Source organism: Parasteatoda tepidariorum, chromosome X1 (assembly GCF_043381705.1).
Source record: "Parasteatoda tepidariorum isolate YZ-2023 chromosome X1, CAS_Ptep_4.0, whole genome shotgun sequence".
NCBI classification, from domain to species: domain Eukaryota; kingdom Metazoa; phylum Arthropoda; class Arachnida; order Araneae; family Theridiidae; genus Parasteatoda; species Parasteatoda tepidariorum.
Window position 1 is genome coordinate 29,280,664 of NC_092214.1, and position 72,089 is coordinate 29,352,752.

The window sequence follows — 72,089 nt, forward strand, 5'->3', positions numbered from 1 at the left end:
CATAAATGTGGAGGCCCTATGTCCGGGGTCTTTCATAACTTGTGATAAATTAAGCTATGGCTGTGGTTATTGAATGTTAAATTTTCGTTTCAAACTTTTCCTTCAGTTTATTTGGTCTTGAAAAAAACCTTTTTTGAGTTGGATCATAAGACTAACTTTCTTAAAGAAATTTCGAAGATGACTTGATGTTATTCTCTAATTTACTTCTCGTTGTATTTTAGAATTTCTATTTTACGTCTGTATGTAGGAGTATTTAACTAGATCCATTGTAATATAGTGTTAAAATAACAATTAGTATAGTGTTAAATTAACAATTAAAATAAAGGATCATCAGTGCTCAATAAAAATATCATAACCTCCATTTAAATCAACTTCTGTAAAATTTTTGACAAAACTTTTACTTTCTAAACGCCATTTCGAGTTTAGAAAGCAAATATACTCTGAACTCCACTTTAAACTCAATTTTTTCAGTGTATCAACAGTAATATGAAGCATATTTTTTGCAAAGACAATCGCCTTTTGAACAAGTAAAGATATTCTTCAGTAATATAAAAAATACTTTGCAGTAGCATTTTTTAAAGTATTTACCTGCAGTGCGTTGAGACTACTAAAATTTAACGAAAAAACATTAAGACAATTGCAATGAACGATATGCTATCCAATTAATTCTTTTAATCAATCATGATAAATTTTTCAAATAATATTTACTTATAACGAACTATCACAAAAAATAGAACAATGCAACTTAACTTACTTAATCACTAAATAAAAACTTAATTTTTATTTGTCGCTATTTTTCTGATAGTCACATTTAATTTATTTAAAAAATAACTATATCATCTTGATTGGTTTGTATCTGCACTAACTTTCAAATCAAATCACCCAAATTTGTTTGACGACTAGATGACAATTACTGTCATCCAACAAAAACTCTCCAAATCCAAAGATGCAGGTTTGTTTGGATGAATGCGCTACAGCCCTTACAAGATCAATGAAGGTATTGTACTTCACCTTGTTGACATGGAGTAGTTTCTTACGTAGAGAAGCCGCTTTGGTCAACCTGTTTTCTAACGCGCTTTTATAGTTGTTGAAAAAGGTTTATGTATATAGACACCCATGGAGTTTGTCCCTTCTTCTTTCAAGAATATTTCAATTCAGACAGACCATGCTCAAACGATGAATAAATTCTAAAGAATATAATTCCCTCCTTAAAAGAAATTTTTGTTGTGGTTTGTAGTTTAGAATTTGGGCATTCTTTTGTTTGTTGCTTATATGAATTAGTAGCTAATAAAATTCAAATTAATTTTTGCCTCGAGATAGAAAGTTTCTAATGATGTGATTTTTTTATTTTTTTTTATCATTTTGCTTCAATTAAGCACTTGTGTGCTTTTCGCTTGAAAGTGCTAAAGTTCTTCAATGACGTCGAGGCAAGAACCTACAATTTTCTGGGTTGCAGATTAAAAGCTTTAGTTTCTAGAGTTCTGGATCATCTTCGCGCAGGTTTTTTTTTTTTAAATCAAATGTATAAAGATAATATAGCAATACAATAAGTGTAACAAATACATGAAGATTACAGTTCTGAAAGTTAAAAATATTACTGTAAAAATATTAATAAGTAAGAAATCTTCTTAAAAATTAAAATAAAAATTCAAAATCAAAAGTTTTATTATTATTTCAGTAACACTAGCATAGTTAAATAATAAAAGTCACGTTAAGTTTTGCCAAATTATACCAAGTTTCAAAAAGCTAATTTTATTTTTGCGTATCACACCGTACATTTAGAACTAATTGCGCAAATTAATCTCTTAATTTATATATAAAACGCATTTACCCGAAGAAAGTTTAACGAAAAAAAATATTCTGTAAAATTATTTATTACTCTTTATTATTTAATTTAATAACGAAATTTTTTTTTTGAAATGGTAATCTATGCCGATCTTGAATAGTATCTAAATTTGAAAGAGGTCTTAGTTTTGAAATTTCATTTCTCGAGAACCATCTTCATTAAAACTTAAGATTTTAACATTAAAAATTGCATTGTTTAAAATGAATAAATTAGTGTTCAGTTTAAAAAAATTTCACACCCTAAAATTCTTCGATTATTTTCGAATTGAATGATAAATGCCTTTATTCTCTTATACTTGCAATTTCTATTGAGGACATTATTTTTAAAATTGATACTGATGCATGTGAAGGAGTATTAAACATTAAATTAAGAAGAATAACACGTAAATGCATTAAAACAGAGATAAAAATTGAAAATAAACATCCTTAGGAAATAATAGCGAAAGAACCGTTAAAAACAAATTTTGATTTTAAACATATTTAATAAAACATTCTCGCTACTTGGCACTGTGTGAAGAAAAATACGATAACCATTTGCTCATATTGAATAATAAATTAAATTTTTTATTATCTAATATCTGGTAAGGATTTTTTAATTTTTCTTCCTTTTTTATCCAATCTTTACGAAAAATGATACACTTCACATAATGCATACAAAAGGAAAAGAATGAAATAAAAATAGGAAAAAGACACCGAGAGAGAGAAAAAAAAAGTCAACTCTGTCATTTCTGTCTGCTCCAGATCACTACAGGGGGTTGACTCGGTGTGCGTCAAAGAAGATGTATCGTCCAATTATATACTTCTTGTGTCCATTACTTCCGATCAAAATGAAAAGCGTCCAGAGTGCTGCGCCAAAAAGAGAAATTTCATCATTTCCGTAGATTATGCGTCGTTGTGCGCCAAAGAAAGACACGTGACTTGATCGAGTGCATCATCCAGCATCAGGAAACAAAGTGGATGCTCTTCCTCTTCATACTTCGCGCCCATCTCTTGCTTCAGTGTAATGGTCTGCCTTAAACTCCACCACTACGACATGTTCCGGTCGAGGTCCCACTTTTCACGCAAGCCTCTTCCGCAATAATGACGCAGCACTCCCCTTTTTGCCCTTATTGGTCATCCTGTCATAACAATACTATATTTACAGATAGATTGTAAAATTTATCAACGAAAATAGCAAGGATATCAGAAAATTCTTAAGCCAAAGATTTCGCAATAAGTCTCTGAATGTCTGTCATTGTACATGGCGTTCCATAATGACCACCCTTAATATAAGTTTTCAGAATATTAGTCAAAAATAAATCAAAAGCGAAAACACATTAGGGGTCGCAAATTAATACTTAAGCAAAGGCGCTATAGAAATGAAATGATGAAGATGGAACTGAAAGCATTAAAATTTGCAGGATTACTGGATGAAAATATTTTAAAAAAAGGTTAATAGTAACACCAGAAAATTTAATCATACTGATTTTGAAACAGAACTTTTGAGCAATTAAAAATAATTACAAAATTATTGTTTTAAAAAATTGAAAAAATTCGTTGAAAATTGCTACAGCTATAACTATTTAAAGTGGTTATTTCATACTGCTCATGCGCTGAAAAAATTCAAAAAATCTTTTTATAATTTTGTAGTGAATCGTATTTAGCAAGTAATGAAAAAAAATCTGATTTGAATACTTTAAAAATTTAAAGAGTTTCAAGCAATTTTCTAAATAGTTAGTTTTTGTTTTATTTTATTTCGTAACCGTCGTTGAACTGCCGACCCTATTTTTGGGTTTACGACTAATGTTCAACTTCGTTGCCTTGTAATTTTGAACTAATCCAGATGACAAGGGAACTTCTGGACGAAGTACTAGGAGAAATTTGCCTTCGTCAAGGACTGTTTGATGGAACTAACACGCATTTGCGTTACCGTTACATAGAGAGGACAACCACGTAAAGCTCCAATGGTTAGCCTGACGGCAAGGAGACTCTAACGCATGAACCATCTACCTCTGAGGATATTTCATGTAAGCACTGTGGTCGGTGCAAGCCGGATGCTGAACTCGTATGGACCAGCCATCGCTGGGATTCGAACCCGGTTCACCTCATTCGATGGCGAACGCTTTACCCCTTGAGCCATCACGGCTAAATAGCTTTTGTACTTCTTAAAAGAAAGCTCAAAATGATTAGGGACTTTCAACAAATTTCATTTTGTACTATTAAATAAGATAATGTTTTCTTTCTCCTGTTTTTTTTCCTTATGACATCACAGTTTGGTGTCCGAACAATTATTGTAAAGTATTATCATTTGTTATAAAATTTTATCTTACGGTACAAAATGAAATTTGTGGAAAAACTCTTATAGTTTTGAGTTTTTTTTAAAGATATACAAAAACTACTAAGAAAATTGCTTGAAACTCTTTAAATTTTTAAGATATTCAAATCAGACTTTTTCCATTACGATTCACTAGAAAATTATGACTTTTTCAGCGCATGCGTTGTATAAAAGAACTGCTTTGAATAGTCATATCTTGCACAGTTTTTGACAAATATTTTTCAAATTTTGGAACAATAATTTTGTAATTAATATTTAATTGCTCCAGAAATTTTGTTAAATTTTGTAAATTTTTTTTAAAGTTATAGCAAAAAGCGTAAGACAAAAAAAGAATGAATTTTTATAAAAATGTCCATATTTCCATGAATATTTCAGTTAAGTTTATGAAATTTTATGCAATTATTGAAGGTAACAGTCAAAGTAATCGGTACAAGTTACAAGTTTATTGCTTGATTTTCTGGCAGAGGGTGTACAGAAATACTTGTTTTCTTTCGTAATTTATGACAGTCCCTGAAACTTTTAATAGCTGTAAAGTTACAAAATAATCCTCTAAGCATTTCTTTAGAAATTTAAAAAAATGATAAAAATTGAAAATGTCTCTACCATTATTTTTGGATCGTATGGATATTCTTTCATGAAGTTTTAGATTGTTATTTTCTGCTTCGACTTTTTGGTTTTTTTTTGTTACAATATTCTTTTCATTTTCTTATCGTGCAATAAATTTTGATTTATATTTTCTGTAAATATTCTTGCAGTTATAAATTTAGCAGCTTTGCGCAATTTGCTACTTGGAGTTGTGCATGTTTAACTTTCTTCTTCTCAATTTTCAGTATATATATATATATATATATATATATAACTATATTTATAAATACTTGCAATAAAATTATACTTTTAAACGCTGGAGTATAACTGACATTAATNATATATATATATATAATATATATACATATATATATATATAATTTTCAGTATATATATATATTAAAATTATTTAATATATGCATATGTATTTAAAAATGGGGTTAAAAATTTTATGTCACACTATAATTTCTGGTTCTTTTAAAATAGATTTATTTAATGTTAAGTTTCGTAATCGATGTTAAGTATTTCAAATTCGTATTGCAAGAAATATAGTTTGTATACGGTGCTCTAAAGAGAATACAATTTTAACTTTTCCTAAAAGTGTCATTCAAAAATCATTGTTTTTGATGATCTGCTTTTTGCATTGTTTTCCGGGAATAATAAAAATCCATAACTACCAATTGCTTTTAACGGATGCAAATTTAATATTGAACTGCTTCTTCGCCGTGATAAATTTCCTTACAGTGAATTGTTATTGTTGAGAATAGATCCTCCCGAATATTATCTAATATTGAAATAGTTCTTTTACCAGTATTTTCTCTTTTCCCGTACCAGTATTTTCACTTTTCCCGGCGTGAACGTGTTAAAATTCAATATTACAAGGGTTAGTTTAGAAGTATATTTTTTAAATGTCCACTGTGAAACATATAATTTTCGTGCAAATATTTTAGGAAAAAAAAATCCTAGTTTAAAAAAAAACTATCATTTCGATTAATTATTGTTCTAGTCATCGGCTTTCCACGTACTAAATCCCATTCTTTAAGATTCAAAAATTTGACCTCAAATTGGCTAAATAATAAATGCTAAATATTAATTAAGTTGCGTAATTATGTAAAACAAATGCATCTTTTTTCGACGGATTTGGATTTATCTAACAAAATACCCGAAGCTGGAAAATATGGTGAGTATAAAAAAATAATGTAGTTTTCACAGAAGAGAGGTCAGAGCTTAGGTTAGGTCACTTATTTGTTGATTTTACCTTTTGCAAAGTTCGCCATATCTCGGGAACTTTTCAGGCGAATCAAAAATTGTTCACCCGCAATTAGAAAATTCGTTTTTCCAAAGATGATTTCACGTAAAAAGTAATTTTTAACAATTATTAGTAATTTTATTTCATAAGTGGCCAAAAAAACTTAAGGTGGCTCGTCCGAAAGTGAGGCATTCAGATAAAACATGATCTATGAAGCATTTTCTTAAATACCTCTTACAGAGAAAATTAGTAATCTACGCAAAGTTGACTATCCGGAAACACTCATCAGTGCTTACATATATTTGATGAAGTAATTAATTATTTTCTTAATTGGGGCAAGGAATTTTGTTAAATGGCAACGGACTTTTGTTGCAACATATGTGAAACAATTCAGATACCTTAGCACTACATCTGTGTATATAATAATATATACACCAAAGAGACATTAAATTATGACCACCCTCCATCTATAAAAATGGGCTCGCCCTGGTTTTCATGGTTTCTCGCCCAGGAACAATGTTTTCATGGGGCACATTGGGACCCATAATCCTCATAGAACAATCACTGACGTCTGTAAGCTACTTGAACATAGTTGCAGACCAGGTTCACCCATTCATGGCAACAGTTTTTCCTGCGGGGGATGGTGTTTACCAACAGGATAATGCACCATACCATAAGGGTCGAATCGTCATGGATTGGTTCGAGGAACATTCCAGTGACTTTCAAGTCATGTCTTGGCCCCCGAATTCACCTGACCTTTGTCCAATACAGCATTTGTGGTCCTACTTGGAAAACCAAATTCGTGCTGCCACGCTACCCCCTCGCAATGTGAGGGAATTGCAGAACCAGTTGATGAGTGCTTGGTACCAGATACCTCAGACTAACTATCAGCACCTTGTGGAATCAATGCCACGGCGGGTGCTAGCAGTTTTGAGAGCTAAGGGTGGTCCTACATGTTATTAGCAGCGTGGTCATAATATAATGGTTCTTCAGTGTATATACTTGATGTAACAAACTGAGTATATGCACCTATAAGCGAATAAAAGGCTGTATTGTACTGTACTGTTAAGTTCAGCAGTTGCAAGGTATTTCATTTCAACAAATACCTAGAAAAAGCAGGTTAAATTGAAAAAAAATTGAAAATAAATAAATAAAATTAAATCAAAGAGTTGAAACAGAAATAAATCAGGTTTCGATACGTCTCAGCACAAAGGTAAGAAATTCTAATAAATGTTTTGCTGCCAGTTACTATCTGATGATAATAATTTAATACCTCAGTTGTATGGCTTAGAGACAGAAGTGTCCCTCAGTGGACTAATCGTTAAGACACGGTTCCCAGCAGATCACCGAAGTCAAGCATCACTGGCTGCGGTCAGTGTGCGGATGGGGGACGACTTGAAACAGTCTGCGTAGGGACCGAGGGTGTGCGATATGGGTCCTCTTTAAACTGTTCTACCATAAAGTGCTCGACTTCGCGTGCAGATCGTCGGGCTACCGAAGCAGGGATGTCATCCCTTCTGCAGAGGATCAAAATTGTGATGGCATGTCTTCGGATCATCCTTAGGGATGTTTCCCAGACTATCTCCAATAGCCCATTGTGCAGTTCTAGTGCGACGTAAATGAACTACAACTACCACAATCTAACGCAGAGTGCTCGACTTCGATTGCAGAGTCGTTGGGCTACCGAAGCGGGGGCGCCATCCCCTCTGAAGAAAAAAAATAGCTCCATGGTTTTAATTTTACTTCCTAAATTTGCTAAATTAATTTTTGCTATAAAAATATTTTTTGTTGTAAGATTAGAAAAAATTATAAATTTAGATTATTTTATTTAATTTTATTTTATAATCGGTGTTAAACTGCCGACGTAATTCATAGTTTGCGCCAATCAATGCTCAACTCCACGGTCCTGAAATTTTCAACAAAACCTAGAAAATAAGGAAATTCCTGGATCACGCATTGGAGCAAACTAGCCTTCATAGAGGAATTTTTAATGGAATTAACCCTCATTTACTTTACATGGAGAAGAAAAATACAAAAACTTCCCACTGTTAACCCGACCACAAGGGGATCCTAACCCATGATCCCTCTACCACTTATAACATTAGGACAGCACTATGGTCGGTGCGTCTAATGAACTCATATCAAACAGCCACCTCTGGGATTGGAACCAGAGTCACCTCACTGGGATGGGAACACTCTGTTCCATGAACCACCACGGTTCAATTAAGGTTATGGTGCCTCTTTAATAGTTACTTCTCTTCTCAACATAAAATGCTTTCAAAGAGACAATAGTAACGAAATTTTGAGAAATTATAATTTGCCTTTTGAAAAATTGTATTATTGGTAGAGATTGAAATAAAAATATGTCCTTTGTGGTGACATTTCAAACAAATTGTTCACACACATTTGTTGCAATCATGCGCAAAATTTAAGTATTTTTAACTGTCGATTTCGAATAAAGGTTCTAGTGTTATAGACACCTGGTATTTGATACAGAAATCTTTTAATTGGTTTGAAGTTGCTCTTCGTTTTATATAACACTTTTGTGTTATTAGCTTGTGAGCATTTATGTTCTCAGTGACCTCGTATCACGAATATGTGAGCTTCTTTGATATAGTTAAGAACCTTACTCCCGCAGAAAATTTGATCGGACAACTAGTTTCAGCCCGAAAGCTTCGAAAAAATTTCACTATCCAGTGTCAGATGTAGCATTTTGAACGTTTCTTATCGATTAACGAAAGCAACAGTTTCAACTTCGATGGTGAAGTTCGAATGAAATTTCCGGAATCAATTGCAAAACATATACTCTCCTTTTAATGGCAGAGGTGGAATTTCTGTCAGATAGAAATCGTATGTTCAGAAAATACGTTTACCTATAGCTCAGCCAGCTGTAATTTTCTTCGTCATAAACATAGTTAAGGTTCTGAGTTGTCATTGTGAAGGATTAGAATTTGATCCTCAATCGCAAATTCAATTCAATCGCAAATTATTAAACAATGCTTTATTTTATTTATTTTTTTTTTTTTTATCTAAAGTGCAACCCACTGTAACCTTCCTCGTTATAAAGTGGTTCAGAAAATCCTGTATGTTGTTCAGGATAAAAAGTGTTATAGAAAGAATCGAACCCGCTACCACAAGTTGGTTTCTGAAATGAAGCATCCAGGAGCTACGGAAGCCTTTTGAGGTAGGCTGAGTTTTACAGTTAAAAGTGTTCGATTCCTTTATAAATGTTAAAGTTCTTCAGGTGCTTCTTGACGCTAACACAGTGATGTATTTCTGTCTCTTGTTGTTGCTGTTTTATTTAACTTACGTCGCACTAGAGCTGTACAACGGGCTATTGGCGACGGTCTGGGAAACATCCCTGAGGATGATCCGAAGACATGTCATCACAATTTTGATCCTCTGCCGAGGGGATGGCACCCCCGCTTCGGTAGCCCGACGACCTGCGCGCGAAGTCGAGCACTTTACGGTAGCACAGTTTAACGAGGACCAATACCGCACACCCTCGGTCCCTACGCAGACTGATCCAAGTGGTCACCCACCCGCACACTGACCGCAGCCAGTGATGCTTGACTTCGGTGATCTGCTGGGAACAGTGTCTTAATGATCAGTGTCTTAACGCATCGAAACCTGATTTGTTTCTGTTTCAACTTTTTGATTTAATTTTAATTATTTATTTTCAAATTTTTTTTCCAATTCAACCTACTTTTTCTAGGTATTTGTTGAAATGAAATATCTTGCAACCGCGGAACCTAGCAATACAATTCAATACTAGCCTTTTATTCGTTTATCGGTGCTTAAGTTCGTAAGGTGCTTCGTATCGTATGAAGGAAATTAGTTTCTCAGCCATATGAATCAGGTATTTAATTATGATTCTCAGACAAAAATTGGTGTCAAGACATTTAATGGAATTTCATATCTTCTTTTTTGCTTCTGCAATAATTTGTGTTTTTTTTCGAACTTGCTATCTGAATCAAGGATGACTGCAAGATGTATAGTAAAGTACTCTTGGAAGAGGTCCAGTACAACAAAAAAAAATATTACTTTTTACTTGCTTAAAAGTGCTAAAAATCTTCAGGTACTTCATGATGTAAACATGATCCAGAACTTAAGTCTCTCAGCCACGCAACTCAAATGCTTAATATTAATGTTTTATCTCTGATAGAAACAGGTAGTCAAACATTTCTTGGGAGTTTGTATTTCTGGGATTGAGAAGTATTACAACCCTAGATTATTTTATTTTATTTTATTTCGGCATCCACAATGATTTCAGCTACCTTCTTATTGTTGTTGAAGTCTTATTGTACATTTACGTCGCACTAAAACTGCACAATGGGCTATTGGCGACGGTCTGGGAAACATCCCTAAGGATGATGCGAAGACATGCCATCACAATTTTGATCCTTTGTAGAGGGGATGGCTCCCCTACTTCGGTATCCCGATGACCTGCGCGCAAAGTCGAGCACTTTATGGTAGAACAGTTTAACGAGGACCAATACCGTGCACCCTCGGTCCCTACGCAGACTGATCCAAGTGTTCACCCACCCGCACACTGACCGCAGCCAGTGATGCGTGGCTTCTTTGATCTGCTAGAACCGTGTCTTAGCGATCAATTCACTGCGGGACTTAGCTATCTCTGAGCTTGATGATGAATTACAAGATAATTTTGAATCACGTATTGAAGATTTGAGTATCAAAAATGTAATGTGATCCGAAAATTTTTTTAAAGTAAGTGATTAGTGCTCATTAACACATTTATTTTCCGGTAACGCTATAAAAACGCAACCACAAATTTGTTAAATATTTCCGGTGCTATCAATACGGAAATTTTGTTGAAACTTATTAATAGTCTCTGAAATTTTGTATTTCCTGATCAGTGAATTGTTGAATGTTATGAAAAGAAATTGAATTGCTGTCATGATGAGATCCTAACATAGACCTAAATTTCAAAGCATGATGAACGTTGAAAGTACTAAACGGGAAATATCTGTACAAATTATATTATTGGTGCTCATACTTCCATAATAATTTAATACATGGTTGAACAAGCGTGATCTGTTAGGGATGCAAGCTTAACAAATATTGATATGTTTTCAAGAATTAAATTTTTAAAAATTTATAATTTCTCAATTATACTTAAAAAAAAGCTTAGAAGTAATACCAGCAGTTTTTGTTACTGATAATGAAAGAAAGAATATTTTTTTAAAAAAAAAATCATATAAATATGTTATTGAAACACGATTGTGGTTTACTTTACTAAGAAAAATTTCGACGCACGCTTGTTTGAGTGCCGATTAAAAAAATTCCTCAACGATAAAACAATTCCTATTTCCTTTTTTTGCGTGCATAATTCAGCGAATGCTTAAGAGAAAAAGTTAATATTGTCAATTTTAAAAATTAAATTTAATGTAAGATTTAAATAATAAAATCTAATTTCAGAGATTGTTCTTAAAAAAATCTATTGCAATTACTAACTAATAAAGTAGATGAATTAAGCTCTGATGCTGAGACATGAACATATGACTGTTCTTGCTCGTTCCCTGTTTCCATGGAGACTATATCCTTCAGGATTACGGAGTTTTCAAAGGTGCTCTTATTGATTTTTCTTCAGACCAAACAAAGCTCCATGAGGAGCTATTATGCTCACCACATGATGTTGACGCTCTTAGACTCGCTTTTTATTTTCATTTTTTCTCGCTCTTTCAAAGTAGTGAAATTGAGGAAATACTATAGAAACTTGCTATTTTTATTCTTCCCTCTTCTTCGATATGTTTATTTTTATTTCGTAATACGCGCCTCTACTCGTTGTGAATGGTCATTTTAATTATTTAAATTTACATTAAATGGTAAAAAAAAATAATAATAAACTGTCAAAAATGTTTACATCAATAAAAATACGATATTGCTTAAAAACAATATGCTGGTTTTTAATGGTAAATGAAAATGTTAGAGCAACGATATTAAATTTAGAAATGTCGAGTAAAAATAATACCCTTCGAGTTTTTAATAAGAGCCTGAAAAATGTTAAATAGTTATAGAATTTTGTATCCAACAATAAGAGGCTTTAAAAAGCAACTTATGCGTACAGATTTGTTTTTAGAATTCTTGCATTTTTCCCCCATCTTATCCATTATGACCCCTATTAAACGTGAAATGGGAAATAAGAGTAACTATTTGCCAGACGGAGCTTGCAAAGTGCTAATCTAATTAAATTAGTCTAGGCTGAACTTGAGTGTAACCAATAGTGTAATATTACCCAGATAATTTAATTTTGGTTTGTAAGCGTGTGAATGACAACTTTTATTAGCCTGTGTAAAGACCGAGGGTGCCCGGTGTGGTCCTTGTTGAACTGTTCTACTGTAAATCTTTCATTCGCTATCCAAAGCGGGTCCCGCAGTGGACTGATCGTTAAGACACGGTTCCCATCAGATCACCGAAGTCAAGCATCACTGGCTGCGGTCATAGTGCGGGTGTGTGACCGCTTGGATCAGTCTGCGTAGGGACCGAGGGTGTGCGGTATTGGTCCTCGTTAAACTGTTCTACCGTAAAGTGCTCGACTTCGCGTGCAGGTCGTTGGGCTACCGAAGCGGGGGTGCCATCCCCTCTGCAGAGGAACAAAATTGTGATGGCGTGTCTTTGGATCATCCTCATGAATGTTTCCCAGACCGATAGCCCATTGTGCAGCTCAATTGTGTCATAAAGTACCTACCAAAATAATTAATTGTTACACGTATGATTGTTACAAAGTCGGCTGATTAACCTTTATTAAATTAAAGAACAAATAGCACAAATTAGGGAAAAACACGTAGATACATCTAGGGTAACGGGGATTTGAACCCGCTATATCCGCGCTACAGAGCGTTTGGCGGATAGGGGAGATAGCTCGTTCAGGAGATCCCTAGTATAATGCATGTGCGCGCTAACAATGTCTTCTGACCATCACAAAGAAAGAACTTCATAATGTCACCAATAGAGTCGTGGCTCAGGGATAGAGGGTTCACCTTCCAATGAGGTAAACCGGGTTCAAATCCCAACGATGACTGGTCGATGCGAATTCCGCACCTGGCTCGCACCGACCACAGTGCAGGCATGAAATATCTTCAGGGGTAGGCGGATCATGGGTTAGAGTTCCCCTTGTTGTCAGGCTAACCGTGGAAGGTTTTCGTTATTTTCCTTTCCATGTAACGCAAATACGGCGTAATTCCACCAAAAAGTCCTCCACGAAGACAAATTTTTCCAAATACTTGATCCAGGAGTTCCCTTGTCTTCTGGATTGAGTTCAAAATTACAAAGCTATGGAGTTGAACATTGGTAGTCGTATACTGGCTGATAAATGACGGTGATAATATTAGATTACTAGGCATGCTTTGCATAACTAAATAAAAGTACTAACTAACTACATCAGAGATAATAAGTGTGCCACTATTTAGTTTAAAATTTTTTACAGCTAAATGGATAAATGAATTTGAATGAGAATTTATGATCTAATGATTTAGAACTCTGGCGTACATTAAAAAATATCAAACTCCTATTGTTTACTAAATTATAAAAATTATTCTAAAGAAAACTCTTCGTAGGAAATCTGCAATTACTTTGTGTGCAATGTATAAATGAATTTTCATAGAAAAAAACATTTAAAAACTTAATTTCTTCCTTGTAATTATTATTTCCTTTAATCTTAATCCCACATGTAATTAAATGAAGTATAAAAACCATTAGAATGATGGAAGTAACAACTTATATCAGAAATAATTAGATTTCAGAGACATAGATAAAATACTAATATTCCAATCTTTCTTATATTGCATACTTTTTTTTATAAAATAATTATTAACAAATAAAAATGTAATTAATAATTCTGTTTAATTACAAAATTCGTTTTTTGTAAATAGAAATACCACGGTTTCAAAGAAAACGTTTTTCAAATCGATTAAAAAACACATGGAAAACACGTGTGAAATTCGGAAGAGAAAGATACATTTATGGATACCCAGCTAGATTACCTAGACCAAGAATTCGAATGACAGCTTATGCATGTCGAGCACCACCCCCTGCATGCTTAACACTGCGGGTACAGAGGCCGCAAGGATTGGCGAGCAGCTTCTTAACCACGCCTACCAGCAGTCATGACCCAATAATTGGGGAGGGACAAGAGAACGGTAATCGGTTTTCGGCAAGCAGGGATCAAGTACCCCACCCTCCTTCCGCAACGCCGTCTTGAAAGGAACGAGAAACTTTTAGTTTGCGTAAGCTCACAAATACGGGAGCATGCAACAGTGCGGAATGCGTCGGTTATTAGCCTCCTAGCACGTGAATGGAGCAACTAAACGGATTAACGAAAAGGAATCTTCGTCTCATGGATATGAGCCACATGCATACTGGACTCAACGGCATAGGGTTCCCATTTTCTCAGGCAATGACCGTCCATCACCGTGGGGGTCAGGAAGTCCAAGCCACAGCGGCGGACATGCTCAATCCATTCATAGATTCAACTGGGCACATGGGAAGTCTGAAACTGAGTCCTCAGCATGGGATGCACAATGATGTAGTTCACCATTCACAAACAAATCATCAATACCCTCAGACAAATGGTTACGGTGTATCACACTCTCATCATCACCATCATCATCATGTGGGGAGTTACGCAGCTAGAGAATTTCTATTGCGACGGGATCATATGCCTTCACTTGCCAACAATTTGGCAGCCCATGATCCTTTATCAAATACTTCACAAGGACATCATGGAATGTTTGTTTCCACATCATCAACACTCCATGGACACCATGCCACAGATCCATCCGCCACATCTCATGTTCTATTTCCCAGTCTTGATCATCATCATACACACAATCATGGACAGATGCGTCTTTTACCAGGTTCTGAAATGTACGCTAGATCAGACAGTTTTAATCACGTGGGACCAAGAACAGATCAATTCATGGGTGGAAGTTATGGACACATGCCACCTATGCCAACTCCTGGAGCTTTTTTCAGGTACATGAGACCATCCATAAAACAAGAGCTAACGTGTCGTTGGATAGACCAAGATGTTCCACAGCCACGTAAAGCATGCAACAAAACATTTAGTACAATGCATGAGATAGTGTCTCACATAGCAGTGGAGCATGTTGGTGGCCCTGAGTGTACCAACCATGCCTGCTTTTGGGAAGATTGTCCTAGGAATAACAGACCATTTAAAGCAAAATATAAACTTGTCAATCATATACGTGTACATACGGGGGAGAAACCCTTTCCATGCCCATTTCCTGGATGTGGTAAAGTTTTTGCAAGATCTGAAAATCTAAAAATTCACAAACGAACACATACAGGTATGGATTTTACTAAATACAACCAAAAATTATCATTTAAGTTTATTCTTAAAATGTAAAAAAAATGCAATATTAGTAATAATTGTAAATGATCAATGCGGGATTGTTTTTGTCTTTTTCTGCATAAGAATACCGATTGCATCATTGTAAAATTTGAATTAAAGAATAGTATTAATTTGTAAGAGATAACTAAGACAAAATTTTAAGGCATTTGTAAAGAGTTAAATCAGTTTTCCTTTTTTATGTACAAGAAATAATTATGACTAATAATTGATTTACTTTTAAATGGAAGATGAATTTGAAATATCGAAATTTGATTAATTAAGATGTTGAAGCATGAATTACTTGCTTCAAGAAATCTGTAATTGGAATTGTTCACTTTAAGGTAGAATGTTATTTTTTTTTTTTTTTTTTTTTTTTTTTTTTTTTTTTTTTTTTTTTTTTTTNTTTTTTTTTTTTTTTTAGTACAAATCTGGCGTTTTTAGGTAATTGAAGAATAATTTCAAAAACTTGTGATTCAACGCTATTTCAATCAATATTTATAAGCTTTCATACAAATTATGCATAGTTATAAGTTTGAAAAGTTTTAACTGACAAAAAAATTTCATGTCAATAATTTCTTTATAAATTGCTAAAAGTAATAATGAATTTTAAAATTAATTCTTTTGTTATTAAATGCAAAATGCAGAATTTGTAGTAATAAACATAAAAATAATATATTTGAAACTGCGTAACGTTTAAAATACACTAGTAAACAATAAATATTTAAGTTTGAGCTGATTGTAAATGTATTGTTTTAAATTAAAGTAATAGTCAAATATTTAGTCAATATTAACACAGTTTCCACAGATAGAATTTTTATTGTTATTTGGACATATTTGATAAAATAATCACGAGCTTTAAATTAGATTATTATGATCTGAAATTGAGTTGCAGAAAACTACAAAAAAAAAAAAGTTATTGTTTATGTTGATAAAATTATTTTGCATATAATGCTTGAAAAGGAAATTTTAAATTTTTATTATAAAAAAAAGCATTTTATTTTGAAAATTGTTTCTCTAATTTTGTTGTCTAGAGAAAATGTTTGTGATCAGTTACGAGTAGGTAAAAAGTCGGAAAACTGATTTGAGACCTTTTGAACTTCTCGTTAATGATATTTACTCAAAATGGCAATTGGAGAAAATATATCAAATTGAAATAAGCGAGATATAAAATAATACGTTAAAATTAGTTTGATTAAAAAAGTCTATATCAAATACGCGAAATTTAATTTAATTTGAAGGCAATTTTATTATGTAGAAACTTTTTAATGTAAAATGAACATTTTTAAATAATAAAATATGTAAATCATAATTATACAAATAAGCTCTAAAACTGGATGTGGAAGAAATTTAAAATAAAAATCGTCGTTAGCTGTACCAAATAAAATGCTTCAAAATTGAGAAAGAAAGCTGTTCCATGTTTATTTGCAATGTTTTACCGTTAAATTATTCTCTACAGGGAATATTATTCCCTATTGAGTCGTGATATTTCAAATTTTTTGCTAAAGTAATCTGAGTGGATGATGTAGTTTTGTACAGTGTAATTTACTCGATACTTTGTAATAGTTTAATTTTTATAAAAATGTTTCGAAGTAAATTCTTTTTTAACAAATTAAAAATTTGAAGTAATAACCATGAAATTTTACGATAAAGTAGGTTTAAGAGTATTTTAGCAATTATTTTCCGCTATTAAATATATAAAACTTTTATGTAAATGAATATTGCGAAAAGGGATTAGATTTATACCAATTTTTATTTTCCAGAATACTAGTTAGTGATATTTTCAGTCAGATCCAAAATCGAAATTTCTTAATAGCTCACCAGTTATCACAAAGCAAAAAAGTAACTGCATTAAGTAAAGCTTAATGAAAATATCACAACGTTTATTTTGAATGATTTCTGTTTTTGTCATATCTTGTAACCAGCTAGACTGAGTTTTAAGACTAATCGTTCGTAAGAAAAGTTTATTTTTGTTTTTGAAGAACAAGCCTTTTAAGTTGTGAGACAACATTAACGGTAAGTATTGTTAAGTATTTGAGATCTGAAGACTATTTCCGATTCCGGTAAGAAGTTTTAAATATGCTTTAGGAAGTAACGTTATCCATGTTTTCTTTTAAGTAAGTATATATTTTCAAAAATATGGTTCAGTGAAAAAGTTGAAAATGCCAGCCACATTTCTTAATCTGAAATTAAGACAAGTTTTATGATGTTAGTGACACAAATCAAAATTTTTTGATGCGAACTTATCATTAGGAAATATTTTACTTAATAAAAATTCAAAGGATTTACTTCGTTGGTAAGTTGAAATTTTCTTTTACATTTTTATTACAATTTAATTCTTTCAAAAATTAATTTTTTATGCAATTAACAAATCTTACAAAAAATATATTTTAAATACATTTTATTTCTTCTTACATAATTGTATTTCATATTCACTTAACAAGTTTGCTACTTTATATTCTTTCACTTATGTATTTAAAGTTTTTCAGAAATCGTTCTACGAACGTTTTCCTATAATTAATAATTTATGACTACCATGCTAATTTATTTTTCGATATGCACTATAAAAATGTTATCATTCTTTGTTTATTGTTAAGTTTATCCCTTTCCAATATAATCCTTTTTTCAGACTATTCAAAAATAAATTATTGAGGGAAATAATTAAATAAAAATTTGTAGTTTTTTTATGAATATATAACAAATTTTTAAAAAGAATTTGGTAAAAAAATTAAGGTACTCTAAATGAAAACTTAAATTTCAAGAACTAAAATTATCTTCAAATCTGAAAACTTTAAAAAATTTTTCAAGATCAATCCTTATTATTCTAAATATACTAATTTGGGTACAACTATTTATGGTTTTGTTATAATATTTCATCTGTCACCTTTTACTGCTTTTTGTACAAAATATGCAACTGGCAAACTTTTGTACTATTTGAATATCTACAGATTCAGGGTCTAATTTATTCGAGACATTTTCCCAAGGATTCCAAAATCGCTCCATTTAAACTTTATTTGGAAACATTCAAATGATAGGGAATTATTTAATATTAATAACCACATTGTGGTAAAAATGTCAGAACCAATATTTCATTTAAACATTGATCTTATTAGTTGTATTTTGCATTTTTAATTGCAGTAAGGGCACACTAGATCTTAAACATCGTAATAATTTGAAAAATTACTTCACCTAAAATGATTAAAAAATTTTCTTGTTTGCCGTTGATTATCAACATTTTTCTAAGTATAACAATTTTTAAAGATATTATAGCAATTTTATTTATATTTTCGTTATAACGTGCAACAAAGTTGGGTTTTTATCTGAAATGTTCCATTTTTGCTCCTCGCTTCTCAATTTTTATTTTCCTGAAAGTTCGGCTTAAGCTTCATATAATGACTTAAAGGATTGCTGAGGATTGTTTTCTTGAAATAATCGTTACAGAACTTTTTACTATTGTTTGAGTGCAGCAAAACATAATTTTCTGAGGGAAAAAAATGCCCCTAAAAGAAATTCTTTTTATTTTTCTCAAATTGAAAAAAAAAACTGATCTTTAGATCAATTTATATTTCCATTTGGCACGTGCAGATAAAATTTGAGACACGTGGTAATTTTTATATGGTTTTCTTGTTTCATATTCATTCATGTCAAATTTTTCCGATTAAACGGGAGACTCTTTAATATCTGAAGTTGTAATTAATTTTCATGATTTACATTGATTTTTACTACCACTATATGGAATCAACTGAAACAAATATATAAAACCTGCTAATTGGTTAGTAAAGATTATAAGTATTTGTAAAATTAAATAAATTAAGATTATATTAATTACTATTTCTCTACCACTTTAACATTGTGGGGTGCTAGGAATATTTTTTTTTACAATTTTGTACTATTTATGTATTTTAATATTAAACCAAAGGAAAAATACGAAATCTACAAAAAAAATTAATATTAGTTTAAATTTAAAAAAAATTTATAAAATTTTAATTTTAAATTAAAAGCCCTTTGTTTCTTTAAATAAATAAATTAAACTCTCGCTTCGGTGTTTTACGTGAGAGTGACATAAATTATGCCTAACTTTATTAACTAGCAGCAAACTTTATTTGCTGCTCAAATGTGTGAAAAAAATTTGACTTAACCGTTTTATTTATCTTCTTTGTTATTGCATATTAAAGTTAAAGATAATTATGAGTCACCCCTCCTATATTATACTACTTTCACTAAAAACCAACGAGACTACTATTTTTTTTTATTGCTGCTTAAATGTTTTTTCTTATATTTAGTTAAATAAAATGTCTAAAGCTAATTATACTCACGAAAATTTAGATAGCAAAAGTCAGTGAGAACTTGGCACTTCCTTCAGCAATAAATTCGAATTTTTCCAAGTTGGCTGCTGAGGAGAACTACTTTAAATATCCTTCTTATTTCAACTTTACTTATTTTTCAAGCATTTATTCAAATGAGTTGCATGATAACAGCTATTAAGAAGATTCGTGAAAGTATATCTTAGCCTAACATACGATGTTTCCTGATATCAGGTTGCCTAAATACAATATACAATCACGCTACGGATTGACGACTTAACGTGTTTTATTGAATTTAGCGCTTACTATTAAGCTACATAAATAAAATACAAATGCTTTTTATTCTCTAATTTATTAAATAGTCTACCTTTTAAAACACTTTAAATTTAAGAAAATTATACTCTTAAGTATTTTATAGAAAGTATTAAGTTTTCAAACTAATGGATTTATTCTTGTAGAAAATATTTTCATTTCTAAGATATTTTTCTGTTTGTTTTATCTTTTGCACACATAATTTATTTTAACTTTTGTTTCGAACCATATTTAATTTATTTTGCCTGAAAGGTTAAATTAGTTTATTTTTTTAAATTTTTAGTTTATTCATTTCGTATTTTCTTTCATTACTGTTTACTCGTTTAAACAGTAATATGATAGTTATTGTCCAATACTGTTATATATTTCCTATAACTTATAAACTGTTTCATAAGTACCAAAATATATTTTTGATTTTGGTTCTAACTAATAATATTCTACACAAATATTGCTTTAGTCTACGACAGATAAAAATAAAAATTTCATAAATCAGAATTAAATGCTGTTAAATATTTCTTCTAAGCCCTCGCGAATTAAGTGTGAATAAAGAATATGACCGTAAAGATGTTTAAATTAGTTATAATAAATCGATAAGTTTTTTTAAATCTGAAATTATATTTTCAAAGATATTTCTGGAATATCATTTCTTTTAAATTCGTGTTTCCTGCAAAGAAAACCAGTTTCTTTTTTTTTTCATTTTGTAAATAAGAAATTTAGTATATTAAAAGCTTTCAGAAGTAATAACTACCGAGTTCAATAGTAAATATTGTACCTCTTTTAAAGAAATTTTTTAAAAGTGAGATTTTATTTATTGAAATATAAGCTATAAAATCTGAATTAAAAATATCAAGTTTAATGGAAACTGCACTACTTATGGATAAACAATTTGAATATTTTAGAACTCAAATTCTCCTAACTCAAAAACTGTCTTGTTTTTATCAAAAAATACTTAAATATCGTAAAAGAAAAAATACGAAATTTGGCGAGAGTTTTCTATGAATTCCGATTTTTCAGGATCACTTCCTAATTTTAATTTTAAGCATTAGTTGTTAAACAAAACAAAAATATTTTTAGAAATTGTCGGGGAAACCAACTTAAAAATTATGTAGAATTTGAAGACTTAATTTGTACGAAAATATAAATATCGAAATATTTGGTCAACATTTGGTGGAAACTGTCTATTTACATTTGAAAACCACAGGAGAAGAGCGGTTTATGGCCATAAAAGAAAATTCGAAAAAAAAAATTTATTTAGCGCTTGGAAAGGAAGAGTATTTCCACAGTGGTCCACTTTCCCAATGTAATAACTCTCGAGGAGAACCAATTTTTCACGTTATTGAGTTGCTAAAACTTAGTAATCCTCAAAATACAACAGACGGCGATCAAATCATCATTTTTGAGAAAAATGAATATAAATCGTTCTTCTCTCTTGGTCTTCTTTTCCTTATAAGCAAAGATCTACTAATTCCTTCCTGATGTATATAAAGGATTATTTAAACTTTGGGTCTGACTTCGAAGTTTTTATGTACAAGTATCAAAAGACTTGAATTTGATAACTGTTCTTTGTAACAAATATCAACATCATTTTATCTACGATTAAGGAATCGCAAAATCTATCCCAAAATGAAATTGAATTTAGGGATGTAGATCTAAAGAGTAACAAGAGCAAACTAGGTAAATCAAAACGTAAATAAAAGTACAGTAATGGACATTCTATAGTTTTGGTTCTATAAACAAGAACCTTCTTCAGCGTCTATTTTTGTGTTTAGACACTGAAGAAGGTCCTTGTTTATAGAACCGAAACTATGATATGTCCATTTTTGTACCTTTATTTATGCTTTATTCATGTTGCTAGATCTGTTCATAGTATAAAAACTAAACCCTATCTTCGCTTGAAAGAACAAATTGGACCGGTTGCGAAATGGGGAGAGTGCAAATTTATCATTGGATAATGCATAGTACAGAGTAATTCACATCACTATTAAAAGAATAGACAAGAAATAAAAACATTAAATTTAAATAAACGAACTAAAGTAAAAGGAATTTAGACAAAGTGAATGAGTGAAACAGAATAAAAAGTTAAAATAACGAGCAATTTATTAAGAAAAATATCGAATTTGTGCACTATAAAGAAAACTAAGTAAAAATTATGCAATATATCTAAAAGAAACATTGAATTTAAAAACAGTAAAAGGAATTTAAAACAATGAAAATCAAATTAGATGGAAAATGCAAGTTTTAACATAACGTATGAAATAAGGCTCTCGATTAGAAAAATCATCATTATAGAAAACCACTTTGCGTCGATGACGCAGCAAAATTTTCTAATTTTTGTTAATGAAAGAATATTCACTTTTAAAAAAATAGTACGAGTTAATTTAAAATAATAAAAAAAAAATAAAAGAATGAGTGAAATGCTTTTAATTCCACTCAATATAATTTTTGCCTGATGCTGGTTACGAGCATCTACTTGTAAAGTAAGAACAGATAGGATGACTATCAAAAATGTATAACTGGAAATCGGTTAAGGTTAAAAAAAGTTCCAGCAATTTCATGTGACAGGTCATAAATTTCTTCTCTCCATAATTCCTGATTTTAGTTCAAAAGTTTTTCGATAGATGGGGCTCCTCATTTTTTGATCATTCCTTCTGTTCTGTTACATTTTTTATTATTTTTATTTTTTTCTATGTAACAGGAGTGTTTAACACGATAATGAGTTCAAATACTGTTTAGGTGATAGCGGGTCAAATATTTTAGTTTTGCTATTCATTTGCTCCGTTCTTTGGTTAACGTAACCTTAGGTAGGGGAGAGTGGGGTCAATTGTAACAGGGTACGATTGTAACAGAGCAAAAATTTCGAGTGTTGGGTTCTAGATTTGGTTCCTAGGTGGCGCACAAGGTGTATATAATAAATCTACCTGTGCACCCCTGCTGGCAACCATTTTTATGTACTCTTGAAAGAGTTACACCACAAAAGATATTTTCAAGCTGCACAAGTACTTTTTTTGGTATTAGAATATTATATTGTAACAAAGTGATTTTGTTTAAACAAATAAAAATTATTAACCGAATATGTAAGTGGTCACATTAATTAACATTTGAATAAAAAAATTAGCTTTGTTAATTAACTAGCATTGTTCTAAACAAATGAAGCTGAAATGGCGTCTTGGGGACGATTGTAACAATAAGTAAAGGAACGATTGTAACAGCTGAAAATAAATAATCTTATGTTTACAAACCATTACTTAACTCTTTAAGAACCACCAATAGTTTCCTATATCATTTATATTATGTTGCATGTGCATTATTTTATTTGTCACCTTTCACAGCATAAATTAAAATTTTTAACCCCTTAAAGTTAAAAGTTTAACCCTTTAGGTCTCTGCTCATTATTATTTTTACTCCTAAAATATCACTACTATTTTGATCAATAAAAAAATATATCACAACTATGATAATATGTATAATTAACTATGTTTTAGTTGAATTTATGAACTGTTACAATTGACCCCGTAAGTGGGGACAATTGTAACAAGTGCACGACTGTCAAAAATTGTTAATAACTAATATAATAACATTTAAAATAAGGTATTTATTTTTTTTTCTAGTAGAGGATAGTCTACTTTACTCGTCTGTCAATTAATACTAATAATATATTGGATTTTTTGTTAGTTAAAAATAGTTAAGTAAAAAATGTTACAATTGACCCTACTCTCCCCTACACATTGGTTTTATGGGAGATGTTGAACATTTCGAAAATGTTGTAATGTAATTTATAGTCGCTAAAATATTTTAAGATTTTGAAATTTAATTTTCAAGTATTTTTTTATTTAGTTCAGAAGTTCAATACCATTTGTTAAAAAAAAAATAATAAATCTGGAAAGTCTGAAAGAAAAGGAATTTATTCCCTGTCTCTGCTTTTTCTGCAATAATTTTCCTAAACCTTAACCACATTGTAGTTATAAATTTAAGAAAACCGTCAGTCTTCATTTCAAGTGCTCTGAAGAAACTAATTACAAGAATAAAAATTTTCCTTCTCCAATTACAGTCTTTTTACTGTATCATTCCCATCTTTATGAAGCTTAAATATTTTTTTGGAATTACTTAGCAACTACTGATATGGTCTGTACATAATTTAAAGGCAAAATTTTTCCAAAATAAAGTTTTGTTTGAAATCAAAATGTCACTTCATGTTATATTCGCTGCTACATTTTTGTCAGAGGAAAACTTAGATCCAAAAGTAACTATTAAGATGTGCAAATTAGCACATTCTAACTAATTATTAAGTTACAAAATTTGAAAAATCAGCTGAAAAAGTGAACTTTTTAACAGTGATTTTAGTTTTTAGCCGCAAAAATCCACAATCTTAAAAATATGCAAAAAACAGTTTAGTCGGGAAAATGGGAAACCGAGTTCCTCTTTATATAGTTGTTACTTTTAGCATTTTTTAGCAATTCCCTTAAGTAAACTGAGCGAATGTAAAAATTTTTAGGCTCTTTCAAATTACATTTGCGCAAAGATTACATGCAAGCAATATCTCTAATTACTTTTTATGTAATTTAACAATGATCAAAAATCTTATTAATTGTTACACCACGAAAATGGTGCAGTTTTTTTCCCCATAATAACTGGTCTTAATGTATATTTTATGATCCTCACCACAAATGACGCAAAAAAATGGTCACAAATTATTGTTAATTAAGTGAAAAAAAATCACGAAATTTATCATCAAAAACTGACAAATCATTATCGAGGTATCCAGATCAATGACAATGAATATTGCATTAATGGTATTTAAGTCAGTTCCCTTATCGGTGAGTTTGAAAGCATTTCTAAGAATGGTCTTTGACCAACTTTTAACCTCATCCAGCAATAAAAAAAATTTAAAAAAAGAAGAAAAAAGAAACTGAGAATAAACCATCCTTTTTTTTTTTGCATGAATTTGTCTCAAAATTTACTATGATTAACTTCGATAAAAATTCGCCTGATTTCGTTAAATTTGTCTCTTCCTCACATTTTAATGACAATTTGAAACCATTACTGTATGCAATTTTTAGAAAAAAATTCTTAAAATATGTTGTTTATCATTGGCAACTGCCTTAATATCTATTTTTGGAATTTATATTAAAAGTGAAGTCAAAAATATTTACACTTGAGATCATTAATCAAAAAGTAAATGTAGAAAGAAATTTTAAAATTAAATCAATTTTGAAAATTGCTTAAAATTATAAAAAGTTCAAAAGAAAAAAATAAAAGCACATATGCTAGAAATACATGTTACGAAAAATACCAGGGTCCCAAAGTACATTATATACACAAAAGAAAAATTTAACAAAATAGCAAAAAATTGTTTGCCTCAGAAAGACATTTTGTTTAAATAAATTACTAAATTAATTAAAACTTATAAACAAAAAAAGCAAACATAAGTAATAACTCATATGTTTATATACAGTTTAAATGGGAACATAAAAAATTAAATTTTGAATTTACGTTTTAAAATAATTGATTTTCTTTTGGGGTACTTTCGCCTTATTTCATAAGAATTTCCAAAAGTTTTGCTTTTATTTTATGCGCTTGTGCATGCATTTATAAAGCATTATATCAGGGCCAGAAATACAAATTAGTTTTTATTTATTTCCATATTTAAGGAGGTGAACGGATGAAAAAAAGACTAACATTGATAAAATTTTAAAATTATTGATTTTGATTTCTTTTATAATGTCACAGACTTTATTTTTGACATCTTTGTTAATAAAGCTTCTACAGCATTTCTGTTCATATTTTAGATCAGGACAAACTTTTTCCTCCTTCATATATGTGACCTAACATTTTTTGGCATTATTTCCCGCTATAAATGATACATACTTTTTCATTCACTGATTCCCTCATTTATTGACAGAGGGGGGGGGGGGATAAATAAAAAATTTAATTTTAATGCAAAGTTATGAGATTATCTACCATTTTTAGAATAGAAAGAAATTCAAATTATATTTCTATTTCTAAGACTCAAATGCTACACCTAAATAGGGGACATCCAAGATACTATCGCGTACTCGTAAAAATAGAAATATGTGATCTCTAAGATAGGAAAAACTTACCCTACTCGACTTTATTAGTACATCTTCTAGGGCAGGGGTAGATTTCTTTAGAATTGTTTACGATTGTGTTTGTTTTCATGTTAGCAAGAATATTAAACTTCAAGACCTTTAGGTCAAGTTTAGAGTCAGTATCGTTAAGCCCAACATGGAGATGTTTGTCATCTTGTCAGAGGGGCTAGAAAAACCTAGAAAAGGCAGTTTTCCCTGAAGATATTTATGAGTATTAGGAAGAAATCTTGTCATTTTGCTATCTTCAACTGATAAGAAGGTGTCTTTTTTAAGTTTTTTAATCAGAATATCTGCTGCTAAAAACAAGGAATTATCTTTAGCAATCTTGTATTCTTGTAATGCTGCTGGTAATTGTTTGTTTACAAACGTATTCTCTGTATGAGCATGTTAAATTAGAATTTTTCGAAGATAGAACATCGAACTCAGTGTTCAGTTTTAACTTTGTGCGCATTTGTTTTTAAAATCATAACTTGTCACGTGGATACATATTTTAATTAATAAGAATCAAGAAAATTATCAACTGACAATTCAGAAAGCAGTGTGAAATACAAATTCTTTTTAGCAGAAGCCTCTTAAAATTCATTTTATAATGAAAACAAAGAATGATTTTTAGCAGATATGAAAACAATCTTGTTTTTTTTCTTTTTTTTTCTTTGTAATGTCGCTGGTAATTGTTTACAAGCTGTGCACTATATGATCATTTGATCACGTTAAATTGGAGTTTTTAAAGATAACACGAAACAGAAAGGTCAATGCTTTAACTTTTTCACTTATTTTTACGGCTGTAATGAATCATGTGGATATGTTTTTAATAAATAAATATTAAAAAAATTCTAAACTGCTAATAATACAGGATGAAATTTTTATTACATAAAATTATTACACATTCATATCAAAAACCGAGACTTTTAAAAAATACATTTTGTAATGAAAACAACGAATATTCTTTAGAACATACAAAAACTGTCTTGTAATGTTGCTTATAATTGCTAGTTTACAAACCCTTTTGCTCATTCATATTTAATTGGATATTTTTTTAGGGTAACTACCTTGCGACCTAAAAGGTTTCGCCTTTTTTTTTTTTTGTTCTCTGTTGACTTTTTTCGCACTTATTTTAAAGCGCTAACGAAACATGTGATTGATATTATATTTTTGCATTAATAAATATCAACAAAGGATATATCAACTATTAATTAACAGCGCAACATGAAATTTTTGTCTCTGAAAATTCTTACGAATTCTGCTTATCAGAAAGGGAGGAGTTTAGACTACTATTTATTTCACTCCTTAACTATTATACTCATCTTAAAATATTAATTTTTAAATGGAAATATAATTAAGCGAAATCTAAAAGGGAATAATTTAAATTATGGGAAGATCAATTTAAATTGATTTTTTTAGCAATAAATAATATCTATGAGACCAATAGTTTTAGACTAATTAATTTACAGAAATCTAAAGTAAATTTTGTATAAAATATAAAATGTTGCACTTAAATTGACGTAATTGATTGAAGTAGACTTTTTTTATGGTTTAATAACAATCCTTCTTTTGAGTGTTTGTCATTGATATTGAAATTCTAGGATCTTAAAATTTTGAGGAAATTAAAAAAGAAAAAAATCCATTAAAAAGTAAAACTGTAAACCTGATCTATTGGTTTTCTTTTCAAAAGTAACATGTAAGCTATTCATTTAAAAGTTAACTCGTAAATTTAGAGATTGTAAATTTTTTCAGTATCAAATATACTTGCAGTATACAAATATTTCCGGAAACAAAAAATGGTTGTTAGCTACACATTACATTTAATATCTGAAAGCAGCTATTATTTCAACTTTAAAATATTATTTCAGGAAAAGATTAGAATTTTAGAGGATTTTAAAGCAAAAACGTGATAAATGTTTTGAAATTCCATTAGAAAATAAAATATTATGTTCAATCATTGAAATCTGATTTTATTTATGGGACTGTCTATAATTGTCACATCTACTGTTGTCACTATCAGTATTTTATTCAATACTTTTGAGCTCCTTCATCCCCTTTGTCACAAAATGTTACCACTTCATACCCCTATTTCCCTTGTAACATGTAACGGTGCAACTTAAGTATAATCTTTGCATTTCAGAAATCAAGCACTATACGTTATAGACCATATTTCAAATTTTGTTTTTAAATTATAACAATCTGTTTTAGCGATATTTGGGAGCATAACATTAATGCTGATTACATGCGTGCTTATATTGCTTAAGGTGAAATTATGGTTCAAAAAAAATTAATAAGCAATACTAATAAAATATAAATTTAAAACAGCAATCAGTAATAGTATTTTTTATTTTAAATGGAATTTGATATATTTTGCTTTAAATATTATTTTTATGAAAGAAAATAAGCTTGCAGATTTAGAGAAAAAAATCAGACAATAATTTAACTTAATTAGTATCAATCTTCAATGTTAATGCATAAAATCCTTAGAGGAAAAGAGCATTTTCATATGTTTTTAAAATAAACGTAAGATGAAAAAAAAATACGGAAATTAATTAATATAAAAATATTTAATGTTTTGATTTTAAATGTTTTTATTTTAATCAAAATGTGTATCCCATTTCCTGTTCCTCATCCTTCCTTGTCACCAACTTCCCAATTTCACGAATCTCTTCTTCTTCAAGTGTGACATCACTTATTGAAGGCCTTTAAGTAAAATGTTTCACGATTCTGTTTTTATAGATTTCTGCTCTGTCCACACAGCACAAAAAATCTTTATTTTGCTCTTTAAAAAAATTTATTTTTAACTCTTAATTTTTATACCGTATTTTGGATCATTTGCATAAAGTCGTAATGAGTTCAAAATCATTTAAAACACTAATTAGTAATATTTAAAATGCTCAAAAACAATTTCAAAACCTTCCCGTTTGAGATAAATTTCCTTAATAAGCGTAAATTCTGAGAAGCCTGTTTTTGTGGATACAGTTCTAAAAACTTAATCTTTTCAATCATCTCAAAGACATTAAATTGGTTTCAAAAGCTGTACCATTAATATTGAAGTGACACCTCTTATAGATTCTTCATTCTAGTAGATTGATTTGCTCTATAATCAAAAATTGTTAGGTGTTTCTATATCCTTTGAAGTCTTAGTCAAAAATAAGGTATAATCTTAGCAAAAAATGAAGTAGAGTATCATGTTTATTAGGTTTTGAATGAGAAGAAATTTTAAACAAGAGCGTAAAAGAATCTATACACGCAAAGGTATAGAGTTAAAAATTATCCCAAACCAGCGTTATTTGTTGGGTGAAACTAAAAGCGATTCCTAACGGAAGATTTAAAAAATCAGAATTCAAGATATGTTTTGTTTTTATTCATAAAATTGCTTAACGTTAAGAGCAAACTAAAAATTAAAAATAAATAAAAGAAGGAAATTTTAATTAAATAAAATTGTGAGTTGACCTAGTTCTATTTTACTATTTTAAACTATACAATAACATCGCTTAACGTTTAACAACGGTTAAATATATTTATCAAGTCGAAGTAGATTTTACAAGAAAATATAGTGTAAAGCAAGTGTGTTGAGATTTTCTTTAATTAAACAAATTTAAGAAAATCTGAAAAAAAAAAACACATATTTACGAATTTTTAAATACATGAAAACATTATCTTTAATAGTCTACGAAAGTTTTTTGTTTCCCACAATTCATATAAATACTATAAACGTATACTTTGACCCATTTTTTTCGCAATATTTAAATTTAGTCCAGTACTATTAGTAATAGGATTTTTCAAATTATTATTTGTGACTGTGTTTTTTGTAAATTACAGTGCATTTAAAATTTTAATGGTTAAAAGAAAAAAGTAACGCTTTAAAAATTTTATGTCAAAGTAAACCCGGGATAGTTCAGACCTGTCATTTTATTTCACTGAAATTCCATTGTGCTTTATACAATGGGCCAGTGTACTCTGGCATATAGTTTACTTTGAGGAAGTGATTAAAAGGAAACTGAACTGTTTGAAAAATTGATAATTCAAAAAAATGAAGCTTCATCAAAAGACTTAAATTGCTGAAGAAGTTACAGTTACAAGAAAGTTTCTGCAATAAAAATATTTTTTTTTTAATATTTTACCTCATTCATAAACCTTTGTTGATATCTAGAAAGCAACTCTGACACAAGGTAGAGCCAAAGTAATCCTGAAGACATAAGTTTCTCTCAATGTATTTTGATTTTATTTCGTCACACATTTAAACTATTGTTATTTTTGCATTTTAATTTCTGCTTTTTTAGTACACAAATCTTGTAATGCTATACTAAGGATAAACACAGCTGCGCGATAACCCATAGAAGGCCAGGGTCTGCTGTGCCCATCTCAGTTTTCTTGACTTTGGGTTCAGGCCAGCAGTTTGGTGGTCAGCCGAACGCTGAATCCCCAGTGTAATGCATAATATTTACAATATCGCCTGTACAAAGTGTTTACAATATCGCCTGTATAACGATTATAATCACATAAAAGTTTCCTAAAGCATAAAATCTCTTATTTTGCTTCTTTTCTACACTTCTAATCAAAATTTTTCTTCTAATACTTTGACTACCGTAAAAATGTATTAAATTTTGTTTAATGTATTAAAGTATGTTTTTTGTTCTAAAAGAAATGTAAATACTTGTACCCATTATTATACACAGTTCCTTTAATTTTAATGATGAAATGCAGACGCATTTTTTAATGTTCTATATTTTAATCGCTTAAGTGTTTTGGTTTAATTTTTAAAAGTTAACCATATATATATAAATGCTCAAAAACAATTTCAAAACCTTCCCGTTTGAGATAAATTTCCTCAATAAGCGTAAATTCTGAGAAGCCTGTTTTTGTGGATACAGTTCTAAAAACTTAATCTTTTCAATCATCTCAAAGACATTAAATTGGTTTTAAAAGCTGTACCATTAATATTGAAGTGACACCTCTTATAGATTCTTCATTCTAGTAGATTGGTTTGCTCTATAATCAAAAATTGTTAGGTGTTTCTATATCCTTTGAAGTCTTAGTCAAAAATAAGGTATAATCTTAGCAAAAAATGAAGTANATACACATATATATATATACACATATATATATATACACATATATACACATATATATATATACACATATATATATATCATTGAATCTATGCAAAATTTTTATGTCAGAAAAGCTTATAATTTCTAAACTGTTGAACACTTGAATCTGTATGTTGTCCATAGGAAATTTATAATTTCAGTATATTTTACTAATTTGTTTTTTTAGCAATATCTTTCAAATTGTTTTAATTTGTTTCAGCAATCCATAATAGTAATATGTAATGTTATTTTTGGTTATGCATCATTGATTTATTTAACATTAACTTCACCAATATGTTAGAATTAACTTTACTAAACACATCATACTTTTGAGTTTACTTTTTCATTTAAACTAAACAAGCGGTAAATTTTTTTTGATTTATATAGATTGAAGTATTGCACTTTATTTAGTCTACTTACATTTTTATATTACATACTGACCAAATAATAATTGATGTAAATTATAAGGTTTTGTTGTTAATCTGAATTTAGCTGTGATTGAAATATTGAACAATTAAATATATAATGCTGATTCGTGTAGTTTTTTTTTTCAATGCGTAGTATTTGAATCAATTAAAATTAGTTAGTTTTAAATAAATATTTTTAAATAATTTAATTAAATGGCAAAAATTACTTTTAATATAAATTTTAAATATTGAAATTTTTTAATTGTTTTTTTAAATGGATGATTCATATGATTGAATTTGGCTTTACTTGAATTTGACTTTAAACTTGCAAAATTTTAGATTCGTCCCACCTCTAATATAAATATAAAACCTCGGAGAACTTTCGGTTTTGAAGTTAGGCCCATAGAAAGATGATTTATTGTACTTCAGTTAGCTTGAAGGCTTAGATAAATATAAACACTGCCTCTTAAGTTGATAATAAACATCATCTTGAATGATAAAGGAGAGAGAAATAATTTTAACTTCTTTACTTTTCTGGCAAATACAATTTTAAAAACTACCACTAATTAGGGGGAAACCTTTTATTCCGCAAACTGCTAATAAATGTCATGAAAAGCTTTAAAATGATGACTCTTTTTGCCCAAAATGTGTCACTAACGCCCTTTTTACAGTTTTTAAATTGTGTCACTTTTATTTATTTAAAACAGGCCAAACTTGCATTTTGGAATGACACCGTTTATTTACTAGGTCTCTGATCTAGCGCGTATGAATATTTAAATAATTAATGAACTCATTATCAAATATTTTAACCCACATTTTTAAAATTATGCTCAATTATTTTTTGTCATATTCCATGTTTCAACTCGAGTGATAATTTGTTTCTTTGAAAGATCTTTAATGCACTAATTCAATTGCCACATATAAATACTGTAATATTTATTCTATTTGCTTTTTTAAAAATGTGTTAAGCGTATATCCTTTAGGGTGATACTATAAAGAAATTTATATTTAGATAATTACTGGTTCCACTACCGAAGGTACCCACGTTTCCTGTTTTTACTCCTTACTTATGAATATACATAACTTTTGGTACCATTTAGTTTTGTGGCATTGTGAAAGTTTTATAGCCAATTGTTTTTCGTGATGATGAAAGAGATAGTGCGCATGAAACTATACGATCCATCCAATTATCCAAGGTGATATCTTCTTTAAGAGCATGAAAATAATTTCTAATGCCGTACATGGTATGAAATATAATTCATTGTAAAATGAAAGTGGAATCGCTTGTACGATGCTCAAAATAAAAATGGTACGTCTTAACCTTTAACCTATTGAATAGATTGTCACGTATTGCAATCTTACTGGTTGGGGGGATTCTTAAATATTTTGAGTAGAAAACTGGCACTTTCTTTGTAAAAACACATTTCGTTTTTAAGGGATTTAGATTCTTGATCCCCTCAAAATATGGAAGACAGCCGTAATCTAGAAATAATGGTCTTGATAGTTTTGGCAGAAAACGGGTGAAGTTCGGGCTCCTCAATATTAATTTAACTTTCTCTCTTGAATAACATTAAAAAAAGTCGTGTTTTTGAATTTTCATTTTCTAATTTATGTCGCAAATTCCATTCATTATTTGAATTTTTTTATTAAAAATTATAGTTAAAAATTATGTAAAAATATGTATGCCATAGAATTCAAACCTTAGAATTCAAACATTTTTTGACAATTAAAAAATAATTAGTAATAAAAAATTTTTCACGTACAATTATCTGTGAATTTGAGTTTTACAATTATTTACAAAAATTATTTGATTATCCCTTTAAAAGTTCCTTAGTAAATGCTGAAATACACAGTGCAATTTACAGTAAGAGGCCCGAAATTTCAACCCCCCTCCAGACTTAATTAAGGGACAATATTTTTCCTGTTTCACCCCATATTCTGAGGATCAAAACTACAAGTTATTTAGAAAAACTACATTTTAACTACATTCGTAACTTAGAACATCGTTGGTACAAATACTTTGGCCCATTTTATGTTAGTCTACCAAATCATTTAAAATTGCATTTTAGTAAGTAAAAATCAAATCCTTTAATCAAAAGTCATTAAGTTGTTCTACTTTTTTTAAAATATATTTACTTTGCACATTATACTCATAATATCCTAGAATTGGAACAATTTTATACATTGTATTGCCATCGCCAAACATATAGTATTCGACATTTTTTAGTTTCGCAGTTTCTTTATAACTACTATAAAGATACGTTTTTAATAAACTAAAAAAATAATAACGAAATTTAATAGAAACTTTTTGTTTAAAGGCTATATTCTAACTTTTAATTTTTTAAGGTAGATTAAGTAAAAAAAAATATTGGGACTATATTTTGTTCACAAATACAAACAATCTTGTTTCATTCCATATCTTTTTACCGATGAGAAGAGTATTAAATTGTATGCAAGCATATATTAACAAATTCTTTGCAATATTTAGTTATTTAAATAGAATAAAAACATTTCTGTCTACATTTTACCACTCAGAAATACGAAAACAGAATCTCATTTAAAGGTGTGAAATAATTTTTAAAGTTTTAAAATCCAAATTTTCCTACTAACGTGATTTATTTACCTTTAAAAAATTCCTACTTTAATGGATTTTTTCCTTTTTATTTTTTTGAGTATCAATTTGAAAAAAGAACAATGTAACAATTATTTCATGATGATTGTTTATAAGTTCATCACACTCAACTATTGACTTTGAATGTAAACAACAAACGAGAAAGATGTTTGATTTGCGGGAATAAATAATTACTAAAATGTATTCAAATTGATTTAAGACTAGCATTGGCAGTGAATCATACGAGAATTAAAATGTCGAAAGTTTAAATTTATTTATTTTTACTCTGACTACCCACGAAATAATGTCTCAAGTTAGTATGGCAGACAAATGCTCTCCAGTTCGCGAAGTCTCTCCTTTTAAAAATTTAAATAAATAAATAATACGCACGGGTAAAATTGCCTTTGAAATCTGTCTATACAATTTTATTAAAGTGAGTTTTACGATAACACGAGGTTTGTGCAGCTATAATTTTGAAGAAATCACTGTTTTGGGATTAAAAATATGTCCACAAATATTTCAATGCAAAAAATTTTCATAACTCTTTATTATTTTTATTTAATTTAATAATGTTCTGAAAATTAGAATATTTAAATTTCATTGTTCTATAATTTAATGATTAAACTTGTTTGAAAATGATAATTCATCATAAAATATTTTGCTTGAGCCAAATATTCACGTGTTAAAAATTTGATTTCATCGTTAAAATAATAGTAACATTTAAAGTTTATTTTCTTAGAGATGTTCCTTTCACCGCCTTTCTGCATGCTATAGGGTGCTATAGGGTGGTATGTAGACTGTCATGTAGCAGATTTTTTCTTAGTTCACAACATAGAAAATACACATGATGTACAATTTTTTAAACTATATTTCTCAAAAATGTTGCAAAACTGTGTTTCACAACTCTGAAATTTTTAGAAACCACCGGCTTACAAAGAAATCGATTATTGGAAATGAGAGGAGTCCGCTAAGAGAGCTTTTATAATGACTGAAAAAGTCTGAATAAACAAAAGATGCAGCTGTCATGATGTCATCGCCTCCTAGCCTATCGTCCTTTCCTATGATCTCAAGGCTGCTTTCCCCTAATGTTACAGAAAAACTCTACATTTCGATTATATTTTCGATGAGAAATATACTAAACTTTTCTCACCTTATTACCTATATTAGTAGAATGATTCGTTACCCAAGTGTCTTTGTTGATTAGATTTAAAAACAAAATTATATATTTTCACCCNATATATTTATATATATATATATATATATATATATCAAAATTATGATAAAACAAAGGAAAATTGCAGACAAATGAAAAAAGGGGGGGAAAGAAAAATAATAATAAAAAAGTAACAAACAACTGGAAAAAAAAGAATAAAATTTTTTTAAAAAAACCGGAAAATAAAAATGTTCCTTTCGTGTCTTTTATTTTCCGGATTTTTTAAAAAAATTTAAAAAAATTTTTTATCCTTTTTTTTCCTTCCTCCCAGTTGTTTGCTATTTTTTTTATTATTATTTTTCTTCCCCCCCCTTTTTTTTTCTTCATATGTCTGTAATTTTCCTTAGTTTTATCTTCATTTTGAATTTATCTTATGAGTTCTGTTTACTTGCAGCTTATGCGCAATGAATGAAACTTACTGTTTTTCTTAATTTTCTTCGTGTTTTTTTTTTTTTTTTTTTTTTTTTTTTTTTTTTTTTTTTTTTTTTTTTTTTTTNTTTTTTTTTTTTGTATTTATTTTGCTATGTATATATCGTGAATTTGGCTTTTTTTATTGAAAATTTTATTTTTAAAGTAAAGAAACGTCTTGTGTCTTTACTTAACTTATCTATCTTTACTATCTTACTTTGCGTGTTGCAAATGTGTCTTGAATCGTGTTGAAATGCGACTTAATATGATGGATAAAATTTAAAAGTTAATTCTAACATATGTTATAGAAAATGTGATGAGAGCTTTCTTATGTATTTTAACATTGTCAACAGTCTTAAGACAATGATTCCTGAATTGTTTTCCTTACGGGGCTTGTAGTACGTCCACCGTAAGAAGACAACTTAAGGCCAAATTATGGTGCAAATAAATCAGTTAAAATAAGGGTTACGAAAATATGTGTTTACGAAAGTTTAAAGTAAGTTAGGAAAATTAAGGCTCTTTCAGACGGAAACATTTCTCTCTTCTTTTCGGTTTAGAATGTTATTTTTTTAGGTTCGTAACAGCTAGGTTAATTTTGTCCAATTTTAGTCAGCGCTTTTCGAGCTAGTTATGAAAACAGCAAAAATTTCAATATGAAAGGGAAAAAAAAACAAGTTTCATAAAATTTTAAAACTTTTAAGATCATTTTTTTTTAAAAATTCAGAATTATTCCTTGATTGCAATAACTTTCAGTTAGGTAGAAAAATCCCGCCAAATCATCTATTTCTTTAGAAAAAATCAAAACAGATATTTTTAAATAATTATAAACTATTTAAGTTTAATTATTTGAAGCAAAATACAGTTTAAAACTAATTTTAGTGGTTCGAGTTTAGGGTATTTAAATAGTGTATTTCATTTTTCTTGGCCAAACAGCTTCAAAGAACACTTTTAACAGTAAAAATAACTAGCGAGGAATTTTAGTACATAGTTTTGGTATCTACTACATAAATTGTTCATATGCGAAAGAAATATTGTCTATTTCGTTCTGGTTCTAGATATGCCTTAAACGAATTGAAAGATTTTGATCTTATTACCTATGTCACCGGCATTTTGTAATGTTCCAGACTAATTGGAAAAGTCTAATATTTTTCAATCAACCTGTAATTTCTAGGTTTATTACAATCAGACTATATGCCCTTGAGCCAATTAGAAAATATGCAAAGAATTATTCAATTAGACGGAATTTTCTAAGGTTAACAACAATGGGTTATGCCAATGGTTTCTTTCAGTATTGCAGTGAATCGTCTCAAGACTCGTAATTAATTTTTAACAAATTACAATATGAAGAATATTTTGAACTAACGCTCTAAACTAGTATTTAAATTCCAATTAGTTTGTGTGGATACTGATGTACTCACAAAATTTCCCTCGTTATATACGACATAGTATTGCCATACAGTGCTCGACATTATCTTCAAGCAAACATTTCGTCAAATTGAAGGTTACTGTTTTCAGGTATTTTAGGATATGAATTTCGATAAAAGCATAGACTTAATGCAACATATTCATAAACACTCTTAATTAGAGATTAAAACATTAAAGATATTATTGAGGAATGCGCACTTTGTAATTTCCAGAGATCAAAACCGGGACAAGAGTACAAAAGCATCTTATCACATAATGGACAACTCTAAAACTATGTATTTTATAAAGCTACCTCTGTATCATTTTGTCATAAATACTTTTCAAATCGTGGAAACAATTGTAAATTCAGATAAAAGAAAATTCTCGTGTATTTTTTTAGTTAGGATTTTTGCTTCTTTTTCTTTGTCAGAAATATTGAAATATAACAAAAAGATTGCTGAATAATCGAAAGTAAGAGTTTCATTTCTCGGGGTCAATTTTTTTTTCAAAAAAAATTCTTTATTTCCCTCGATTAATATTATTTTATTACCAGCGTTGAACAGCTGTCCCAATTCTGAGTTCACGACTATTAATGTTCAACTCCGCTGAGGTGTAATTTTAAACCCAAACCAGGGCACAATGGGAGCTCTTGGATCAAGCATTAGGACAAACTAACCTTCGTGGAGGACTTATTGATGAAATTAATCCGCATTTGCGTTACATGGAGGTTAAAACCGTAGAAACCTCCCGAAGTTAGACCGATGACAAAGTGGATTCTAACCCATGATCATTGAGGAAATTTTACGTCAACACTAGCCTTTCATAAAGCTATTTATAATGAGAATACGCTGCGTTGTGCTAATTACAAACGCTTTAAAGTAAACCAAGATCACTGAACAATAAATTATATACTTTCTAATTAGCCTAAACGAGTCAGAATGATAAGTGACATCAAGGCTTGGCGAAGACCCAGTTTTTTCAATTAGTTTGCAACAAATACAGATTTTAAGAGTAGATTTACATAAAATAACTGAATTCTCGCCAACTAAGTGATAAAATATTCGCTGTATGTCATGTTTAGTGTGAGCATGCAATGATCCCAATATAAAGTTTGCCCCAATATACATATCAAATCTCTTAATAAAGGCAGTTTGAAGTGAATCCCAAAAACATTTAATGACTTGTCTAATGCGAAAGCGTAAGTTTTTAGAACAACTTAATCAAAACTTTTTATGCTAGGGAATGTGTGTATGCATAAAAGAATATAGAATTATACTTGGAGTTCTTTCGTTACAAAATGAATTAGTATTTAAAACTTGACATGCTTAGATCATTGTATCAACTTCAATGCTTCATCAATGACATACAAGAAGAGTATCTCATATTAATGAAAACTATTTACATAACCAACTCCAAATCATTCAAATGATATTTAATGGCAACTCTTATTTTTCAATCATCTCTATTAATCACATATTTAAGCTTTTATCCAATTTTTGGAGATCCGGAAAATGACGTCCAAGTCTTATTACATCTATGTATCATCTAATAAGTATAATCACTTTCCTTCTTATTTAACAGAACCTCATTTTTCCTTGTCTGCATCGGTCCTTCCGATCATTTGTCAGCAATACGTTTGCTAATTTGTCACTTCAAGTATATTTAGTGCAATAGATGAGGCAGATGTTTTTGGAATTGAGTCAAAATGACTCTTTTTATTAACGACGCTGACCTTTCATGTTCCACCCATCCATTCGTCCACCCCCGAAACTTCTGCTCCATTTCATTCTTTGTTCCATCCCATTTCACTTTAACACACTCTGGTGCAGCCTTCTTTTGGATTGTCTCTTCTAGAAGTGACTGCGAATCTTTCATATTTTTGATGACATCATACTGGTCATTGGTCATTCCTCGCTTTTACACTTTTTTCATTTTATTTTAAAATAGCTGAAGATACGCTGATCATTGACTTTCTGGTGCTTGCCTGCATTTTCCAACTTCTTCACTCAATTGAATCCTTTGGTACAAATAAGTTATGAAAACATAGATTTCCGCTTTGCCATTTATTTATAAATAACATTGTCTATTTTGCTACAAATGTTTTATTTATAACTTTCTGATCGCATTTCAGCTTTTGGTATAATTTTTGTATTAATTGTACAAATTGAAAATTATTTCTTTTTTTTTTATTTTTTTTTTTTTTTAAATCTATAAAATAAGATTATTTTGGTTGTTTTTTGTTCTAAAGTGAAATGTTACACAAAATGTATTGTTCATGCCTCTAAACTAAAACTGGAATTTTTCAAACGTTTGAAAAAAATCTGTCCGTTTAGCCGTAAAATAGATTAAACGGATAAAGTATACTTTAATATAAAAAATATGGAATATAATTCAAATCACCGCATTCAGTGCAGTTTTTTTTTTTTTTTTTTTTTTTTTTTTTTTAAATTTACAGAATGCAGCGCTAGTGGAGAGCAAGATTTAAGAGAGTATAGAACTTTTTTAGAGTTAAAGAAAGTCTAACCTTTGTCTTTCGATTTTAGATTAATGTGTTAAATTTATACTTCCCGCGAGTCACCAGAAACATTTTCCAAATAGCTTAAATCAAAACACTTTGAAATTGTAGATGATGCTTTATCAGAATATTCATCATTTTTATGACTCTCTTGCAATTTTTATTAGACGTACTTAAAACTTTAACAGCATCTACATAATTATAGTTTTTTTAATTACTTGCTTGCTATAAAATTAAGTGCTAGTTTTTAATCAATTAAATAAAGAACTTTTATCGCGATTTTCTTACAATATGTCCTATTTTGTAAAAATATTTTTTTTGGTTAGGGTGATATAGTTAGAATAAGTTTCTATGATTAATAAAAAAATATTTGTCTACAAAGTCTACAGATTAAATTTAAGAAAGCTTAATTTCTAGTCATACAAATGCTATATTCTAAAAGCCGCAATATAATACTTAAGCACTCTGTTCGAAATTCGGTACCTGGTTTTGCAATGATGGACCATGCGTTAATCCAAGAATTGTTCAAACTCTTTTCACCCTCTGCAAAGCTTTATCACAGCCCAGCTTGCGAACAAAATATTTTGAATTTATTTATACAATATTTTTTATACATATCTAGAATCTAGAAAAATCTAGCTTTTTGTAAAGTTTCAAATTATGATCTCCCCACGTTTCTTTTTTTGATACTCAGTGACCTGGCTAAAAAAAAATTTTTTTCCAATAAAAAAAAAATTTAAAAGCAGAAGATATAGTTTTTTCTTTTTGCTTTATAAAAGCATAAAGCGATATTTACAGTTTAAGCTGCTTTATGACAAATAAAAATTTCTTGATACATCAGCAGGTTGCCGGGCATAAATTATGTTAGTCATTATGTTAGTCATGAGACACTCAGGAGCTGGTAGCCAATGCACAAGCTGCCAGCTTTTTTCCTCTGAACAAGAAAGATATCGATGAGAACAAACATTTACTTAATGTCTAATATTCCTGAAATACTTAAAAAAAAAATTTTTTTTTTTTGGGGGGGGGGACCATACCCTTTTCCAACATCTCAGATATTGGTCCAAATTCATACAAATAATGATTAAAAGCATGATAATGCAGTTTGGAATTTTCCTTTTTGGCAAAATATCAGGAGGATATCAAGGGCTCGTGTCCAAACTCTCACCCCATTTAAAAGATCCCTATTAACTCGATATTTATGGCAAAATATTAAAGTGGTTGCGTTTTACTACTATTGTCATGACAAAGAATTGCTAGGATAATTTCTCCTTATAAATTCCATCTTAGTGTATTAGGTTGTTCGGAAAGTAATTTCGTTTCTTGACCAACAGAGGAATTTATTGTACTTTTTCATAACCAGCCAACTTCCCAGTTAAGCCGCATAATCATTAATAATTAATTTTTACAAATGATACAGCAAGGCTTGCTTCTGAAATACTTTGATTGATTCTACACAGTAGTTTTTGGTTGTTACCTTTCAAAAATGGATAGCGAAATTCAGCATTTTTAAATTTTTTTTAAACTATCGAAAAGTTTAAAATGCTGCTTAAGGAAGAAAAAAAATTTATCTGATGTATATGGTGAAGATTTATTGACAGTATTCTAGTGCCAAAACTGGTTTGCAAAATTTCGATTCGGTAATTTTGATGATGAAGGTGCACCACGTTCTGTTGAAACTGATGAAAACACATAAAAGGCATTAATTGATGCAAACTGGCCAACTCGTGAGATTAGTAAGAGATAAAATTTATCGAATTCGACCCTTCATGATTATTTATTTGAAACTCCTAGGTTTAATCTCATCAAAGCTCGACATATGGGTTCCTCATGTTCTTATGAAGAGAACTTTGTGTCGTCGCGTTGATGTCTATGATTTGTTTCTCAAACGTCAAGCAAATGAACCATTTTTGAAGCTCAAGGACGAGAAATGGGTAGTCAACAATATTTGTTCCGGTCTCTACAAAAACTTTCAGACGGCAAAACCTTTACTTCAAAAGAGGTCACAGTCACAAGGATAAGTTTTTTGCCAGCAAAGAAGTAAAGTTTTATGAGCGTGGTATCATGCTACTGCTAGAGGGAGGACAAAAGATATTGGACAAGAATAGACAATATACAATGTGAATAAAATAATTATTCACCGTAAGAAAATCTTCTTTCATTTTCATAAAAAAAAAACGAAATTATTGTTCAAACAACCCAATATATTGGTTCACCTTATTTATTTTTTTTCCGGAATGGGTAGGAAGCTCCCAAATGTTCGGTACTCAAGTTCTGTGATTCAGTTCAGTCTTATCTTTGATGATAAACACAAGAAGTGAAAAAAAAATAATTTGAAATTTTTATGCTGCTATAGTTGGCCGAAAAACATTTTTACTTATTTCTTCAATTATGTGTCTTTTATTTTTCATATCGCTATTGTAGTGTAAGAACGGGTAGTAATAAAGAATGGTACTAAAATTTTTTAACTTTATGCATCATCTTATCTTAATTATGCATCTTATTTTGAAATTTTGGAAGGTCACAAGGTCTAGTGGTTTACAATTTTTTTTCCTTAAGAGAATAACTAGCTTGGGACATTACTTATTAATCATAATTTTAAAGAAAAAAATCATGGCTAGATTTTTATTCTGTATGTAGATTCTAAACTCATAGTACCGTCATTCGGGGCTACTTTGTGCAGGATTTCGCAGTTTTTGAACTTTGACATGTAAAAAAACTATGTTAATTCAAACTTTAGTAAGATTTATCGATATTATATTCATAACTGGACTCAGACGAGTGAATTTGATCAATATTGGCATTATTTGTATGTAATATTTACGAATAATAAGTCAAAACATACCTTGCACAAAGTAGCCCCCAAATGGGGCTACTTTGTGCAGCGATAGGAATTCAGTTTAATAATCATGTTTTTAGTAAAATATTGGTATAAAATTGTTAAAAAAGTTAATTGTTGACATTTTTAAAGACAAAAACATCAAGATATGTAAAGATATTAGTTTGAAAATAATTTTCAGCGTTAAAAAACCATTTTTTTTGAAGAATTTTTTCTTAAAAAGAATGTTTATTTCAAAACATTTGAGTTTAAACAAAAGGAAACCATATACATTTTTAAACATTGAAATGGATGAAATTTTAAAAATAATAATTATTACATATTCATTAACATTTATAATATTGTTAAATTTGAACATAACATCCTTGAATGAACATGACAGAACTTGCTCTTCAGTTTCTGTCAAAATCACCTGATGTCCTATAAAATATATTTTTATGTGTTAAATCGTTTGATTAATTCATTAGAAAAATCTTTGTAGAAGAAAAATAATAGTTTACCAGGAAGTTTCACGTGTTTCTTGTGAATTTTATTAGAGATAGTATTTCTGTGGATTTTGTACTTCCGAGAAGCTTCTGCAATCGACATACCACCAGCAACTGCTTGCAAACATTGTTGCAGCTTTTCTAAAGTGTAATCACGGTAGTTTCTCGTTCCAGGTATTTTTTTATAACGTCTGACCATTTTTCTGTCGAAAAAAAAAACGAATGAAACTTTGCACAAAGTAGCCCCAAAGTGCATTTTTTTTCATTTTCCGTTTATTTGTTATTAATTTTCAAATTTTTTTAACGCTAACATGATATAATTGTTTATTAATATATAAATAAAAAATTTTGCACTTACGACAATTGTTTTATCAACGTCTTTGCATTTCACAGCTAAAGTTTCCACGCACACTTTTCGACATCCGACGTCCTCGGAAAGTTGTTGACATTGGATGAACGAAACACACTCTGAGATTGTTTTAAAATTCGAAAAAATGTTTGTAGTAATAGAAGAGACTTCTATCTTCAAATTCCACACATTTTTAACGTGAAATAAACATAATACTAAATAGCAGCACTTGAAAAATGCCAAATTCGAATTTGCACAAAGTAGCCCCCGCTGCACAAAGTAGCCCCGAATGTCGGTACAGAAAAATAGAGCTTTGGAGAGAGCGTATGATATTTACATGATATCTATGCAAAAAAATTCTGATGCTCGAACGCCAGTAACTGTAGTTATCTTCTCCTTTTATTAATCGTTATAACTAACTCCGATTAAGCAATCCACAAAATTGTTAAACGCTCAACTTTCTTTTCAATTAAAATGTTGTTTTTCTACAAAAATGAGTCTTAATTTTGTACTAAATTTTACAAAATTAAAGATGAGTGGCGAATGGGAGAAGTAAACAGATATAGTATTATTAGTAATCGCAGTTTTAAAATTATAAAAAGACTGCTGTGAGAAGCATTGAATACATTAGCAATGATCATTTCATGTAATCAGTTTAAAATTATATGTTTCGGATATTTCGATCAATTTTTATAAACATTCTCTGAAGTTTAAAAAATTACTATATTCATTGTTTCTTTACCCAACTCGTTACATTAATTCAAATTTATTCAAAACTTTGTAGCAAGCACATTTCATGAAGTAATCTTATTCTAAATAATATAATTTAAAAAAAAAAGAAGTTGTTTCGGGGGGTTGGTAATCAAATTTACATTCAATTTTTGCAATTTTCTTTTGAATCGTAGTAGTATTTTATAAAATATATTTTAGGTATATCTAAACTATTTTTCCAATAGTCAAATTTATAGCAGTATTTTATCATATCTTATAAATGTAAATTATTTCTTAGATTGCCTATAACCATTGATTGCTTATAACCATTTAAATAATGCCTATATTTCAAAATATGTTTTACATGCAAAATATCACTCTTATAAGAGCTTTAAAATGCCATTTGAGTTCAGCTCTGTATCTCAGTCACCAACTCTTGTGCCAGTACGCTCTTCAATTTAATTTTCTTTGTCACCACATATTTTTATCCATAGACTGAAAAGATTTTGAATTAAATGAGGTAGCTTCATCCAAAATATCACCATTAATGTTTTATTAACTATTCTAACTTAACATTCTTAATGCTATGAGCTTAATGCTAAATAGGAACAAACAGTACTTATTAAACAAGTTGCTTTTTTAAAAGCTTCATTGTAGTACATATGTATATCATTTTACTAAACGTTTATGGATGTTTGTGAATTATGTTAACAAATGTTTAAGTCTTGAGCAATTTTTTCTACATGTTTTATCATGAAAAATAATTTTGTATGCTACGAAGAAATGATGCTCAAAACTTGTTACTTATGGTCATCATTGTTATTTCCAAGGTTTTTGATAAATTTTCAACAAAACATAAAAGAGGATAAGTTTAAAATGGGTTAGATCTACTTAAAAAGTTTTATTTTATTTTTCACGCTTGAATTTGAGCTTTGCACAGTAAAAGGGAAAAAAAAACCTTTCTTTCGGAAATGTACTAAGAGTTTTCTTCTGTTTATTTTATTTAAAGTGAAATCTTCCTGAAGTGCAAACTGAACACTCTCAGAAAAATAAATTTTAAAAGTGAAAAATTTTAGTTGAGAATTAAAAGTTGAGTCATGCATGCTGTTGAAAAAAATATCTGAAATTAAGACCAATTAATACAGTAAATTGAGAGTCAATATTTTTATACTATTTTCAGTGAGAATAATTAGAAGTCTTGGGGTTATAAAGTGAGAAGACACCTTTTTTGAAAGGTGACATTTTTACATCAAACTGTCCCTTTAGTATTTTATTTCCACCATTGATGCTTTTATAATCAAGAATTTCCACTACGTAACTACTCAAAACAAATAATTATCTTATTTCTTACATAAAAATCATTATGTTCTTCCCCAAATGTTTTCACCAGGGAAATTCGAAAACGTAGTTTATCATTTATTACTCCAAACTATTAAATCGAAAATTTTAAAAGAAGTAAAGTTAATAATGATAAAAATGACTGCAACCAATAATTCTTAACTTTTAAGATGACGAAACATTTGACAATTTGAAATACCAGTAATATATTTTTTGATTTATGGATATCAATCTTTACAAAAAATAGAAAGAATTAAAGTTTAATTTTCATAAATATGATTATACGCAATTTGGTGTCCCGTAATTTTTTATATTTATTAAGCATATTATATAACATTTCATGTTTATCCACTAATTTATATAAAATAATTTTCATGTCTTATGATACTTCTCCATTATTTATTCCAATTTTTTTATTATTAAATTTAAAATTTTCTAATAAAAATGTTCTTTTTCAGGAGAAAAGCCTTTTAAGTGTGAATTCGAAGGTTGTGATCGAAGGTTCGCCAATAGTTCAGATAGAAAAAAACATTCTCATGTCCACACAAGTGACAAGCCTTATAATTGTAAAATTCGAGGTTGTGACAAAAGTTATACACATCCTAGTTCATTACGAAAACATATGAAAGTGCACGGCAAATCGCCGACACCACCCGGTACAACTCCCGGCAGCTGCACGTCAGGTTCCGGCTACGACAGCGATGTTGCAGGCAACTTAACGGCAACGGAGGATACTTTAGCTTCGCCGCCCGCCATCGTTCCACCATCCGCCACCGTCCCACCAATCCACCACCTTCACCACCCCCACCATCATTCAACAAACCTCAGTGAATGGTATATTTGTCAGTCAACTGCTGGCATGCCTACTCCCCCCAGCAACGAACATTCTCCCCTTGCAGGTCACACCTTACACTCCATAACTTCAAGCTTTTAAGTGAATATGTGCTTTAAAGAGCGATAACAATTCTTTTAACGAATTTTATCGTGGCCTTGTGCTTTATTCAATTCTGTCATTCATCACTTTAACCGAATATTATTTATAGTCCGAGTTATTAAAATAAGACATTCAATTTTATCATTTATCAATGGTTTTAAAAACGCTTTCGCTGAACATCTATTTTGTTAAAGATCTTTTCTCTTAATGTTCAAGCATAGTTAAACTACACATTAAAAAAAAATTTAATAAAATTATTTTTAAAATTTTACATAACTAATAATTTAATTATTTATCCCTTTTTAAATAAAGAATTAGAACAATTTTTAATGAAAGGAATTTTATCAGTGATGCATTTCTTAAAAATCGTTTTCACATTGGAAAAATAGGAAGTAAATAATATTTATATTATATAGAAAAAAAATACTATGGAATTTCTGTGTGGTAGATTTAAAGTACACAAGCCAGTTAATGTTAGATTTGTATTTATCAGTGTTTTTAGTTGTTAAAATTAATTATTATGATAATGTGATAAACTATTTTTTACTTATAGTTTTATTTTGCATGTAACGCATAGTAAATATTAATTTGTAAATTTTTTTTTTAAAAAATGTCACATTCTTGTTAATTCTGTCAACAATGTATTGAAACGACTTCGTAATTATTTAGTTTTTAAGTGTTGCATTTTTGTAGGAAAAAAAGCATTTTTATTGTTCTTGAAGTCGACAAAATCAGATTTTCAAACAATACAACAAATTAACAAACTGTATCATTTCTGTTTCCCCCAACGTAATTTAAATGATAGTTCATATGTTATATCATGTGCATGCCTTCATTTCTTCTGAACTTACAAATGAAGACACAAAACTCTTTTCTTATTTTGAAAATAGTTCTTAGCGCATTTGACAATTTAACTGAATTTTATTTATAAAAAGGGCTTGTAATACTTGAAACTTATGATTTGTTATAAATTTTATTGAAATAGTTATTCCGTTTAATTTGTTTTGAAATATTTGCTCTAAATTTTAGTTAAATAAAAGGTTTAATTCAGACAATTTTAACTTTTCCCGTTTGAAATATATAATTTGAAAACTTATTAGATAAGTTGCATTAAGTAAAATAAGAATCAGTACTTTTATGTATCGATTTCCATAGTAATCTTCGTTCGAAAAAATTTTAATACAAATTTTCAGATAACTTTAGTTATATTTTTCATAGAATAAAAAGTTAACATAAGAATATGAATTTGTGCCTCCTTTAGCATTACTTAAAATCTTTAGTTTTAGGTTATACACATTTTTTAAAGTATCATTTAAGATATATAAAAATTAATAAAGCGAAATGAAAGTATTAATGATTTTAACAATAATCTAGTAAGATTTGTAAGAAGACGTAAAACGTAAATCCAAAAGGAAACTTGTCATATATTTTATGAAACAAGAACCAAAGAGTGTGCAAATAATTATATAATTATTTATAATATTAAAGTTTACATTTTACAGTTGGCATTTTTTTTGTTTTGTACAATTTTCATTCTAATAATTATGCTAAAATGTAAAGTTTGATGTGTAACCTTCATAATAGATAATTGTGTACAAGTGTTCTGCTTTTCTTCTGATATGTTAAAAGTATTCAAATGATTTCGTGACGTCATCGAAATGCAAACATTCATTTACAAACAAATTAAGCTGTATATATGTATAAAATCTAATGAGTATTTGTAAATTGTATATAGTACTCAATGTAGTACATAAAACTTATAATTTTTTATGAAAGTGTAGGCAAAAGTGATTAATGTCTTGCACGAAAAATGACTTCTCTATGCCTTAATGCTGAGTGACTTTCTAGTTAATATATTATTTATATTTAAATATTAGTATTTAATTACACTTTTTTGAAAGTAAAAATATTTAAAATATTCCTTAGATTTAGATAGTATTATTTACTTTCATTTTGCTAACTTCGAAAATGTTAAGCTTGAAACTGATAAAAATAAGGTGCTGATTTATAATGCTTTCCATGACGATAACTTGTTACAGCGGATTGTAAAACAAATAAGTTCCTCGGAGTATGTACTAGGTATGATTACTTAATAAAAAGTATTTCTTCGTTGTATGAAGAAATTTATAAATGCAGTCAATAAAAATCGGAACTAAACAAAATTTTTCTAACATAGATATTACCAGTAAATTTAAATCTGACTTAAATTTGCGAGGATTTGAAAAAAAAAATTTTTTTTTCATTAAGTTAAAGTGTAGGTAAATTTCATATGGATCTTTTTCTAAAAACTATTTTTGAAACTGCTATAACAGCAAATTTATTTTCAAAATTTTTAACTTGTTTGTTTTAGTTAATTATTAAATATTTGCTTGATAGCTTTTCATTTAACTATAATAAATTTAAAGAATTATTACTACCTCATTAATTGCTATATCTCTAAAAATATTGGTTTCAAAGCATATTTTTATGAAGACAGTAGATGAAGACAAAATGTGCCTTATATTAAGGAATTTGAAAGCAAATTTTTTTACTTTTATGTATTTTTTAATTTAAACTAAATTTTCTTTTTAAATTTATTCTTAGTATATTTATACTAAACTTGAATTTGATTCATAATTTTAATTAATTCACGCTAATGATATTAACTTTATTTTGAAGCAAAGCAACTATTTAATAGATTTGTAAAAAATAATTTTTAATGCAATATTATAACCAGAAAATGCAACAACAAAAAATATTTTAATTCATTTTTAAATTATAAATGTAACTATTGGTTCAAAAAAAATATTTTTCTGAATGGTAATGAAGGAATATACCACGGAGAATGTTTTTCTAAAATGAAAAATAATAGGATTGATTAATTTGCGCTAGAAAGTCATGAAGCTATATTGCCGTCCAAATGTAAATATAACGCAACCAAAGATTCTAAGCAGGTGGCAGATTTTTGTCATTTTCTGTTACCAAATACGTATTGTAACACTCAAAAAAAAAAAAAAAAAAAAAATTCTGTCTTTATTTTCAATGAAATGTGCTTATTTCTGTTTGTTATCTCTATCTTTTTATCTATAATTTAAATGTATAAATTTATACGTAATATACGAATATAATGATAATTTAATAATTTAATAAAGCAAAATATGAATTTTCCTCAAAAAAAAAAAAAAAAAAGCCGTCAATAATTAATTTCTTCTACCACATTTTCAAGATAATATATCGTAATAATTGGCATTTTACATATGTTTGATGGAGCAATTTTAATAGCATGTTATTTATGTAGACTTTTTAATAATTGTATTCTTTGTATGAAAATAACGTGTTTTAATAATATGATTTTCGAATGAAAAATAAAATTATAGCAAGTTTACAGAGTTAAAACATTCATTATGGAAAAAAAAGTATAAATGCATTGGTGAAATTTTTATTTTGGATGTTGCTTAAAATTCGTATCTAAGAAAATGACCAAAGCTTGAAATATGGGTTAGACAAAGTGTTGAGATAAAGTGGTAAGAAAATGAACGTGGTACAAAGCGTGCCTTTTTAATGTTAATAAACCCTAATTTCTTGCTTGTGTTACGCCTGAAAAAGTTGTGTACCAAATCAATATGAAAATTTGCTTAGTTTTTTTTTTTTAAGGACTACGACGAATCATTTTTCGCAAGTTATATCATTTATATTACAATAGTCTTAATAATAGACAAAGGGTTTATTCATTTCCTTAAATAGCTTTGACCCATATTTTAAAAGGGTAATTTGAGCTCTCTTGATTTTTAATGCACTTCAAGCTATGTCTAATTTTCTATAATATGCATTTTAAGTCCTGTCCACTTTATTAAACACAAATTTTAAGCTATATATCTCCAAAATAAAAATTTCTTTGATGATTTCTTTTGTTTTTATCATTAGAGTAATTCCACGCACTTTTTTGCTGCTAAAAAAACACTAGTGGCGAAATATTAATTAATTTTGCAATTAAATTGAATTTATCTTTGTTTTTAATCCTTATGGATGTTTTAGATTTTCCAGCTACAAAATTTTATAAATTTGAAATGCATTTCCTTGTGGAAATCCACGACCCACATTATATTTCACTGTAGTGTGGGGCAGGACAGATTCTACATATGTTCATTCATATAGAGTACATAAGAAAGTTAAAGAAATATAGTACTTGGAAAACGTTAAATATACAATTACAAAGATAACGTAAAATAAATTTTATTTTGGCATTGCTGAAGTTTTTAATTTTACAGTTCTTTTAATGATCATTTTGATATGCATATATATCTATTTTATAGTGTGGCGTTGCACATGGAATTACTATCTATTATGCTGTAGCTATCCTTGCAATATTCCATGCTGAACCCTTTGACGCAGATGTGACATAGGTGTCTCTTTTATTTGTTTTTTTCCTGACGCTCTAATTACAAGCGAAAATATACTTTGGTATTTTTTAATTATAAAAAACAGTTTAATGATTACTAAAAAAAATCTGTTCGATTATCGGAATTATATTTGTGCTAAAATATAAAATCCGAATAAAAGTAGTGGAATTTTTTTAAAATTAATATTCAAACATTTATCATTAAATAATTTTGCAAATTAAAGAAATTTCAATGATGAACTGTTCCTCTTACATCTAAATAACCACAAATTAAAGCAAATGTAAAAAATTTTTTGGAAGTGAGCCGTGTTTGGACGATTTTACATTTGACCCAGAAAAAACACCGGTATTTCGTTCTGTATTTCATAACCATAATTTTTAAAATGCTAAGTATTATATTTTTCACTTTTATTGACCTGAACTAATACAAAATAATGAAGAAAGTATGAAAAATATGTTTAATCAAATTTTTGCGTCAAAGGGTTAAGGGCAATTTTAGACTTTCATTATCTGTTTGTTTTCTCTTTTCACATGTGTTTAAGACTTTTCCACCTTATTGTTTAAATTTGGTATATAATGCATTTATTATAGTGAAACTACCTCTAATACAGGAAGTGAGTTAAAATATAAAGATATTATTTTATGCCTGAGTTCGATATTTTGTTATTGTTTTTAGTGTTTTGTTTTTTTTCAGAGAAGAGAAAGAACTTTGAAAATTTATTAAAATAGGCATTAATTTTGTATACAATTTAAACATTTTTATTACAGTATCCTGCATCTTAGAATAACTAATTTTTTTAACCCAAACATGTTAGCCAGATAGGCTGTTTATGGTTTCTTAGCATTTTAAATTTTTCTTACGTTTTTAAACATAAATTTATTTACTGCATGACAAATAGTTACTTAATTTAAATTTTATTGCTCCATCCAAGAAATTGTTGAAAATGCTAGGTATCATAAAGAAGTATGCTCTTAAAACCAGAAAACTTTCGATGAAATAAAAACTTTTCAATTTAAAAATAAGTCAAAACTTTAGCTTTTTTTTCAATGCTTGTAATTTTATTTTTTGTCATTAGTACAGTAATAACGGGAGAGAAATAGGTGTTTCTTTTGGAACAGGTAATATTAAGAAAGCTTTGAGAATTTCACAGAAAGCTTTGTTATACCATTATAAATGATACCTAAAAACTCTATTTTGCTCTGTACCTTCCCATTTGTGGGAGGGGGAGAATGGGAGTGATTTAAGGAAGAATTAAATGTTCTCTGTAGAGGAAAGTATTGTTTCCGATATATTTTGTTTCGCTTAGTTGAATGAGACTAAATAAGAGACGATAGAAAATAATGTTTACCAGTTATATTAGTTTTTTGTATAAAAACTACTATTTTCGACTTGTACCATCTATTTTCGCATCTTAAATAACTATCTAGTCGAATGAACTGTTTCGTGTTTATTTTTTTATGCTAAACCGTATGAAGCTAAACACGAGTCAATAAGATTGATAGTTTAAAAGTTGCAAGAGCTTTTATGTGTAATAACTATCTGTTTTAGATAGGTACTTATATACAATTTAACACAGCTATAAAGCAAGTATATATCTACTTGAGTACTTTTTGATGCTAAATCAAATCAAACTAAATCTGAGTAAATAGGTTTAATAGTTCAGAAGAAAAGAACAAATACGTAAAAGTCAAAAATAGTACTTCAAATACACGCAACACCTGCAACTTCTAAATTATTAGTGCTTTTGACCTGGTGAATTTAGCCTCATTCGACTTAACGTAGAACAAAATATACGAAGCAAAACTTTATTAAGCTAAATAACAATTTAAATTGCATGAAAAGTTAAAAAGCTAAACATTATACTTAATGCACATAAAACCAGTATAACGTAATTAACATTAAATTATTATAATATTGTCTCAAATTTGATTATATTAGATTCAGAGTAAAAAGCCCACAAACGATTCACTCGTTTAGATACTAGATAGCAATCTCAAAAGTTGAAATACGAATCACAAATAGTACATTTTATACATGAAAATAACTACACTACATAAATTTAATTATATTGACTTGTATTTACTGTCATTCAATTCAGTACTTAAAATACATAGGAATCAATTCTTTACAATTCTAGATAGCGATTTCAAATGAATAAAGAAGTACAAGTCAAACATAAAGTTTTTGTACACAAGACCATTGTAACTTCTAAACTATTAGTCCTATCTTCTTTCCTTTGATTCATTATATAAAATAAATTGGAAACAAAACCTAATTTTCCTGTGTAAGGGATATTCAATTCCACTCTCAAATCACCCAAATTTCCCCCCAAAAAAGGGAAAGCATTTAAAGGATAATGGGCAAATTTTCAGGTATCATTTGTTAGGATGTAACAAAGCTTCCTATTAAAAACAAAACTTCAGTCATTAATTTTTCTGACAAAGGAGGCTTTTAATGGGCTATTTTTAAATTTGTGACACTTAATTGACAATTTGGAAAGGTAGAGCAAAAGCACTCTACTTAAATTAACAGTAGCGGTTACACTTTATTCAATTATTATGGCCTACTTATTTACCTATTTCTATTTATTTTCTATTCAAAATATTTTAAAATATAGTTTGCTTTAGCTTTTTAATTTTTTTTCATAAACACTCGACCAATAATTCTAGATTGTTGTAATTCAATTATTCTAGGTGTTCTCAGGTATAACTGTTTTTTTTTCCTCCTTTTTAATAATAAATTGAAAAATGAGGCAACTTCATGATACATCATGAAATTGGCCTTTTCAACATCTTAACTAATAGATATGAATGAAGTTACATATTTAAAATGTAATTAATATACAAATAAAACTTGAGATATATTTGTGGTGATAAATTTTAATCAAATTATTTTGTAACTATACTTCAGTGATTTGAAAATTCAGATTGACACATTTTATGTGGTAGAAATAATTTTTTTAATAAACTTTTAGTATAAATCACTAGTGTCTTTTATTTTTACATAATGTTCTGGTATTCATGTTTGAAAGAATATATTCTTGCTTTGATGCTAAATCTAATGTATAATATTTCAATATTTACTCGGCTAAACAAAAATGTTTACAATGCTCTTGTATGGAAGTGTTTTCCGGTCTCTTATGAAGAATTTGCTCATTTATATCTACTTTTTTAATTTAAAAATAAGAAAATAATTTTTAATTTAGGTATAATAATTTTACTTTTCTCTCTGGTTTACTTATTCGAGCATAGCATGAATTAAAACTTTTAACGAATATATAGTGATTCTGCATCAACACTAATTATTTAAGAGCTTAACAGAATAACATGTTGCATGACTTTTTAGTAAGTTTGAGGGCAAAAACAGAAAGCTACTTACAAAACATTATTTTCCATAGATGTTGCTCCATATATGTTAACTATATATAACTTAATATGTCCATATATGCTTCCATATATGTAAACTTTGCTGGGAAACTTACAGCATGGATGTACTTTAAGCCGGCAACTATCAAAAATAATTTCATCAAACAAATTTTCTTTGTTTTGTTTTCTTTATTTTTTACCATGATGTTCCCAGTGGTTGGTCGGCCTTTTGTTTAGAAGAAACTTGTTAAAATTTTAAATTTTATGCAGTAGTTTTAGTTCAAACTTTTCATTTCTACTATTGAGGAATAGGACATTATTAGAACAGCATAGTGGACAACACAGTTTGCTCTTAAGTGTAATTTTTAAAATTTAAAAATTCTAAAGAGGATTTTGGAGTTGTCATAAAACAGTGATTCAGGTAGTGTACCTTAGGAGGGGACAGGGAAAAAGTTGACAAAAATTCAAGATTTGTCTATCTTAAGAATTGGTCAAATTCAGAGTTTCTAAACTACTTAAAGCATTTCGTAACGCATCTGCTTACGTAGGGTCCAAAACTTTCTTTGCACATACTTCTGAAAATCAAGCTACCAATTGACGAAATCTTCGATAATCAAATGAAAAATATCTTATTCAATTTAACTCATAATTTTTTAAGCATTGAAGTTTTGAAGTCAGTGTCAGACGCTCCTACAACCGGTGAAACATTTTGAATCATAGTAAAGATTATTATTACTATTATTTCAAAAATAGAATAATATAAGTACATTACGATAAACTACATGTTACGTTCCACATTAAGTTCGGTGTCAATTTTTAAAAAAAGGAATTGTCTAAAAAATTGGTATCTCACCTTCAATACTATTTAAAAATTTTGAGTAAAGTTTGAAAACTGTGAAATACGAAAATTTTTTCGCGTATTAGCTGCTATAACTTCTTTTTATAATAGGATTTTTTGATTTTTTATTTTGTAATAATGCTCTATCAATATTTTTAAATGCTAAAAGTTAGAAAAAAAAGTTCAAGATATCGCGAACGGAAATGCTTAGTTACAAATATTTTGGTATTTTGACTTATAAAATTTTCTTTCCACGAATTATTTAGACATCAAATTACTGACAGTACTCTATTCTTTTCAAGAGTAATAAAATCCATCTTCGTACTTTTTCTCTGGATTTATATCTATCGAAGAATTTGAAATATGGAACTGAATGTTTGTATTTGAATTGTGAGGTACTATATATGGATACTCAGGGTACTATATGGGAATACGAATTATTTTTTTTTTGTGATAATACTCTATCAATATTTTTAAAAGCCAAAAGTTAGAAAAAAAAGTCCAAGATATCGCGAACGGAAATGCTTGCGTACAAATATTTTGGTAATTCGACTTATAAAATTTTCTTTCCACGAATTATTTAGATATCAAATTACTGACAGTACTCTAGTCTTTTCAAGAGTAATAAAATCCATCTTCGTACTTTTTCTCTGGATTTATATCTATCGATGAATTTGAAATATGGAACTGAATGTTTGTATTTGAATTGTGAGGGTAAGAGGAGTAATAAAATAATATTAATAGAAAAATAGGGGGGAAAAATGAAGGCCGTTTCACATAAACAAATTGTCTTCAAGATACACACCTGCATACATTAGCACGTGTCTACCAAGGTATCTAGTTGTAGGTGGTAGGGGTTGGAGACAGGTAAAAGTAACTTCGTCTGTGTGCATCAACTCTGTAGGCGGTCCCCCAACAATACGTTAGAATCTAGGAGAAAAATTGGTCCCCAGATCCCGCTGCGCGAACTTTGGAGCAAGCAACTGTAACCGGAGGTGAAGTATGAGGGATAATCAAAAATAAAATTCAAGAATAACAGAATTTTATTTATCCATTCTTATGTAACAAAGATATTGAGAATCAATATAATTTAAAATCTTTATAGTTGCTCAAATATATAGATGATAATTATAAGCTATTTTATTTGTTAATCTTCATATTGTGTGACAAATTTTTTAATGATGCCTCTATATCGTAAGCAATTGATGTAGCATACACTGTTAAACAAGTAGAAAAAACTTCAAGAATCGTAAGCAACTAGTTTTATTTATGCCCACTTAAAGTATGAAATGATGATTTACAGTGTAATCCTTATAACAATAATTAGACAAATATTTTATTGCTGTTAAAAATTTCACATCATTACCAGTGTCGATAAAAGTAGATCAACAGGCAAGTATAATTAGCATAAACTATTTAAATTTAGCAAATTTGGTTTTAAAGTTTCGCCAATTCTCAAAGCATTATGTTAAAAGCTAGATACGTAACAGTATTAAATATTTTTTTTAAAGAATTGGCCTGGAATTGCCAAGAGTAATTTATCTGGCAAAATATGAAGGAAAGAAAGTCAATCAAAAGTATATTTCTTCCAATCTTCAAGTGGATCAAAAATTTTCTTTAGTATTTAAATAAGTAATTTTAAAGTGTTTCCCAGAATTATGAGAGTCATTTAAGAAATAGAGTGTAATTGGAAAAGGGAAAATGGCTCCTTGATATGAGCCGTTCACTGCACAAATTAATAATCTGTCTTAAAAAAAATTCCCATGACTTATTAATCTAAAAATCCATAAAAAAGTTGAAAATGCGATGAAATGATATACATATTTTTTTTAAAATTCCATACATAACATAAATTTTCAATTAAAGATACTGTCGTTAGAAGGTGTTAATGATTATTATTTGGGAAATTTATTATTTAAAGCTACAACAGAAACGATGATTCTTCTGAAAATATTTCACACAGGCATTCTTAAATTTTTTATGCGAAGCATAGTTTTGGGTATATTCGGCAGTTTTCATACTTTTTGGACACCCAGTACAGTTAATTGCATGTACGAAGAAAAGAAATCGATTTGACTGTTTTAATGAATTTCAAATCGATTTTCTTCTAATTTTTTAATGAACTTTAAATTTTTATTCGAAATCTAACGAATATTATCAATGAATTTTATTTTAAACGAGTCCATCTACATTTTCCCAACTTTAACCTTATCACAAATCAAGTGTATCGATCCTAAAATTAGGTAGGGAAATCATGGGAGGTTTGACCTCCTATCCCAAAAAACATTTTTCTAATTATTTATTGACTTAATAAAATTTCCGAAGTTGGTATTATTCTACAGCTTATTTTAGATGCCATTGTTATATTACTAGTTTTAACTTAAATTATAAGCTATTCTTATTGAGGATTTCTCAGTATGCTTGAGAATGGTTTGACCCGCTACGAGGGAGATTTGATCCATAAGAATTAAATAGTAGTAATTTTAAAATTTATGGATATAATTAAATATTTATATAAGTGCTACAGGAATCAAATTGTAACTAAAAAAATATCAAATATTTATCTACTGAAGAAAAATAACAAATCTGAAGTAAAATAAATTAATGAATTTATTTTGAATCATAAAACTATCAGAAGAAAGTTGTTGTTTTTTTCTGTCTTTTTAATATTATGTAATGTTTCCTGTTTCCTTTTTTTCTTTCATGCCATTCCATTTCATGATTTGCTGCGGAAATGTATAATACAAGTACTTTAAAAAAGATCTGAGATTTTATACAATTAATTGATCAAAAATTCTTTATTTGGCACTATAAGTTAAAATTCCCTTAATAGTTATTTTCTTAAAAAACTGACATGAAAATAAACAAAATACTAATTAAAAGCACATTAAAATATAAAATAAAAGAAAAAATATGCTTACTGGCTTTTAGTACAGCTTATTGGGTTAAAAAAAATTACTTTTTTTGTTTCTATGTAGGTATAGGTAAATTGAAGATAGCACATGAAAGAGAAAAAAAAAACTTTTCCGGATGAATTATATCACATGCTATTTATCATTGAATTAACTTGTAAATTAGTTGTTAGACAGAAAATACAAAGGGTTCTACTTGATTCCCTGCTGCAATTTTGCCGTTTTTATCAACTTAAAAAATGTTTGAATACACTCATTATCATGAAAATTAGTGCACCTAGAAAGAGTTGTCAGAATGAAACGTAATTTTATACACGTAAGTACAACGTGGATTAAAGTAAGCGAAATCAAAGCAAAATGATCCTTTATTTCAGAAAAAAAAATAATGAACTATTTAATCATTAAGTAATATTTTTATCTAATCAACAGAGATTTGAGTATTCGTTTGATTTCATGATACATTGTAAATGCAACAATAAGTATTTCCTGAAAAAATGGTGACAAATTTAAAAATTTCCCATTAATATATTTTCAACAAAATAAAGAAAAGAAAAATTTTTTTGTTTTCGCTGTAATTGGTAAATAAAATTAGCTTAATAATAAATGAATGACATTAGAATTGAATAAGAAAATTGATTTTACATGTTAATGACTTAATATAATGGTGGTAAAATATTTTTTGAAAATAAAATTTGCCAAATACAAAATTTTGAAAATCAAATTTTTGAAGTACAAAATTTGCCGGTATTTCTTGAAAAAGTAAAACTTTAAGTGCGAGTGAAATTTTAAGTAGCAAGTTTCACATGAGTCCAAAATTCGTAATAGCTCTTGGGTGGAAACATTTCAATAACATCCTTAACATTATTTAGTTCAGTTTTTTGTTTTGTTTTATTTGAATACCTGTATTTCACAGACTTAAAGTAAATAGAATAGAAAAAGAAAGTAGGCTGTAACAAAGCTTCTCAATGTCGAACTTTTACTAGCATATCTTATGAAAAGATCAACACATCTAATGCCAGATATTCTTAAAAAAATATTAGTTTTTAAATTCTTAAAAAATCACTTTCTATTTAATTTATTATAATAATGCAAAATCTTTAGTGAAAACAATTTTGAAATCGTTTCCTATTCCTGAAATTAAAAACCGTCTAGTTTAAAAATTAATAAAATATTCTTCCGTGTAACAACGTAAGACATTATAAGGCTTTTCTTTTCTAAAAAAAATATTTTCCAAAGTATCAGAGTCCGATATTGGTATTAATGAACTAATTATGTATATTCTTTTGCAGACATGTGGAAACAACTTTTTTGATAACACTTTACTTTGCAGAACATTTATTATCACATATTATGAGCATATCAGTGGATGTTAAATTCTTAAATATATCGTTTGCTTTCTCATGAAAAACTGTGTCATTTGCCATTTTAAAAAAAAAATGCAAAAGCTTTAGTCAAAATAAATCTTTTGATTTTTTTTGCTATTCATAAAATTATTACTGAACAAAACTGTACATTATCAGGGAATGCTGTTCCTGCTAAAAATCAATAAGACGTGCTGTAGCGTAACAAAATAATGAAATCGTATGAAATACATTTTTTGACATAGTGATATTTCTGAGACTGATATGGGTATTAATAAGCTATTTCTGCATATTCTATTCTTAACACTCATTTGAAGCAACTTTTTTGCAATGAATTTCATAAAAAATATGCTTTAATCATATCTAATTGATTTTGACATTTTTATTGATTATTTGTTAATGAGGAAAACTGTTTCTAAGTTTATTGGAAAGAAATGTTTGCAATTAATATTATTTTTCCTTAAATTTGTGCTTTTTATGGAATATTAAAAATTTTAAAGTTATTTTTTCTTATTGTTTGTTAAAATTAGCCTATTATGATGCTAAGAAAATCAAATAAAAGACAGGAGTATTAGATGTAATTTTTGTTGGTTAGTCTATTTTTTTTTTTTTTCCTTTGAAAAATCGAAAAAAATTCTGGAAAAGCTTTCAAACTTCAAAAGCTTTTAAAGGAAGATTGTTGCGCTAGTTTGAGTTTCTTCCATTTTAAATTTTTTAGTTGTTTGAATTTAAATATTCCTGTATTGAAAACTTATTTTTCATGTAATCTGCTTCAGAAATTTCTAGATTTACCAAGAACATACAAATCTTTCTGACAGAGAAACTAAAGCTGTGATGATTGAACCTGCTGCAAATATCTTGGATCGGCTCAAAGTGCAACATACATACACTTTTTTATTGTTAAATCTACCAAAGGTAAATTATTTTTTAATTGATATTTAATCTGGAAGAGACATTTGTTACAAATCAACCTTAATTCTGTTTCTAAATGTATATACTAATTAGATATATTTGGAAATCAAATTAATGTGAAAAAAATTACTCAACAACTAAAAAATCAAAACGAATTCTGTAATACATGCTTGGAAAAATGGAATAGTAATCAACACAGCAGACAGTACATTTTACTACAGGTTTCAGCAAGATGTACTGAATGTACAATTCCTATATTGTGTGACACTAATAGTTACACTGTTCAAAGGTACATGTGGTCAGAGGTACAACATTCTTCCCTATCTTCATGCGGGTGATATTTTCATTTAATAGGGACTGCAGTTAAATGTAGTTTAAATGTGTTAGAAATTTTTGTTTTCAATAAAATGTTTCTTTGAAAATCTTAGTGACAAGATTTCAGTTCTAAATATATTATTACTACTATTATTATTTTAATTACTAATGTATACAGAAATGTGCTATATTTCCCAAAGAAGAGTGAAAGAAAAAGATAATAATTTTGTTAAATATTTTTACTAGTGCAGTTAGACTTAAAAGATTCAGTTTCAAGTTTCACACTATTTTCTGCATTAGAAAAATTATGTATGTTTAGTTTCTTAGATTTTTTATTTTCGCAGTGTGCTAAAATGTTTTATATTTTGCGTATTTGAGTTGAGATGTTTCAGAAACTTTAATTTGGAATTGCAAATATTTTAAAAATTTTACTATTTTTATCGTCTTGTGTACTCTTAAAAACTCATCGCTTAAATATGCTTCAAGGATTTTTTTGCAACATTAAAGTTGCACTAAGAAACTTGCTATCAATTAATGAAAATTTCCCCCATATTTTGATGGGAAAAAATCTTTTTTCATTAATAAATGGGCACTTCTTTCTTTTTTTTTTGCAAATACCTTTTTATTTCGTTAACCTAATCTCATAGATATCAACTCTTTTATAATAGTTTTAAGAAAGTTTTACGAAGTTCTAGTTTCTCAAACACAAGCTCTTAATTTAATATTATTATGCTATTAAGTAAGGAAAATGTTATTATAACGACAGAAAATGTTGGATGACATCGCTAAAATGTTTCGTAGATAAACATATTGAACTAGTTGAGTAAAAAAAAAAAGCATTTTTATGCCAGCAAACACTATGTTTAAAAAGGTTAAAACGGAGAGGGGGGAGTGTGGTCCCCCCTTTTTTTAGTATTGTCATATAACTCATTGTTCTAGAAGCTTTTATACGCGGATGGACATCCTATCTTCTCAGTTATTGCGTAGATAAATCAGAAATAATGTTTGGAGGGATTGAAGAGGGGCGGGTACGATGTCATTTACATAGCTTTGGTTTTCATGACTCGGTCTTCCTAACCCTGGTGAAGAACAACACTAACAAATAGAAGGTGCGCGCGTGCTTGCGGGTAAAATGTTGGCACACTGTTCTCTCAAAAACACCACCTCCCGCTATGTGGCGCTCTGCAACCCCCTTCTAGTGGGGTATTGGGTGAGAAGGGTGGGAACGTAACGCTCCCCAGGGTGCCATGAGTGGGCGAAAGTGGAAAAGGGGAAGGGGCAAAACTAAATTGATTTTTGTGCCTGGCTAAATTATCTTCTTCGTAGCAGATCATTAGATACCGTCTTCCCAACACCATATGCTTGGCAGAACTTTATTATCGGCCCAACGTTGGCTTTACGAAAAAGAGTAGAGTAGGGAAAGGTTAGTTTTTTTTTCCCTTTTTTTATCCCCAGAAGTGATGCATTTCCCTCAACTGGAGAAAAAAAAGGGTTGCATAAAAGAAAAAGTGCCGCATAAAACCTCCTTTTCTCTTGGAGGGTTGGAATGCTTGTGCTCTTGAACGTCTTGATTTGTTTGTTTATGCTTGAGCTCCCTCTAATCAATGAAGTTACTTCTATTCAAATCTGTGATTTTTTAAAAAAAAGGGATGTTTTTATTTTATTTTATAAGTATTTTTCTTTTGTTTATCCATTATTAAGTCACGTTTCATCTCCGCTGTATTTATAAAGCATTAAAAATCATAGGTTCTTGGACAGTTTTCTACAAAAATTTAGTATAGGGGTTATTGTGATATATCATTAAAAATCTTGTTTCAGTATATTTATTGATATTGTTCCGTTATGATTTTCAAGTAAACTGTGACTGTTTAAATTTGGGAAAATGTAAATTGAATATGTTACTGAATATGTTTAGGATAATATATATTTTTGGTAAATTTTAAAAATTGCGATCTAAAATTATGTTAATTTTACCTTTGCAAAGTTTGTATGGGCGATATTAATCGGAGAAGAAAGTAAGAGCTTCGACCCTTCATAACAGCAATTTCAAAAGCATACTTGCTCTTTTATATATGAGCAAACATATTAATGTAAGAGGGGTTTTTTAATTCTAATCGTTGCACAGTTGTCTTTTCTTAAATATATGAACATATGAATCTTTTATTTTGAATAAAAGGGAATGTGGCACCTCTGTTCACGGATTTCTGGCCAAATCCTGTGCTGGTGATGTATGTAACATATCAGATGAACTAACGTCTTGGTTTTTAGTAAATAGGGGCTGAAATAAATGGGACAAGCGCAAAGTATGGCCACTCATAGCCAGTTACAAAAAAAATTCTCCCCAGAAAGAGAAATCAAACGCTGCTAGACACTATGTCTGACGCATAATGGAAAGTGATAAAAATGAAAATTAAATAAATAAAAAAATAGTAAAAGTTTCAAGGGCACCTCTGGGACGTGGAACACATATAAACGTATTTATTTTAAATAAATAAATAAACCTCTGAGAAGCATAGTTAACCAGACAGAGCGCAAATTCGAGAATGGGATGATTCTTGTCAATGGTATGTGAATAAAGAATTCGATGCTAAAGCATAATTACGAAAGTTGCACTCTAACTTCCTCTATTTCTTTTTCTTTTTTTTTCTGTTCTGCCCCCTAATTCATTCTCTCATAATACCCCTTCGAGCTGTTAACCATTTGCGGTAGTATTTTTTTGATACTCAGGGAAAATTGAAAGCAGGCATTTGATTGCAAATTCTTAAAATACAATATGCAATATATCCTGCATTGCCATCCAAGTATAAGTAAATCTAAGTAGTCACAGGCATCTTTGGTACTGAGGACGGGGGTATATATTCCCCTACATAATTAGAGACCTCAAAAAGTCCCCCTAATATTTTTTTTAATTTTAAAAAAATTATAATTTTAAAAAATTATAATTTCAAAAAATTATAACTTTAAAAAAATTCATCAATAATTATCGATTCAAATTAAGCTTTATAAAAAACAATATAATTTTTTTCCGTCAAATGTGTAATTTTGAAAGCCATTGTAACTGCATAATTTAATTTTGTCCCCCTCAAAAATGGGACGCCTGAAAAACATATGTAAAAGTACACTGTAAAAACTGGTGTTATACATTCCGAATTCGGTGTTTGAAAACTCTAAACATTGCGAGTTATTTCAAGTTAATGATACTTGCTTGAAATTGTATATTTACTGACTCTTATATGTATCTTATGTTACTGCAATTATAAATTTTAGTGATTCTGGATTACAAAAATGGTGGCGACTAATTTGCACCAAGTGGTATAAAGGATTAATGAGTCATGTTTGGTGTTTCGCTACACCTCTTTGGCCGCAATTTCTTGACATTGAGACACACTAAAATTTCTTACAGTGTACTACAGATACAGTGTAGACATCCTGATGCAGTGGGAAATTTTCCTGGTTTCAGTAAATTTTGTTTTATATCCGTGTTCAACTCCATAGCCTTGCAATTTTGAATCGAACCCAGAAAACAAGGGAATTTCTAAATCAAATGTTGGGCTTAATACTCCCCTTCGTAGGGTCTTTTTATGGATCACATTTGCATTATATGAAGAGGAAAAACTCGAAAAACTCCTACGATTGACCTGATAGCAAGGAGATTCTAACACATAATTCATTTATCACTGGGAATATTTCACGTCTGCACTGTGAGCTGAGAACAGTATAGGGACCAGCCATCACCAGAATCCGAACTAGAATCGCCTTATTGGAAGGCGAGTGCTTTAACCCTTGAATCACCCAAGCTCATGTAATATATGAGTTGTATGAGCTAAAAAGTTAAACAACAAAATCGTGCAAATTTGATGCGACCTTATACGAGGTGCATCCAGAAAGTAAGTTTCCCTATTTTCTTTTTTAAAAAAAAGAGCTTATACTTTCAGGAACATATTTATTGGCAACAAGTACAGCAATGTCTCAGCTATTTTCCAACATAGCCACCATCAGAATTGAGACACTTGTCGTATCGTGGGATCAACTTTTGTATCCCTCTGTCGTAGAACTCTGCCGCCTGTAAATGGAAATAGCGTCTGACAGACGTCTTCAGCTCTTCGTCGTTGCCAAAACGCTCACCGGAGGACAGAAATTTCTTGAGGTGCAGGAAAACATGAAAATCGCTGGGAGCAAGATCAGGGCTGTAGGGTGGAGGATCAAACAACTCCGAGCCAAATTTCGCCAAAACAGCTGCTGTGCGTCGAGCTGTATGTGAAAGAGAATTGTCATGGAGGAGCACAACACCTGCAGTAAGCATTCCAAGCCTCTTGTTTTGAATGGCACGTCGCGATTTTCGCAGTGTTTCAGCAGTAACGGTCAGCTCTTATTGTTTCACCACGTGGGTGTGAAACGACAAGTGTCTCAATGGATGGTGTTTTCAATAGAAATGTAAACAATAACAGTCTCGAGCTCGGCACCTACTCTAGTTCCGGTTAAAAAGTTTGCAGCTGCTTACTACATGCTATTCTGATAGGCGATGTTTTCAAACGGATAATTTTGTTTTCAATGAAAGAAAGAAATTAGATAATTTCAGAGCTCAAATCTGCCGTATTTCATAAGATATTAATGCTATTATGTAATTCTGGGGAGTTTTGAGTGAAAATTTGCTTTAGTTATTTTGTTATTTATTATTAAAAGCGGTGACATGGTTGCTAGATTTTGAATAACTCGCTTTTTTGGCAGTCTTGATTTGGCCTCTTTCCATTTGTTTATTACTTTTTGTTCGTGTTGCAAGCTGTGCACCATCTTACGTTAGTGTTAACACTTTTAGTATTGTAAGCACAAGTACTGTTAGCATTGTAAACATTAGTAATAAGTAATCAAATACATTGTTTGCGAGAATCTCAAAACACAATGATGCCAAATGGCTTTAAAATACAACGGAAACAGTAACCCGGAAATTTAGGCAGTCCCGAGCTTGCAGCGTTCTCTAGTGTAGAAAACACCATCCATTCTGGTGGTGGCTATGCTGAAAAATAGCTGAAACATTGCTGTACTTGTTGCTAATAAATATGTTCCTGAAAGTATGAGTTCTTTCTTTTAAAAAAAATAAGGAAACTTACTTTCTGAATGCTCCTCGTATGATCGAAAACTTTGGCACAACTTTTATGGAAACATAGTTTAGTTTAACATCTAGTTAAAGTTACAGCAAATTTGTTCGGCATTATGGATCAACGTTGAGTTGATTTTTCTGAGATATTAGTGAACCTTAAAAACTATAAAAGGGTGATTAGATTAGAATATAATGAGAGATGACAATGGCGAAAAACAAAGGAATCCTACGCATGATAATTTTTTTTTTGAACATTTAAGTTTAAAAAAAAAGCTTTTTTATTGAGGCAAAAAAATTCTCCCTTCCCCCCTAAAAAAAACACTTACTCCATCACATTCGCAGCTCTAAAAAGAAGAATGAAAAATCCTAATTCCTCACCCTACCTTAATCTCCGTCATAAAAACAGCTACGGTATTACACTCTATTTTGGAAAAATTCGACAAACAAATACGCAAGAATGCATGCATTCCATAAAGGTGAAGTTTCGAAAATGAATAATCATAAAAAATAAATAAATAAATAAAAAAAACGAGAAGAAAGAAAGGAAGAAAGCAAAGCACTTTTGAAAGAAAAAGGCAGAAAAAATATCCGTCCATATATCTCCATAAAGTAAAAGAAAGCAAGAGCTTAATTTTGTGGCCCGTTATCAGACTCAGCATCAGAAGATGATAAATTAAAGTAAAAATGATAGATGTTTGGGGGAACGGGTCGCGTGCTTTCGAATGACAGACATCCCGGACTTTCCCCGGGGCTGATGAAGAGCGTCGATTTAAGACATGCCATCATTTGACTTACTTGGGGGCGGGGGATGCACAATTAGATGAATAGATTTGTCTACCTGTTCCAATTATTAAAAGAATTTATTCTTAATTCAGAATTTAGTCTTATCCTCAGAGCTTGTTTTTCATAGTACTCAATCACTCTTATTTTCAAACATTTGTTGTTTAATAACTTTGTTTTATGGTTTTAAAGTTAAAATAGTTTTTTACCCTCATTTATTGGTATTTAAAGAAAGTCTTCACGCCTTTAAGAAACAAACAATAAAACAAAGCAACTTTTTGGGACAATAGAAACACTAGGAGGTACCACAGACAGCTACAGACTTGATAATATAGGGTTATTGTGATATATCATTAAAAATCTTGTTTCAGTATATTTATTGATATTGTTCCGTTATGATTTTCAAGTAAACTGTGACTGTTTAAATTTGGGAAAATGTAAATTGAATATGTTACTGAATATGTTTAGGATAATATATATTTTTGGTAAATTTTAAAAATTGCGATCTAAAATTATGTTAATTTTACCTTTGCAAAGTTTGTATGGGCGATATTAATCGGAGAAGAAAGTAAGAGCTTCGACCCTTCATAACAGCAATTTCAAAAGCATACTTGCTCTTTTATATATGAGCAAACATATTAATGTAAGAGGGGTTTTTTAATTCTAATCGTTGCACAGTTGTCTTTTCTTAAATATATGAACATATGAATCTTTTATTTTGAATAAAAGGGAATGTGGCACCTCTGTTCACGGATTTCTGGCCAAATCCTGTGCTGGTGATGTATGTAACATATCAGATGAACTAACGTCTTGGTTTTTAGTAAATAGGGGCTGAAATAAATGGGACAAGCGCAAAGTATGGCCACTCATAGCCAGTTACAAAAAAAATTCTCCCCAGAAAGAGAAATCAAACGCTGCTAGACACTATGTCTGACGCATAATGGAAAGTGATAAAAATGAAAATTAAATAAATAAAAAAATAGTAAAAGTTTCAAGGGCACCTCTGGGACGTGGAACACATATAAACGTATTTATTTTAAATAAATAAATAAACCTCTGAGAAGCATAGTTAACCAGACAGAGCGCAAATTCGAGAATGGGATGATTCTTGTCAATGGTATGTGAATAAAGAATTCGATGCTAAAGCATAATTACGAAAGTTGCACTCTAACTTCCTCTATTTCTTTTTCTTTTTTTTTCTGTTCTGCCCCCTAATTCATTCTCTCATAATACCCCTTCGAGCTGTTAACCATTTGCGGTAGTATTTTTTTGATACTCAGGGAAAATTGAAAGCAGGCATTTGATTGCAAATTCTTAAAATACAATATGCAATATATCCTGCATTGCCATCCAAGTATAAGTAAATCTAAGTAGTCACAGGCATCTTTGGTACTGAGGACGGGGGTATATATTCCCCTACATAATTAGAGACCTCAAAAAGTCCCCCTAATATTTTTTTTAATTTTAAAAAAATTATAATTTTAAAAAATTATAATTTCAAAAAATTATAACTTTAAAAAAATTCATCAATAATTATCGATTCAAATTAAGCTTTATAAAAAACAATATAATTTTTTTCCGTCAAATGTGTAATTTTGAAAGCCATTGTAACTGCATAATTTAATTTTGTCCCCCTCAAAAATGGGACGCCTGAAANATATATATACATAATTTTCTTTTTATCAACATACAGGAAAGAGGATAATAACCCCATATACAAGATACGATCTTTGTCTTACTTTAACTTTACAATGACTTGAGCTCGGAATACTGCTATTAATACTTTAAACGAATTCTCGAAAAATGTTTAAGATATAAGACATTATTCTGATATCTTTCTTAACTAAATATTTTAATACATTTAATAATTTTTTAAGTAAATGTATTGAAATGCTGGAATATTTTAGCTTATTAAGTTATTTTATTATTATTTTATTATTATTAAGTTATTTTATTATTATTTTATTATTATTAAGTTATTTTATTATTATTAAGTTATTTTATTATTATTAAGTTATTTCCAGCATTTTTGGGCTATTAACATTTTTTTTCAATGCAGCTTGGTTATATATATTGGTTATATTTTGAGTTTTACTTGGTTATATTTTAAGCAGCTTGTTATTTTGCCTAAATATCGTTTAATGAATACACCAAATACAGACGATAATATTGGAAGCTAAGAGTAAGTTTGATAAAATATTCATTCGACACAAATCTAAACTGTTCTTCCGTGTTAAAACATGTCTCTCGATCCAAAATAACTATGCTATTGAATCGTTTTTTCCCACTATAAAGAAGTGGTATTATATTTAACAAAATTTATTTCTGCTTTTGAAATCTATATCAAAAACTCAACAGTGCTTTAAAGGAGAATGAAAATTTTGTGATAGAGATAATAAAAGCCGAAGTTGAAACTTTTCTAAGTATTAACATTGGCTTTTGTTTTTCATTACACATGAGTGCTTTGAACTTTATGGCAGACTGCGTGAATTCTTTCCTTAGTTTAGATATGTGACGTCACTAAGGATATTTTCATAAAAGTCAACAGCTTTTTATTCAAAATAAACAAATTAAAATTTTTTATTTGATTAAAAATAGTGCAGAAAACTCTATAACACTTATTATAAAAATTATATTTAGCAACGTTTCAGAATGTCTATTTAAAATGCATTAATTTAAAATGCGTTTTTCCATGTTCATTTAAAATGCATTTTGTTTATCGTTTATAGGAGTATAGGCCTCTCATAAAAAATTTCACAGCTTTTGTCTTTACTTTCGAGTTACCAATGCTTCATACTTTCAATATAATTTTAACCCTTATTTTAATCCAACTTAATAAACCCATGTTTCTGGATAAACTCTTGAAAATTGAAAAACTGCATACCAAAAAATAAACTTATAGGTTGACTTACTTTTTGTTTTACGGTATATTTTAACTTGAGAATTAATTCATTCGAAAAAAATTGTGTGGCAAAATTTGGACAACAAATAGTACACTATAAAAAATTTCGAGCTATGCCGCACCAAACATTGGTATTCATTTGCTGGCTACATAAAGTCGTGCTCAGTTTTACTATATATTGGTGCTTTCACTAGTTCTAAACAACGAGAGAAGGTTGCACCAAAAAATCGGAATTTTGAAAGAGCCTAAAAGCGGCGAAAGGTTGCACCAAAAATAAGTGTTTTGAAGGGAACTAAAAATGGAGGAAGGTTGCACCATGATTTGGTATTTTCGAAGGAAACTAAAAGCGAGGAAGGTTGCACCATTATTAGGTATTTATAAAGTGCTAAAAAGCAGGGTAAGGTTGCACTATTATTAAATATTTTTAAAGCGCCAAAAAGCAGATAAAGTTAGCATCATTAGTAAATATTTATAAAAAAAAGAGAAGATAATTTAAATCAAATTATAATTAAATTATTTAAATCTATAAAAATTAATAAAACTATTTTTATTTTAGATGTGTTATGTAATATATATATATAAATATATATTAAATAATACATCTAAAATAAAAATAGCTTTTTGAATTTTTATATATTTAAATAATTAAATTATAATTTGATTTAAATTATCTTCTCCTTTCTTTATAAATATTTATTAATGATGCTAGCTTTATCTGCTTTTTGGCGCTTTAAAAATATTTTCGTTCATATAAAAACTTTTACTTTCTTCAAATTGATATACGTAAAATTTGAAACATTTTTTAAATTTCATTTAAAGCACGAACAGCTGCCATGGAGTTAATACCGCTAATGTTTTAAAGAGAAAATAAAAAGAATTTTAATTTTAGGCTGAATCAAATTCTTATTACTATGCATTTTGGAAATTATTTTACTATTTAAAAATGAAAATATTACTTTCAGAAGTAAAAATTTATATAAAAAAGTAGACGAATATTGTATTGGTCAACCCCCAATCTCTAATTAAGGAAACATTCCAATATTAATAACATTGACGTATGGAAATATTAAATTTGAAGTAAATTTAGAAATGTAAAAATAATGAAATAACTTGGAAATATTAACAAAAAATATACAGATCAATATTAAAACATAATTTATTCATTTACAATCACTTTGATATTTGTATACATAGACAGAATGTAATAATTTTTAAGCAAAATCTTAAAATTTAAATATATTATACTTTTAATACATATCACAGCATTCGTTAAAAAAAAATACAAAATATTCACTCAAAAATAGGATAGATTGTATGTTTTTGTTACTAAGAGAGTGCATTCAATTCAAACTTATTTTAAATTTACAGTAATTTAAAATAAAAATCATGTTATGCCTCAATGTTTAGAGTTTTGAAATTTGGGATTATCTGAAAATAATTTTTTATATTTTAATAGGATACTAAATTTCTTGATATATTCTGCCTCATCTGAATTAAAATCTACAATATAGCTAAATTTCTTTTTTTCAAGCATAATTTACTACTTGATAAAAAGAGTAAAATTTCCCACAGTTTGGAAAAAAAATACTGTAATTTTTTTTTTATAAATTAGTAAATGATGGTAAGTATTTGAGAAAAAACAATATTTTTATTACATATTCATTATTATAGATTTTCTGGTGCTATTACTTTAACTATATCACATTTTTTAGTTGATTGCAATAAACACTACAAGATTTAAAAAGATTACACACAAATAAAATTTTGGAGCCTATTTACAAAAGAATAATTTTCCAAACACAGGTTCTTCATTCTCAAAACTTGAAACTATACACATTCCTTGTTTGTAAGCTGTTCTTGAAACTAGCACTTTTCAAGTGTGAAAAAACTGTTTATAACCTTCTGGAATTCTGGTGATTTTGGCGGAATAAATATTTTTATCAATAGGTTCGGCACTGGGTATAACAATAATTTTTCCTGTATCTCTTTCTCAATTAAAATCATCGAAGTTGTTGGTACCTTTGTGCTAATGAAAGAAGATTAAAAATAATGTAATTTATGCTAATAAAATGTACAGAAGAAACAAAATTTGAATCCTTACTTTTTAAAACATAGAAAGATAAATCAAAGCAAGTCATATTTTAATTGCTATTTTTAAAATACAATATATAAAGAAAACTGAGAAATTGTAGTTCTCATGCAAAAAAAAATGTTAAAACATTTCACTACCTTAAAAAACAAAAATTTCGAGACCAACTATTTATACAGGGAGGGGGGATTTTTATCTTAAGCCTCCTTTCTCCCACAAAGATCCCGAAAAGGAAAGAAAGATATTGATATTTTAAAATATTATTATTATTATTATTGTTAAAATGCGCTAAAGCACCAAAATATAATTTCTCCACTTAAGAAATTGTGAATTGAATTTTATGCAGAGCGGCACAGTAAAAAATTTGCTGAAGGAACTGATAACAGTTAAAATAATAAATGAACAAATTAATCATCACTTGCATAGATAAAAGAGTTCGTGTTGAGTCTATGGAATATGGCTGCTGATTAACAGACAAGCAGTATTCCATGTGGATAGTATTAAAACTCCACATGTATACTGTTTGTGAGGATTGCCTTTTTAACTAAAGGTCTTTTACTTCATAGAAGCACATATATTTCAGAATAAAAAAATTTCACTTTTATAATTAAAATGAAACTTTTCAAGAAAAATTATTTAAAAAAGCAAAAGCAACTATAAATATTATAAAGAATACGTATGACATTTTTGAGGATCAAAGAAAACGTTCAATTTCATGGTTATATTATCCTTCCCCTCACCCACAAAACACAAATGTGGG

General features: G+C 29.1%; 1 protein-coding gene across 1 annotated transcript; it reads left to right on the forward strand.

The window, feature by feature from the left end:
• The first annotated feature begins 14,158 nt into the window (after nt 1–14,158).
• LOC107457150 (zinc finger protein ZIC 4) lies at nt 14,159–47,079 on the forward strand. Its single transcript, XM_016075231.4, has 2 exons — nt 14,159–15,322; nt 45,903–47,079. Exons 1-2 carry the CDS (start codon nt 14,308–14,310, stop codon nt 46,376–46,378), a joined length of 1,491 nt encoding a protein of 496 aa, XP_015930717.1. The 5' UTR covers nt 14,159–14,307; the 3' UTR covers nt 46,379–47,079.
• The last annotated feature ends 25,010 nt before the right edge of the window (nt 47,080–72,089 follow it).

What these genes read in the sequence shown, in the direction of transcription:
- LOC107457150 (XM_016075231.4), top strand. Translation starts at nt 14,308, where the DNA reads ATGGAGCAACTAAACGGATTAACGAAAAGGAATCTTCGTCTCATGGAT. An exon ending in TCACAAACGAACACATACAG is followed by an intron (nt 15,323 to 45,902) that starts GTATGGATTTTA and finishes GTTCTTTTTCAG; the next exon opens with GAGAAAAGCCTTTTAAGTGT.